The following is a 70943-nucleotide window of genomic DNA, read 5'->3' as shown; positions in this document are numbered from 1 at the left end:
TTTCCGCCGATCAGGAGTTGGAAGGATGGGTTGCTCGACCCATCACTCGCAACGCTGCTCGCGGGTGTCACTTCCACGATGCGCTCGACACCCTGCTACGTCGGGCACTCGACCGGTGTACTTGGTCTATCGAGTATTGCTGTGTGGTCTTCCAGCACCGTCGCGGGGTCTACCCGGACCACTGGGAGGCGACCTGCTTGGTGCGCCGTTCGGAGAACAGTCTCCAGGGTGCGGAGGTCTGCTTAGAGCACTATTCCATCTCTGAGCGGGACTCGGCTGAGGTGGCCATGCAAGATGCCGCACGATGTGCGCTTTCGCACTACTGTTCAGTGCTCGGTGGGGTAGCTGATGGTCTCAACCTGAAGTATTACCCCCGCCATCCATCTGGCAGCACAGGAGGTGTGATTGTCTCACCTGTTGGTGAGGACAATCCTAGGTTGAGCAGCACAGTCAACCTAGCCGTCGTGCTAAACACGGAGATGGACCATGCACTAGACGAGCTGAGTAGGGCTCGTGCTGAGATCGCCCAGCTGCGGGCTGAGCGCGCGGAGCGTTGTCACCTGGATGATGGCTCCCCCGCTCCCGTCGGAACTCAGCACCCGTACCGCTCACCTCGACGTGGACACCAGTCTTATGGCAACCCCGACTGTAAAACCAAGATAAATTTAGAACCATAGATCGTCAGCGTCGGACCTTGTAATTAATACGAAGATATATACATAGAAGCTAGAGTCTTAGCGTTAGTCTTGTTTTTAGTTAGTCTTAGTTAGACAGGGTAGTTTGCTTATCCTGTGCATTTATGTTTGTCATGGTGAACTATGTTGGATTTGGACCTTTGTAATGACTGTCACCAGAGTGTGGGAATCCCCTGCATTGTGGTTTACCTGTCATATGTTAATGAGGTTAGCTATCTAGTTGGGAAACCTTTTATTCCACTTTCCTCTTTATCTGAGAAGTTGTGTTGATCTGTGTTGGAGATCAGTGAAGATGTTCATCTGTTAAGTGTTGTGGAGAATTCTATACCCTTTTCTTATGCTGCAAGATTTTCCAGATCAGTTCTGATGTGTGGTTGCATTCTGCAGATGTCAGAAAACAGGCGTAGAGGAGGAAGGCGTGCTCAGCAGGAGCAGGCAGCTCAGCAGGATGAGGCACCCCAGCAACAGCAGCTGCCACCCCCGCCCCTGATGTGCATCGAGCAGATGTTCATGATGCAGACTCAGACAGTTCAAGCCATCGGTCAGACTCTGGCCGCCATTCAGCAGCAGCAGCAGCAGCCACCACCCCATCCTCAAATGCCTCAGATGCCTAGGGACAGGCGTGCTGAGTTCATGAGAGGTCATCCCCCAACGTTTGCTCATTCTTCTGACCTCATGGATGCTGAAGACTGGCTACGCACAGTGGAGCGGGAGTTGCATACCGCTCAGTGTGACGACAGGGAGAAAGTTCTGTATGGTCCCCGTCTGTTGAGAGGAGCAGCTCAGTCCTGGTGGGAGTCTTATCTCGCCACCCATGCCAACCCTGACACCATCACCTGGGAAGAGTTCAGAGGTAGCTTTTGTCAGTACCATGTTCTGCAGGTCTGATGACAATGAAAAAGGAGGAGTTCCTAGCAATCAAGCAAGGGTCATTGTCCGTCAGTGAGTATCGAGACAGGTTTCTGCAGCTGTCTCGCTATGCTCCCGAAGATGTCAACACCGACGCCAAGAGACAGTATCGTTTCCTGAGAGGCTTGGTCGACTCTCTGCAGTATCAGCTGATGAATCATACCTTCCCGATGTTTCAGCACCTGATTGACAGAGCAATCATGACAGAGAGGAAGCTCAAAGAGTTGGAGGATCGCAAGCGCAAGATCAGTGGACCCCAGCCTGGAAGCAGCAATCGCCCTCGTTTCTCAGGTAATCAACCTCAGTAGTTCAGGCAGAACCAACGTCCACCTCAGCAGTAGCAGTTCCAAAGGCAGTACCCTCAGCACCAGCAGTAGAATCGCCAGAACAATCAGTCAGGAGGAGGTCAGTTCCAAAGGCAGAATCAGCAGGCACCTCGTCTTCCTGCCCCAGTGACCCAGCAGAACAGTTAAGCAACACCAGCTCAGGGTGGAAGCAGGGCATGTTTCCACTGTGGAGAGCAAAGCCATTGGGTGATGCAATGTCTGAAGAAGGCAGCCCAGCAGCAGTCAGGCCCCAATGCCCCAACAAAGCAGAATGCGCCTCAGTCTGGAGCAGGCAACCGCTCTCAGCCACGCTACAACCATGAGAGACTGAACCACTTAGAGGCTGAAGCAGTTCAGGAGAACCCCAGCATGACAGTAGGTATGTTTCCAGTTGACTCCCATATTGCAGAAGTGTTATTTGATACTGGAGCAACACATTCTTTTATAACTGCATCATGGGTAGAAGCAAATAATCTTCCAGTAACTACCATGTCGACCCCCATTCAAATTGATTCAACCGGTGGTAGAATTCGAGCAGATAGCATTTGCTTGAATGTAAGTGTGGAAATAAGGGGGATAGCGTTTCCCGCTAACCTCATAGTAATGGGTACTCAGGGAATAGATGTCATCCTAGGGATGAACTGTCTAGATAAGTATCAAGCAGTTATCAGTTGTGATAAGAGGACAATCAAGTTGATGTCCCCACTAGGAGAGGAAGTGGTGACCGAGTTAGTCCCGCCTAAGCCAAAGAGAAGTTGTTTTCAGATGGCTATTGATAGCAGTGAAGCAGACCCACTTGAGATTATCAAGGTTGTGTCCGAGTTACCAGATGTATTCCCGAAAGACCTACCAGGTATGCCACCAGAGCGAAAAGTTGAGTTTGCCATAGAGCTTCTTCCTGGAACTGCCCCCATCTTTAAGAGAGCTTACAGAGTATCGGGACCAGAGTTGGTTGAGCTTAAGAAGCAGATCGATGAGCTGTCAGAGAAAGGTTACATCCGGCCAAGCACCTCGCCTTGGGTCGCCCCTGTCCTATTCGTGGAGAAGAAAGATGGCACCAGAAGGATGTGTATCGATTATCGAGCTCTGAATGAGGTCACGATCAAGAACAAGTACCCCTTACCCAGAATAGAGGATCTGTTCGACCAGTTGAGAGGAGCCAACGTGTTTTCAAAGATAGATCTAAGGTCAGGTTATCACCAGCTCAGGATTCGACCTTCAGACATTCCGAAGACGGCATTCATTACCATGTATGGGTTTTATGAGTTCACTGTGATGTCTTTCGGTCTAACAAATGCACCAGCCTTCTTTGTGAATCTGATGAACAGTGTATTCATGGATTATCTTGACAAGTTTGTGGTGGTATTTATTGATGATATTCTAGTATATTCTCAAAGTGAAGCAGAGCATGCAGATCATTTGAGGATGGTTTTGCAGAGGTTGCGAGAGCACCAGTTGTATGCAAAGTTGAGCAAGTGCAAGTTCTAGATTGATGAAGTCCTGTTCTTGGATCACGTAATCAACAAAGAAGGATTGGTTGTGGATCTAAAGAAAGTGGCAGACATTTTGAACTGGAAAGCACCAACAGATGCCCGAGGAATCAAGAGCTTCATTGGAATGGCCGGATATTATCGGCGATTCATTGAAGGGTTCTCAAAGATTGTGAAACCAACGACAGCTTTGCTAGGCAACAAAGTTGAGTTCAAGTGGACCCAGAAATGTCAAGAGGCCTTCAAAGCGCTAAAAGAGAAGTTGACTACAGCGCCTGTTTTAGTCTTGCCTGATGTGCACAAGCCTTTCTCAGTGTATTGCGATGCTTGTTACACTGGTTTGGGATGCATGTTGATGCAAGAGGGAAGAGTTGTGGCTTACTCGTCCCGACAGCTGAAGGTTCATGATAAGAATTACCCAATCCATGACCTAGAGTTGGCAGCGATGGTTCACGCACTGAAGACTTGGAGGCACTATCTGTTTGGGCAGAAATGTGATGTTTACACAGACCACACGAGTCTGAAATACATATTCACTCAGTCAGAGTTGAATATGAGGCAGCGAAGATGGTTAGAGTTGATCAAGGACTATGAACTGGAGATTCATTACCATCCAGGCAAAGCGAACGTAGTGGCAGACGCTTTGAGCAGGAAGAGTCAGGTCAATCTAATGGTCGCTCATCCAATGCCTTATGAGTTGGCCAAAGAGTTTGACAAGTTGAGCCTCGGATTTCTGAATAATACGCGAGGAGTAACAGTTGAGCTGGAACCCACCTTGGAGCGGGAAATCAAAGAAGCGCAGAAGAATGATGAGAAGATTAGTGAGATCCGGCAACTGATTCTGGAAGGCAAAGGCAAGGATTTTCGGGAAGATGCAGAAGGTGTGATATGGTTCAAGGACCGCTTGTGTGTTCCCAATGTCCAGTCTATTCGGGAATTGATCCTCAAGGAAGCTCATGAGACAACTTACTCGATACACCCTGGAAGTGAGAAGATGTATCAAGATCTGAAGAAGAAATTCTGGTGGTACGAGATGAAGAGGGAAATCGCAGAGCATGTGGCGATGTGTGATAGTTGTCGACGGATCAAGGCAGAGCATCAGAGGCTCGCTGGATTGTTGCAACCATTGCAAATTCCTCAGTGGAAATGAGATGAAATCGGTATGGATTTCATAATCGGATTGCCTCGCACTCGAGCCGGCTACAATTCCATTTGGGTAGTGGTGGACCGCTTAACCAAGTCAGCCCACTTCATACCTATCAAGACCAACTACAGCAGTGCAATATTGGTAGAGTTGTACATGTCTCGGATCGTTTGTCTTCATGGTGTTCCAAAGAAGATAGTGTCAGACAGAGAAACACAGTTCACCTCTTATTTCTGGCAGCAATTGCATGAAGCCTTGGGTACACATCTGAATTTCAGTTTAGCCTATCATCCACAGACAGATGGTCAGACTGAAAGAACCAATCAAATCCTTGAAGACATGTTGAGAGCCCGTGCGTTGCAAGATCAGTACAGATGGGACAAGAGGTTACCTTATGCAGAGTTCTCCTATAACTACAGTTACCAGGTCAGCTTGAAGATGTCACCATTTCAGGCGCTTTATGGAAGGAGTTGTTGAACTCCGTTGCAATGGGATCAGCCTAGAGAAAAGCAAGTGTTCGGGCCAGACGTTTTGCTTGAAGCTGAAGAGAACATCAAGATGGTTCGGGAGAACCTGAGGATAGCGCAATCAAGGCAACAAAGTTATGCAGACACAAGAAGAAGAGAGCTGAGTTTCGAAGTTGGAGATTTTGTCTATCTGAAAGTGTCACTGATCAGGGGAGTCAGAAGATTCGGAGTCAAAGGCAAGCTAGCGCCCCGCTATGTTGGTCCGTATCAGATCCTCACAAGGCGTGGAGAAGTGGCCTATCAACTCAGTTTGCCAGAAGGCTTGTCCGCAGTGCATGATGTCTTTCATGTGTCTCAGTTGAAGAAGTGTTTGCGTGTGCCCGAAGAGCAGTTGGCAGTGGAAGGTCTGGAGGTCCAGGAGGACTTGACCTACATAGAGAAGCCAGCGCAGATTCTTGAGACTACAGACAGAGTCACCCGGAGGAAGACTATCAGAATGTGCAAAGTCAGATGGAGTCACCACTCTGAGAAAGAAGCAACCTGGGAGCGTGAAGATGATCTGATGGCTAAATACCCTGAACTCTTTGCTAGCCAAACTTGAATATCGAGGGCGAGATTCTTTTAAGGGGGATAGGTTTGTAACACCCTGAATTTGGGGGGTAGATTTTTTCTTCTTTTTACTCACCAAATTCAGGCGTTACTCTCTTTTCTCTTCCCGTTTCGCTCCTTCTTCCCAATTTCAAACCAGTATAGTGACAGGTGTCCGTGTCATGTATAAACAAAACCTAAGTGTCATGGGTGTTCCATCATACCGAAGCACATTTCTTTGTCTAATGTCGCGTGTTCGTCTCATCCCGTTTCGGATTTCGGTTCGCGATTGGATTCCGTTTAGTGGTCGTGCGTGTCATGGGTTTTGATCCGCGTTGTGGCCCAGCCCGGCCTGGTCCGGCCCGCGCGCCCCTGGCGCCCCCTGCCCTCCCCATGCGCGTGCCCCCTCCCTCCCCCTGATCCATTTGTCTCATTTGATTTCTCCCGCGTAGTAACCTCCCTCTCCCTCTCCCTCTTCCATCTCTCTCTCTCTCCCCGTGGTGCCCTAGGGTTTGGAGTCGAGATCGCCGGAATTTGGATCCCCGGAGGTGAGTTTTCCCCCTCCCCTCCCCTCTCCCTCTCTATCCTCTCCCTCCCCTTCTTCTCCCCCGCGCGGCCTCCCTATCCGTGCGCCCGCGCCGCCTCGGCCCCCCGCGCCCGCGCCACCCCCTCAGCCCCCGCGCCGTCTCGCGGCCGCGCGCGCTGCCCTCGGTCCGCGCCTAGCGCGCCCCCCTGAGTCACGTCCCGCGCCGCTCCTGGCCCCGTGACCTGCGCCGCCCCGGCGGGCCGCGCCCTCGGTAGGCCCGTGCCTAGCGAGCCCCTCCCCACGCGCGCCCTCCCTAGCCCGCGCCCACGCATCCTCCCCGCGCCCGGAGGCGGCCCGCGCCACGCCCTCCCCTCCCCGTCCCGCGCCCCGGCGAGCTCGGCCGCGCCGCGCCCTCCCCTCCCTGTCCCGCGCCCCGGCGAGCTCGGCCTCGTCGCGCCCCTCCCCTCCCCCGCGCGCTCGCGCCCCCGGCGAGCCCTTCCCGTGCTGCAGCTCGGCCCTCCCCGGCGAGCCCCTCCCCGCGCCGCGCCCTCCCTGGCCCCGGCGAGCCCCTGCCTCGGCGAGCCCCCGCGCCCCCGCGCCCTAGCCGCGCGCTGGCGGCCGCGCCGCGCGCCTCGCGCCCCACGCCCCGGCCCCGCGCGCCGGTGGCCGCGCCTCGGTCCCCGCGCCGCGCCCTCGGCGTGCCCTCGGCACACGCAGCATGCTCTCGCGCGTGCGACCGTAGTCGCGCTTCGTTTAACCCTCGTTTAATCCATTATAATTTTGTTTAGTCAATGTGCTGTGTCGCGCGCTTCGCCACGCGACGGTTCATTCTAATTTCATCTTTATTAATGTGCTGCGTCGTGTGCTTCGTCGCGCGACGGTCCTTTTAAATTTATATTTATTACAGTGCTACGTCACGCGCTTCGTCGCGCGACGATTTGTTTTAAATGCAGTTCTGTTGACGTAAGCCGTCGTGCGTTTCGTCGCGCAACGCGTAACGTTTGTCTTTAATTAATGCAAGAATCCCGTTGCGCGCTCTGTCGCGCAGCGAGTCATTTATTTCTTAATTCAATTTAAATGATGTGTCGTACGTCTCGCTGTGCGACCACCCCCTTTCATTCATCTTTATCTATTTATAATGATTAAACATGGAACATGATCTTACTTCATGCTAAACGCAGTGTCCAAATTGATACCCTTCTGTTTAAACGAGTGGTTTAATTTATAATTATGTAACGTGATCGCTTCTCGACCGTAGACTCGACTGTCAGCTCCTCTTTCTCTTTTAACCGTAATTGCGAGCCCCGCATTGAACGTCTGTTTAATTATTGTGTTCTATTGTATGATGTATTGTTCTTTTGTATTAAATATATGGAATGTATGTTTGAACTCGTATAGAGAACGACCTGGTTGAAGAGCCCGATGAACTCACAGGAGAAGCCCCTGAGCAGCAGCTGGTTGGTGGAGGCAAGTGTCCCTTGACCTATCTATGTCCTATACAATTCTATAATTCACTTTCCGCATTTACACAGTTATACCTAAGGATTGACTAGCTTTTGTTATCCATTTCCTTGTTTACCTATTTGGGTCGGAGTATTATTGTTTAGCTTATTGCTATTGCTCAACACTAATCAATGAACATGATGAGATTTATCAATGATACGTTGTTTCCCCTCTTTATTATGATGTTATACTTGTGGCATTCAAGGGGGCTCGAGCGGTTTCTCGAGTGCCTCTCCGTAAGGACCTATTCGTTGGATGACCGCCCAAGAAAACAGTGCAACCATGAGGGTGGAGTGGGACGCCCTTAGTTGAATAATTAGAGGGACCGGGTGTAGTTCGCTTAGCCGTCGTGCCGTCAATGGGGCTCGTTGTATGCGGCTCGCTCTGCCAAGGTTGATTTGTCCCTTGGGGAGGAGTGCGATACATTTAGGAAACCTAACGGGTGGCTACAGCACCGGGGAATCTTTGTAAAGGCTACATAGTGATACCCGGCTGGGTCACCTTGGTAGTGATCAATGGAGAGTCATGACCTCCGTGCAGAAAGGGAAATCACGGCTTGTGGGTAAAGTGCACAACCTCTGCAGAGTGTTATGAAAACTGATATATCAGCCATGCTCGCGGTTATGAGCGGCCAAGGGAGCTCCAATGATTAGTGGTACTTGATTAGAGATGTTTGGATTACAGGTGGCAATGAGATTGATGGTTTTTGGTATCGATTATGGTAATGGTAAGTGGTATTCTTTCCATTTGGAAAGAGTACGTTTGGGTTAATAACGTGGGTTAATTCTAAAACCTTGGCTTTCTCTACTAGTAATAATAATCTGACCAACTAAAAGCAACTGCTTGACTTACCCCCACATAAAGCTAGTCCACTACAACCAAACAAGACACTTGTTGAATATGTTGATGTGTACTCACCCTTGCTCTACTCAGCAAACCCCCCCTTCCCCAGGTTGTCCGCATTGCAACCACTGCTCAGGAGAAGATGAAGCCGTAGAAGGAGACTTCCAGGAATTCCAAGATTACGACGAGTTCTAGGCGTGGGTTAGCGGCAACCCCCAGTCGGCTGCCTATGAAGGCCGCGTGTATCTACGTTTCTTTTCCGCACTTTGATTATTGTAAAGACTATGTGGATGTCTCAGATATATGATGTAATCGACTATTATTCCCCTTTTATGTTATTATTTGAGCACTGTGTGATGATGTCCAGTTATGTAACTGCTGTGTACGTGAATTGTTGATCCTGGCACGTACATGGTTCGCATTCAGTTTGCCTTCTAAAACCGGGTGTGACACCATGTCACCCAACCGTTAGGGTTCTGATGGTTTCGACTGTTGGAGCTCTGACTTCATGGGGCACCGTACAGTCCAGTGCCGCACCGGACAGGTACTGTGCACTGTCCGGTGCGCCTTTTGGCGCTGCTCTAACTCTGCGCGCGCAGACGCGCACTATTCACTGTTCACTGTTGCTTTTGCAGACGACCGTTGGCACAGTAGCCGTTGCTTCGCATGGCACACCGGACAGTTCGACGAATTATAGCGGAGTGGCTCTCCAAAAACCCGAAGCTGAGCAGTTTAGTGTTGATCTCCCTGGTGCACCGGACAGTCCGGTGCGCCAGACCAGGGCAGCCTTCGGTTGGATTTGATCCTTTCTTTTTGATCCCTATCTTGGACTTTTTATTGGTTTGTGTTGAACCTTTGGCACCTGTAGAACTTATAATCTAGAGCAAACTAGTTAGTCCAATTGTTTGTGTTGGGCAATTCAACCACCAAAATCATTTAGGAAAAGGTTTGACCCTATTTCCCTTTCAATCTCCCCCTTTTTGGTGATTGATGCCAACACAAACCAAAGCAAATATATAAGTGCAGAATTGAACTAGTTTTGCATAAGTTAGGTGCAAAGGTTGCTTGGAATTAAACCAATATAATAATTTCAATAGATATGCATGTGTCAGAGAGGAAATCTCCGGTCGGGTGGCGGAATGCACCCGCCCTAAGTCCTAAGATGAGGAGGGGCCTAAGCGTTTTGCATGTCTGCTAAACGATGAACGAACACAAGAACACACAAGGATTTAGAGTGGTTCGGGCCGCTAGAGCGTAATACTGAGAGCACCTAGAGGGGGGTGAATAGGTGATCTTGTAAAAATTGACAACTAAATAGCCACAAAACTTTGTTAAGTGTTAGTACGGCTAAGTAGTGAGCTCTTGCGACCACAAGTATCACAGAAAATCAATCACACAAGACATGCGAGTTTATCCTGTGGTTCGGCAAGAAGTGATGTCGGATGTCTATGTGCTTAGTGTGGCTGTGTTCAACAGGATTATCCGCCATGCGGATTGCACTCTCATTATCACATAGGAGTGGGACTTTGCTCAGATTGTAGCCAAAGTCCCGGAGGGTTTGCCTCATCCAAAGTAGTTGTGCGCAACATTGTCCTGCAGCAACATACTCGGCCTCAACGGTGGATAGGGCAACGGAAGTTTGTTTCTTTGAGCTCCAAGACACCAGGGACCTTCCTAGGAATTGGCACGTCCCTGATGTACTCGTCCTATCAACCTTGCACCCGGCATAATCGGAGTCTGAATATCCAATCAAGTCAAAAGTAGACCCCTTTGGATACCAGATCCCGAAGCAAGGCGTAGCAACTAAATATCTAAGAATCCGCTTAACGGCCACAAGGTGACATTCCCTTGGGTCGGATTGATATCTAGCACACATGCATACGCTAAGCATAATGTCCGGTCTACTAGCACATAAATAAAGCAAGGAAGCTATCATAGACCAGTATGCCTTTTGATCAACGGACTTACCTCCTTTGTTGAGGTCGACATGTCCGTCGGTTCCCATTGGTGTCTTTGCGGGCTTGGCGTCCTTCATCCCGAACCGCTTGAGCAAGTCTTGCGTGTACTGCATTTGCGAGATGAAGGTGTCATCCTTGAGTTGCTTCACTTGGAACCCAAGGAAGTAGTTCAACTCGCCCATCAACGACATCTCAAATTTCTGCATCATCACCCTCCTAAACTCCTCACAAGACTTTTGGTTAGTAGAACCAAATATTATGAGAGCACCTAGAGGGGGGGGGGGTTGAATAGGTGATCCTATAAAAATTGACAACTAAATAGCCACGAAACTTTGTTAAGTGTTAGTACGGCTAAGTAGTGAGCTCTTGCGACCACAAGTATCACAGAAAATCAATCACACAAGACACGCGAGTTTATCCCGTGGTTCGGCAAGTATAACACTTGCCTACCTCCACGTTGTGGCGTCCCAATGGACGAGGGTTGCACTCAACCCCTTTTAAGTGATCCAATGATCAACTTGAATACCACAGTGTTGTTCTTGCTTATCTCTTTTCCCGTTTGCGAGGAATCTCCACAAGTTGGAGTCTCTTGCCCTTACAACAAAGATCAAAGTGAAAGCACTAGAGTAAGGGTGGGAAGCAACACACACAAATCCGCAGCGATACGCACACACACAACCAAGACTTGAGCTCAAATGAATCGCAACAAGTTCACCACTAGAACGGAGCTCAAATCACTAACAAAGTCAATCAAGTGCGCGGAGACGAAGTGTGGACGACTTAGAATGCTCAAAGTATGCTTAGGTATGTCCTCCATGTGCCTAGGGGTCCCTTTTATAGCCCCAAGACAGCTAGGAGCCGTTGAAGGCAACTTTGGAAGGCAAATCTTGCCTTCTGTTGGGTGGCGCACCGAACAGTCCAGTGCGCCACCGGACAGTCCCTGTAGCTGTCCGGTGCGTGATCTCCTTCCTTTTCTGACGCATCCGACCGTTGCAGATTTGCGGCAGTTGGCACACCGGACACTGTCCGGTGCACCGAACAGTCCGGTGCCCCCTGCCGACCGTTGGCGCGCCCACGCGTCCGCGCGGATTGCGCGCCGACCGTTGGCTCACCGGACAGTCCGGTGCCTCACCGGACGGTCCGGTGAATTATAGCCGTACGTCATTGAACGTTTCCCGAGAGCGACAACTTCGCCGCGGACGACTCACCGGACAGTCCGGTGCACCACCGGACAGTCCGGTGAATTATAGCCGTACACCGCCGTCAAGTCCCGAGAGTGGCTTGTTCACTGGAGGCTGGCCTGGCGCACCGGACACTGTCCGGTGCACCACCGGACTGTCTGGTGCACCCAAACCGAACAACATTTGGCTGTACACAGCCAACACCATTCCAAACCAATTTCTCCTGTTTCTAACACTTAGACACAATACATTAGTATTCAAATTAATGTACTAAGTCTAGAAACGTACCTTGTAATATGATTTGCACTTCTTCACTCTTTGGCACAAATTAGCACTTAGAGAATATGTGTTGGGCACTTAATCACCAAAACACTTTAGAAATGGTCCAAGGGCACATTTTCCTTTCAAATACCGTACTCCACTATGTGATGTATTGAGCTTGAGAGCTTGTATGAACTTGTGAGCCTGAGCTGGGTCTAAGTGTGTGTGTTGATCTAAGTGAGTCTGGATCTCCCCCGTGTGTCGTTGCATGCCTCCCCTTTTATAGCTCAAGGGGCACGTACAAGGGTGCTAAGCCCCGATATGTGGGCCCAGGAACATAACGGATGTAATACTTGAACAGCTAATGCTCATCGTTGGAGCAATCTCCTTGTGCCCTGATATCCGTGATCTGCGTAGTATTGGCGTGTAGGGAAAGCTTCCCTGGCAACGTATGAGTGATGATGGATGGGCACAGTGCGTTTCGCAGCACGGGCGTACTGTTCAGCAATGGGATGGACAGGCACACCCCCTGTAGGATGGCCTGGACGCCGTCTGCCAGTTGAGTGGACAGGACACATTAAATGTTGAAGGGGCACATCGCCTATCAGCGGGATAGTCAGGCGGCGCGTCTTTTCCGCAATAAATGCATAGACAGCGTGGCCTAGAGGCCTTACGTCAGGCTCCGCCCGCTGGCTTACGTCACGCGCGGTAGGCCACATGGCAGCATCAGGTCTCCGTCTGGGCGGGGAGCAGTAGCGTTATACGGATAGGTCTGCACCAGGCTGGGCCTAGACACATGTCGGCACCGGACCCCTGCCTGAGCAAGGCCTGGGTATTCTCTGCCCCAGAGTCCCGAGACCCGGCTGTGGGTAGTCCGTACCCCACACAGAGGGGTCCAGGACCCATCCCGGAGGTCTGGGTTGCACTCGCGGGGGTCCTGGACCTTGCTTCGGAGGTCCGGTCTACATGTACAGGGGTCCTGCACTTCCCTATGGGGGTCCGGACCCACTGTTGGCATCTTGGAGTGTATCGTCTCCACTGGCCACATGGTGGCCCTGGAGCCACCCACGTGGAGGCGTCAGGTGCTGTTCACCACGCGACTAGAGTTAGCCGCGCGGGCACCGTGTCTTCATACTGTAGTAAGGGGTACCCCTGATTGAGGGTACCCACAACATGGATTGCTTTTTTTCTTATTTAACATTTTGGACCACGCTTGCACCACTAGTTTTGTTTTTGCAAATTCTTTGGAAAATTCTTTTCAAAATTCCTTTTATAAGTAGTCAAAGGTATATGAATAAGATTGAAAGAAGCATTTTCAAAATTAGAAATTTTCTCCCCCTGTTTCAAATGCTTTTCCTTTGACTTAAACAAAACTCCCCCTAAATGAAATTCTCCTCTTGGCTTTCAAGAGGGTTTTAGGATATACCAATTGATATACTTTAATTAGAGGAATACCAATTTGAAAGATACTAATACCAATAAAAATTTTCAAAACACAATTAAAATTAGGTGGTGGTGCGGTCCTTTTGCTTTGGGCTAATACTCTCTCCCCCTTTGGCATGAATCGCCAAAACAGAGACTTTGTGAGCCCTTTTTAATTTCTCTCCCCTTTGGCAAACAATATATGAGTGAAAGATTATACCAATGTGGAGAGATGGCGGAATACCGGCAAAGAGTAAATAATACCGATGGTGTTAAGTGGAAGCGTCGTTTTTGCCGAATACTCCATTTCCCATTCAATCCTATGACTAAGCATAAGAATACACTTGAAAACACATTAGTCATAGACATAAAAGAGATATGATCAACGATATATAAATGAGCTATGTGCAAAGTATCAATCAAAATTCCGAGAATCAAGAATGTTTAGCTCATTCCTAAGTTTGGTAAAGGTTTTCTCATCTAATGGCTTGGTAAAGATATCGACTAATTGGTCTTTGGTGTTAATATAGGCTATCTCGATATCCCCCCTTTGTTGGTGATCTCTCAAAAAGTGATACCGAATGACTATGTGCTTAGTGCGGCTGTTCAACGGGATTATCCGCCATGCGGATTGCACTCTCATTATCACATAGGAGAGGGACTTTGCTAAATTTGTAGCCATAGTCCCTGATGGTTTGCCTCATCCAAAGTAATTGCGCGCAACAATGTCCTGCGATAATATACTCGGCTTCGGCGGTAAAAAGAGCTACTGAGTTTTGTTTCTTTGAAGCCCAAGACACCAGGGACCTCCCCAGAAACTAACAAGTCCCTGATGTGCTCTCCCTATCAATTTTACACCCTGCCCAATCAGCATCTGAATATCCTAATAAATCAAAAGAGGATCCCTTGGGGGTACCAAAGACCAAACTTAGGAGTATAAACTAAATATCTTAAGGTTCTTTTCACGGCCCTAAGGTGAACTTCCTTAGGATCAGCTTGGAACCTTGCACACATGCATACAGAAAGCATAATATCCAGTCAAGATGCACATAAATAGAGTAGAGATCCTATCATCGACCGGTATACCTTTTGATCTACGGATTTACCTCCCGTGTCGAGGTCGAGATGCCCATTAGTTCCCATGGGTGTCTTGATGGGTTTGGCATCCTTCATTCCAAATTTTGTAAGAATATCTTGAATGTACTTTGTTTGGCTGATGAAGGTGCCCTCTTAGAGTTGCTTAACTTGAAATCCTAGAAAATACTTCAACTTCCCCATCATAGACATCTCGAATTTTTGAACCATGATCCTACTAAACTCTTCACATGTAGATTTGTTAGTAGACCCAAATATGATATCATTAACATAAATTTGGCATACAAACAAATCTTTTGCAATAGTTTTAGTAAAGAGAGTAGGATCAGCTTTACCGACTTTAAAGCCATTAGTGATAAGAAAATCTCGAAGGCATTCATACCATGCTCTTGGGGCTTGCTTGAGCCCATAAAGCGCCTTAGAGAGTTTGTAAACATGATTAGGGTACTCACTATCTTCAAAGTTGGGAGGTTGCTCAACATAGACCTCTTCTTTGATTGGTCCATTGAGGAAGTGAAAGGGAAATGTGCCTTTGGGCCATTTCTAAGTATTTTGGTGATTGAGTGCAAACACAAGTGCTTAAATGTGAAAATGTGCCCATGTTTGAACAAAGTGAAAATCACAAGTAAAGGTATGTTTCTAAGCCTTAGTACATTGGTTTTGTGTACTAATATCTTGTCTAAGTGTTAGAAACAGGAAGAAGCAGAAAAGAAAAGAAGTAGAAGAGTGGCTGTGTACAGCCAAAGGCTGTTTCGGGCTGGGGCACCGGACTGTCCGGTGCGCCAGACCAGCGCGGGGCAAACCAGCCGCTCTCGGGTTTTTCTCCGGCGACTTCGGCTAAAATTCACCGGACTGTCCGGTGTGCACCGGACTGTCCGGTGAGCCAACGGTCGGCCGGGCCAACGGTCGACCGCGCGATCGGCGCGCGACACGTGGCCGAGCCAACGTTCGGAAAGGTACACCGGACTGTCCGGTGTGCACCGGACATGTCCGGTGCGCCAACTGTGCGCAGATCTGCATCAGAAAGCAACGGTCGGATGAGCTTTTTATGGAAACAAATCGGGCACCGGACAGTGTCCGGTGTGCACCGGACTGTCCGGTGCGCCACGAGACAGAAGGCAAAGATGGCCTTCCAGATTTGTTCCCAACGGCTCCTAGCTGCCTTGGGGCTATAAAAGGGACCCCTTGGCGCATGGAGGAGATAACCAAGCATTCCTTGAGCACTCTTGATCACTCACACATCAATCTTGCGCACTTGTTCGACATTCTAGTGATTTGAGCTCCGTTCTAGTGTGCTAGTCTCTTGAGCTCAAGTCTGGGTCTTGTGTGTGCGTATTCGCTGTGATCTTTGTGTTGTGTGTGAGTTGCTAATCCCTCCCTTGCTCTGTGATTCTCTGTGAACATCTTTTGTAAGGGCGAGAGGCTCCAAGTTGTGGAGATTCCTCGCAAACGGGATTGAGAAAAGAAAAGCAAGAACACCGTGGTATTCAAGTTGATCATTGGATCACTTGAGAGGAGTTGAGTGCAACTCTCGTCCGTTGGGACGCCACAACGTGGAGTAGGCAAGTTTTGTACTTGGCCGAACCACGGGATAACCACCGTGTCATCTCTGTGATTGATTTCTTGTGGTTATTGTGTTTCGACTCCACTCTAGCCACTTGGCCATAATTGTGCTAACACTTAACAAGTTTTTGTGGCTTAAGTTTTGAAGTTTTACAGGATCACCTATTCACCCCCCCCCCCTCTAGGTGCTCTCAATTGGTATCGGAGCCGTTCTCTTCAAGAAAGGGACTAACCGCTCGAAGAGATGGATCCTAAGGGGAAGGGAATTGTGATCAACGACAAGGAGAAGGAGTCTTTCGTCAACGAGCCAAGGGATGACAAGTCCAACAACTCGGGCTCGGGCCACAAGCGAAAAGATGGGAAGAAGAAGAAGACAAGACGCATCAAGGAGATCGTCTACTACGACAGTGATGAGTCCTCTTCTTCCCAAAAGGACGACGACAACGACTACAGGAAGACGGTCAATTCGAACTTTTCATTTGATTATTCTCGTATTCCACATAGTTCGAATTCGCATTTGCTTTCCATTCCTCTTGGTAAACCTCCACACTTTGATGGGGAGGACTACGGATTTTGGAGTCACAAAATGCGTAGTCATTTATTCTCTCTCCATCCAAGCATATGGGAGATTGTAGAGAATGGAATGAAATTTGATAGCTCGGATAGCCCTATGTTTATCAATGAACAAATTCATAAAAATGCACAAGCTACTACTGTTCTCTTAGCATCTTTGTGCAGGGAAGAATACAATAAAGTGAGCGGCTTGGACAATGCCAAGCAGATATGGGACACCCTCAAGATCTCTCACGAGGGGAACGACATCACCATGCTCACCAAGATGGAGTTGGTGGAGGGCGAGCTTGGACGATTCGCCATGATAAGGGGAGAAGAGCCAACTCAAACTTACAACCGGCTCAAGACCCTTATCAACAAGATAAGGAGCTACGGAAGCACTCGATGGACGGACCACGACGTCGTCCGACTAATGCTAAGGTCCTTTACTGTTCTTGATCCTCATCTAGTGAACAATATTCGTGAGAATCCCAGGTACACGAAGATGACACCCGAGGAGGTACTCGGAAAATTCGTAAGCGGGCGGATGATGATCAAGGAGGCAAGATACGTGGACGACGCCTTGAATGGACCGATCAACGAGCATCAACCCCTTGCTCTCAAGGCAACAAGAAGCAAGGAGGCGCTACCTAGCAAGGTGGCACAAATTGAGGCGGCTGGACTTAATGATGAAGAGATGGCTCTCATCATCAAACGCTTCAAGACGGTGCTAAAAGGTCACAAGGGGCAGCCAAGCAAGACCAAGACAAAGGGGAAGCGCTCATGCTTCAAGTGCGGTAAGATTGGTCATTTTATCGCTAACTGCCCCGATAACGATAGTGACCAGGAACAGGGGAACAAGAGGGAAAAGAAGAAGAATTACAAGAAGGCCAAGGGCGAGGCACACATCGGAAAGGAGTGGGATTCGGATTGCTCCTCCGACTCCGACAATGAAGGACTCGCCGCCACCGCCTTCAACAAGTCATCCCTCTTCCCCAACGAACGTCACACATGCCTTATGGCAAGGGAGAAGAAGGTATGTACTCGCAACTCTACCTATGCTTCTTCAAGTGAGGACGAATCTAGTGATGAGGATGAAGTAGATTATTCATGTTTGTTCAAGGGCTTAGATAGATCTAAGATAGACAAAATTAATGAATTAATTGATGCCTTGAATGAAAAGAATATACTTTTAGAAAAGCAAGAGGATTTGTTGTATGAAGAACATGATAAGTTTGTAGAGGCTCAAAAATCCCTTGCATTAGAAATTAAGAGGAATGAAATGCTTGCTTGTGAAGTGTCAACATGCCATGATTCAATTTCTAAATTAAGAAGCATTAATGATGAATTGAATGCTAAATTAGAAGTAGCAAATAAATCTAACTCTTGTGTAGAACATGTTGCAATTTGTACTAGGTGTAAGGATTTTGACATTAATGCTTATAATGAACACCTAGTTTCAATTTCAAAACTAAATGATGAAGTAGCTAGTCTTAATGCTCAACTTAAGACTAGCAAAAGTGATTTTGAAAAGCTAAAATTTGCTAGGGATGCCTACACGGTTGGTAGACACCCTTCAATTAAGGATGGACTTGGCTTCAAGAAGGAAGCCAAGAACTTAACAAGCCATAAGGCTCCCATTCCCGCCAAGGAGAAAGGGAAGGCCCCTATGGCTACTAGTGCTAAAAGGAACCATGCCTTTTTGTATCATGACAGAAGACATACTAGAAATGCAAATAGAAGTTATGATGCTTTTGATTCATATGTTTATGATTCTCATGCCATGTTTGCTCCTAGTTCTTCTTATGTGTATGATAGAATTGTTACTAGGAAAAATGTTGTTCCTAAAAAGAATGTTATTCATGCTCCTAGGAAAGTAGAAAATGAACCTTCTACCATTTATTATACTTGCAATGCTCCCTTTGCTATTTGTAGAAAGGGCAAGAAGGTAATTGCTAGGAAGTTAGGGGCAAGATGCAAGGGAGATAAAACTTGCATTTGGGTCCCTAAGAATATATGTGCTAACTTTGTAGGACCCAACATGAGTTGGGTACCTAAGACCCAAGCCTAAATTTGCCTTGCAGGTTTATGCATCCGGGGGTTCAAGCTGGATTATCGACAGCGGATGCACAAACCATATGACGGGGGAGAAGAAGATGTTCACCTCCTACGTCAAGAATAAAGATTCCCAATATTCAATTATATTCGGTGATGGGAATCAAGGCAAGGTAAAAGGTTTAGGTAAAATTGCAATTTCAAATGAGCACTCAATTTCTAATGTGTTTTTAGTTGAGTCTTTGGGATATAATTTATTATCTGTAAGTCAATTATGCAATATGGGATATAATTGTCTTTTTACAAATGTAGATGTGTCTGTCTTTAGAAGAAGTGATGGTTCACTAGCTTTTAAGGGTGTATTAGACGGCAAACTTTATTTAGTTGATTTTGCAAAAGAAGAGGCCGGTCTAGATGCATGCTTAATAGCTAAGACTAGCATGGGCTGGCTGTGGCATCGCCGCTTAGCTCATGTGGGGATGAAGAACCTCCATAAGCTTCTAAAGGGAGAACACGTGATAGGTCTAACTAATGTTCAATTCGAAAAAGATAGACCTTGTGCAGCTTGTCAAGCAGGGAAACAGGTGGGAGGCTCTCATCACACCAAAAATGTGATGACGACATCAAGACCCTTGGAGATGCTGCATATGGACCTCTTCGGACCCGTCGCCTATCTGAGCATAGGAGGAAGTAAGTATGGCTTAGTTATTGTTGATGACTTTTCCCGCTTCACTTGGGTGTTCTTTTTGCAGGAAAAGTCCGAAACCCAAGGGACCCTCAAACGCTTCCTCAGGAGAGCTCAAAATGAGTTTGAGCTCAAAGTGAAGAAGATAAGGAGCGACAACGGATCCGAGTTCAAGAACCTTCAAGTGGAGGAGTTCCTTGAAGAGGAAGGGATCAAGCACGAGTTCTCCGCTCCCTACACACCACAACAAAATGGTGTGGTAGAGAGGAAGAACATGACGCTCATCGATATGGCGAGAACGATGCTAGGAGAGTACAAGACCCCCGAGTGCTTTTGGACGGAAGCCGTGAACACGGCTTGCCACGCCATCAACAGGGTCTACCTTCATCGTCTCCTCAAGAAGACGTCGTATGAGCTACTAACCGGTAACAAACCCAATGTATCTTACTTTCGTGTATTTGGGAGCAAGTGCTACATTCTAGTGAAGAAAGGTAGAAATTCTAAGTTTGCTCCCAAAGCTGTAGAAGGGTTTTTGTTAGGTTATGACTCAAATACAAAGGCGTATAGAGTCTTCAACAAATCATCGGGTTTGGTTGAAGTCTCTAGCGACGTTGTATTTGATGAGACTAATGGCTCTCCAAGAGAGCAAGTTGTTGATTGTGATGATGTAGATGAAGAAGATGTTCCGACGGCCGCTATACGAACCATGGCGATTGGAGAAGTGCGGCCACAGGAACAAGATGAACGAGATCAACCTTCTTCCTCAACCATGGTGCAACCCCCAACTCAAGACGATGAACAGGTTCATCAACATGAGGCGTGTGATCAAGGGGGAGCACAAGGTGATCAAATGATGGAGGAAGAAGCGGAACCGGCACCTCCAACCCAAGTTCGAGCGATAATTCAAAGGGATCATCCCGTCGACCAAATTTTGGGTGACATTAGCAAGGGAGTAACTACTCGTTCTCGATTAGTTAATTTTTGTGAGCATTACTCCTTTGTCTCTTCTATTGAGCCTTTCAGGGTAGAGGAGGCCTTGCTAGATCCGGACTGGGTGTTGGCCATGCAGGAGGAGCTCAACAACTTCAAGAGAAATGAAGTTTGGACGCTGGTGCCTCGTCCGAAGCAAAATGTTGTGGGAACCAAGTGGGTGTTCCGCAACAAACAAGACGAGCACGGAGTGGTGACAAGGAACAAGGCTCGACTTGTGGCAAAAGGTTATGCCCAAGTCGCAGGTTTGGACTTTGAGGAGACTTTTGCTCCTGTGGCTAGGCTAGAGTCCATTCGTATCTTGCTAGCATATGCCGCTCACCATTCTTTCAGGTTGTACCAAATGGATGTGAAGAGCGCTTTCCTCAACGGGCCAATAAAGGAGGAGGTGTACGTAGAGCAACCCCCTGGCTTCGAGGATGAACGGTACCCCGACCACGTGTGTAAGCTCTCTAAGGCGCTCTATGGACTTAAGCAAGCCCCAAGAGCATGGTATGAATGCCTTAGAGACTTTCTAATAGCTAATGCTTTCAGGGTTGGGAAAGCCGATCCAACTCTTTTTACAAAGACATGTGATGGTGATTTGTTTGTGTGCCAAATTTATGTCGATGACATAATATTTGGTTCTACTAACCAAAAGTCTTGTGAAGAGTTTAGCAGGGTGATGACGCAGAAATTCGAGATGTCGATGATGGGCGAGTTGAACTACTTCCTTGGGTTCCAAGTGAAGCAACTCAAGGACGGCACTTTCATCTCCCAAACGAAGTACACGCAAGATCTGCTAAAGCGGTTTGGGATGAAGGACGCCAAGCCCGCAAAGACGCCGATGGGAACCGACGGACACACCGACCTCAACAAAGGAGGTAAGTCCGTTGATCAAAAAGCATACCGGTCAATGATAGGTTCCTTGCTTTACTTATGTGCTAGTAGACCGGATATTATGCTTAGCGTATGCATGTGTGCTAGATTTCAATCCGATCCTAAGGAGTGTCACTTAGTGGCGGTGAAGCGAATTCTTAGATATTTGGTAGCTACGCCTTGCTTCGGGCTCTGGTATCCAAAGGGGTCTACCTTTGACTTAGTTGGATACTCAGACTCCGACTATGCTGGATGTAAGGTCGATAGGAAGAGTACATCGGGGACGTGCCAATTCTTAGGAAGGTCCCTGGTGTCATGGAATTCTAAGAAACAAACTTCCGTTGCCCTATCCACCGCTGAGGCCGAGTATGTTGCCGCAGGACAGTGTTGCGCGCAACTACTTTGGATGAGGCAAACCCTCCGGGACTTTGGCTACAATCTGAGCAAAGTCCCACTCCTATGTGATAATGAGAGTGCTATCCGCATGGCGGAAAATCCTGTTGAACACAGCCGCACAAAGCACATAGACATCCGACATCACTTTTTGAGAGACCACCAGCAAAAGGGAGATATCGAAGTGTTTCATGTTAGCACCGAGAACCAGCTAGCCGATATCTTTACCAAGCCTCTAGATGAGAAGACCTTTTGCAGGCTGCGTAGTGAGCTAAATGTCTTAGATTCGCGAAACTTGGATTGAATTGTAGCATACATGTGTTTATGCCTTTGATCATGTTCATTCTGCATTTTGTTGCTTATTGTGGTGCTCAAGTTGTACAAACACTCCCTGGACCTCACAAGTCCGTTGCAAAGTGATGCACATGTTTAGGGGGCGATGTGTTACAACTTGACCCTTTGAGACTAACCATGTGTTTGAGTTTGATGATTTAGTCTCGAAGGAGGATTGAAAGGGAAAAGGTGGACTTGGACCATGAAAGACTTCCACTGCACTCCGATGAGAGGGTAACTTATTCCAAGTTCATCTCATGAAATCTTATTGCCAGTTGCTCTTAATTGAAGAATTTGGTGAGGCAATGGGGTTAAAGGGCCAAAGTTGATCCCGTTTTGGTGCTTGATGCCAAAGGGGGAGAAAATAAAGGCCAAAGTAATAAATGGATCAGCTACCACTTGAGAAATTTTGAAAATAGTAGAATAGAGTTTTTGTTTTGTCAAAAGCTTTTATTGTCTCTTATTGTCTCTATTGTCGAAAATTGGCTTCTTGTGGGGAGAAGTGTGAAATAGGGGGAGTTTTTGAAATCTTTGATCAATCTCTTTTGGAATGACTCTCTTTATGCTTCAACATGTGTGTTTGATTTAGAGATAGAGATTTGAGTTTGATTTACAAAAACAAACCAAGTGGTGGCAAAAGATGATCCATATATGCCAAAATTGGATAAAACTCAAAGTTAGTTTTTATTTGAAGTGATTTTGCACTTGTTCTAGTTGCCTTATGTTGTGTTGGCATAAATCACCAAAAAGGGGGAGATTGAAAGGGAAATATGCCTTTGGGCCATTTCTAAGTATTTTGGTGATTGAGTGCAAACACAAGTGCTTAAATGTGAAAATGTGCCCATGTTTGAACAAAGTGAAAATCACAAGTAAAGGTATGTTTCTAAGCCTTAGTACATTGGTTTTGTGTACTAATATCTTGTCTAAGTGTTAGAAACAGGAAGAAGCAGAAAAGAAAAGAAGTAGAAGAGTGGCTGTGTACAGCCAAAGGCTGTTTCGGGCTGGGGCACCGGACTGTCCGGTGTGCACCGGACAGTGTCCGGTGCGCCAGACCAGCGCGGGGCAAACCAGCCGCTCTCGGGTTTTTCTCCGGCGACTTCGGCTAAAATTCACCGGACTGTCCGGTGTGCACCGGACTGTCCGGTGAGCCAACGGTCGGCCGGGCCAACGGTCGACCGCGCGATCGGCGCGCGACACGTGGCCGAGCCAACGTTCGGAAAGGTACACCGGACTGTCCGGTGTGCACCGGACATGTCCGGTGCGCCAACTGTGCGCAGATCTGCATCAGAAAGCAACGGTCGGATGAGCTTTTTATGGAAACAAATCGGGCACCGGACAGTGTCCGGTGTGCACCGGACTGTCCGGTGCGCCACGAGACAGAAGGCAAAGATGGCCTTCCAGATTTGTTCCCAACGGCTCCTAGCTGCCTTGGGGCTATAAAAGGGACCCCTTGGCGCATGGAGGAGATAACCAAGCATTCCTTGAGCACTCTTGATCACTCACACATCAATCTTGCGCACTTGTTCGACATTCTAGTGATTTGAGCTCCGTTCTAGTGTGCTAGTCTCTTGAGCTCAAGTCTGGGTCTTGTGTGTGCGTATTCGCTGTGATCTTTGTGTTGTGTGTGAGTTGCTAATCCCTCCCTTGCTCTGTGATTCTCTGTGAACATCTTTTGTAAGGGCGAGAGGCTCCAAGTTGTGGAGATTCCTCGCAAACGGGATTGAGAAAAGAAAAGCAAGAACACCGTGGTATTCAAGTTGATCATTGGATCACTTGAGAGGAGTTGAGTGCAACTCTCGTCCGTTGGGACGCCACAACGTGGAGTAGGCAAGTTTTGTACTTGGCCGAACCACGGGATAACCACCGTGTCATCTCTGTGATTGATTTCTTGTGGTTATTGTGTTTCGACTCCACTCTAGCCACTTGGCCATAATTGTGCTAACACTTAACAAGTTTTTTGTGGCTTAAGTTTTGAAGTTTTACAGGATCACCTATTCACCCCCCTCTAGGTGCTCTCAGGAAGACACTCTTCATGTCCATTTGATAAAGCTTAAAGCCATGGTAAGTAGCATAGGCAAGTAATATGCGAATTGATTCAAGCCTAGCTACGGGTGCATAGGTTTCACCGAAATCCAAACCTTTGACTTGGGAATATCCCTTGGCCACAAGTCGGGCTTTGTTCCTTGTCACCACACCATGCTCATCTTGCTTGTTGCAGAACACCCACTTGGTACCTACAACATTTTGATTAGTGCGTGGAACCAAATGCCATACCTCATTCCTCATGAAGTTGTTGAGCTCCTCTTGCATTGCCAGCACCCAATCCAAATCTCTAACTGCATCCTCTACCCTGTAAGGCTCAATAGAGGAGACAAAAGAGTAATGTTCACAAAAATGAGTGACTCAAGATCGAGTTGTTACCCCCTTATGAATATCACCGAGGATGGAGTTCACGGGGTGATCTCATTGAATCGCTTGGTGGACTCTTGGGTGTGGCGGTCTTGGACCCTGACCATCTTCCTTGTCTTGATCATTAGCATCTCCCCCTTGATCATTGTCCTCCTCTTGAGGTGGCTCATCTTCTTGAGCTTGATCCTCATCTTGAGTTGGTGGAGATGCTTGATTTGAAGATGATGGTTGATCTTGTGCATGTGGAGGCTCCTCGGGTTCCGTGGGGCACACATCCCCAATGGACATGTTCCTTAGCGTGACGCATGGGGCCTCTTCATCATCTAGCTCATCAATATCAACTTGCTCTTCTTGAGAGCCATTAGTCTCATCAAACACAATGTCACAAGAAACTTCAACTAGTCCAGTGGACTTGTTAAGGACTCTATATGCCCTTGTGTTTGAGTCATAACCAAGTAAAAAGCCTTCTACAGCCTTAGGAGCAAATTTAGTTTTTCTACCTCTTTTAACAAGAATAAAACATTTGCTACCAAAGACTCTAAAATATGAAACATTGGGCTTTTTACCGGTGAGGAGTTCATATGATGTCTTCTTGAGGATTCGGTGAAGATATAACCGGTTGATGGAGTAGCAGGCGGTGTTAATCTCCTCGGCCCAAAACCGGTCCGGTGTCTTGTACTCATCAAACATGGTCCTCGCCATGTCAAGTAAAGTTCTAGTCTTCCTCTCCACTACACCATTTTGATGAGGTGTGTAGGGAGAAGAGAACTCATGCTTGATGCCTCCTCCTCAAGGAAGCCTTCAATTTGAGAGTTCTTGAACTCCGTCCCATTGTCGCTTCTAATCTTTTTGATCCTCAATCCGAACTCATTTTGAGCTCATCTCAAGAATCCCTTTAAGGTCTCTTAGGTTTGTGATTTATCCTGCAAAAAGAATATCCAAGTGAAGCAAGAATAATCATCCACAATTACAAGACAGTACTTACTCCCGCCGATGCTTATGTAAGCTATCGGGACGAATAGATCCATGTGGAGTAGTTCCAGTGGCCTGTCCGTTGTCATGATGTTTTTGTGTGGATGATGGGCACCAACTTGCTTTCCTGCTTGGCATGCGCTACAAACCCTGTCTTTCTCAAAATGAACATTGGTTAGTCCCAAAATGTGTTCTCCCTTTAGATCTTATGAAGATTCTTCATCCCAACATGGGCTAGTCGGCGATGCCAGAGCCAACCCATATTAGTCTTAGCAATTAAGCAAGTATCGAGTTCAGCTTTATTAAAATCAACTAAGTATAGCTGACCCTCTAATACTCCCTTAAATGCTACTGAATCATCACTTCTTCTAAAGGCAATAACACATATATCCGTAAAAAGACAGTTGTAACCCATTTTGCATAATTGAGAAACAGAAAACAAATTATAATCTAAAGAATCTACAAGAAAAACATTGGAAATGGAATGGTCAGGTGATATAGCAATTTTACCAAGTTCTTTGACCAAACCTTGATTTCCATCCCTGAATGTGTTAGTTCTTTGGGGATCTTAGTTTTTATCATAGGAGGAGAACATTCTTTTCTCCCCTGTCATGTGGTTTATGCACCCGCTATCAATGATCCAACTTGAGCCCACGGATGCATAAACCTGCAAAACAGTTTTAGTCCTTATTCTTAGGTACCCAAACGGTCTTGGGTCCTTTCACATTAGAAACAAGCACCTTGGGTACCCAAACACAAGTCTTTGACCCCTTGTGTTTGGTCCCAACATATTTGGCAACTACTTTGCCTGATTTGTTAGGCAGCACATATGAAGCATCAAAAGTCTTAAATGAAATAATTGGCTCATTTGATGCAGTAGGAGATTTCTTTTTAGGCAATTTAGCATGGGTTGATTGTCTAGAACTAGATGCCTCATTCTTATACATAAAAGCATGATGAGAGCCAGAATGAGACTTCCTAGAATGAATTCTCCTAATTTTATGTTCGGGATAACCAGCAGGATATAAAATGTAACCCTCGTTATCCTGAACCATGAGAGCCTTACCCTTAACAAAATTAGACAATTTCTTGGGGGCATTAAGCTTGACATTGCCTCCCTGTTGGAAGCCAATGTCATCCTTAATGCCAGGGCGTCTCCCATTATAGAGCATGCTTCTAGCAAATTTAATTTTTTCATTTTCTAAGTCATGCTCATTGATCTTAGCACTAAGTTGAGCTATGTGATCATTTTGTTGTTTAATTAAAGCTAGGTGATCATGGATAGCATCAATATTAATGTCTCTACATCTAGTACAAATGGAAACATGATCAATAGTAGATGTAGAGGGTTTGCAAACATTTATTTCATCAATCTTAGCATGTAACATGTCATTTTCATTTCTAAGATTGGAAATAACATCATTGCAAACATTTAAATACTTAGCCTTAGCAATTAATTTTTCATTCTCAATCTTAAGGCTAGAAAGTGAGGCATTCAATTTATCAATCTTAGCAATCAAACTAGCATTATCATTTCTAAGATTGGTAATTGAATCATCACAAGCATTTAACTTCTCAACCTTAGCAATAAAACTAGCATTCTCGGCTCTAAGGTTGGAAATGGTGTCATGGCAAATGCTAAGCTCACTAGTTAATTTTTCACATTTTTCTAGCTCCTGAGCATAAGCATTCTTAACTTTAACATGCTTCTTATTTTCCTTAATAAGGAAGTCCTCTTGGCTATCCAAAAGTTCATCCTTCTCATGAATAACACTAATCAATTCATTCAATTTTTCCTTTTGTTGCATGTTGAGGTTGACAAAAAGTGTGAGTAAATCATCCTCATCATCACTAGAGCTAGCCTCATCACTAGATGTTGCATATTTAGTGGAAGCTCTAGATTTTACCTTCTTGTTTTTGCCATCCTTTGCCTCGAGGCACTTGTGGCCGACGTTTGGGAAGAGGAGGCCTTTGTTGACGGCGATGTTGACAGCGTCCTCGTCAGAGGAGGAGTCGATGGAGCTCTTATCGAAGTCCCATTCTCGACACACGTGGGCATCACCGCCCTTCTTCTTGTAGTACCTCTTCTTCTCCTTCTTCTTTGCCCTCTTGTCGTCGCCCCTGTCACTATCACTTGATAACAGACATTTTGCTATAAAGTGACCGGGCTTACCACACTTGTAGCAAACCTTTTTGGAACGGGGTTTGTAATCTCTCCCCTTCCTTTGCTTGAGGATTTGGCGAAAGCTCTTGATGATGAGCGCCATTTCCTCGTTGTCGAGCTTGGAGGCGTTGATGGGGAGCCTACTTGTTGTAGACTCTTATTTCTTTTCTTCCGTTGCTTTGAAGGCAACGGGTTGCACCTCGGATGTAGAGGTGGCGGCTCGCTCGATGATTTGTTTGGAGCCTTTGATCATCAATTCAAAGCTCACAAACTTCCATATAACTTCCTCGGGAGACATTAGCTTGTATCTAGGATCACCACGAATTAATTGAACTTGTGTAGGATTAAGAAAAATGAGTGATCTTAGAATAACCTTGACCATTTCATGGTCATCCCATTTTGTGCTCCCGAGGTTGCACACTTGATTCACCAAGCTCTTGAGCCGGTTGTACATGGCTTGTGGCTCCTCTCCTTGGTTGAGCATAAAACGACCGAGCTCCCCCTCGATCATCTCCCACTTGGTGATCTTTGTCACATCATCTCCTTCGTACGCGGTTTTGAGCACGTCCCAAATTTCTTTGGCACTTTTCAACCCTTGCACCTTATTATACTCATCTCGACTTAGAGAGGCGAGGAGTATAATAGTGGCTTGAGAGTCAAAGTGCCGGATTTGGGCAACTTCGTCCGCATCATAATCTTCATCCCCTACGGATGGTACCTGTGCTCCAAACTCAATAATATCCCATATGCTTGCGTGGAGCGAGGTTAAGTGATGCCTCATCATATCACTCCACATGCTATAATATTCACCATAAAAAACTGGTGGTTTGCCTAATGGGACGAAAAGTAAAGGAGTATGTTTAGAAATGCGATGGTAGCTTAGGAGGATCTTACTAAACTTCTTGCGCTCATGGCGCTTAGAAGTGACGGACGGCGTGTCAGAGCCGGAGGTGGATGACGACGAAGAGTCGGTCTCGTAGTAGACCACTTTCTTCATCTTCTTTTTCTTCTCGCCGCTCCGATGCGACTTGGCATGTGAAGGGGATCCATTCACTTTGTTGTCGGACTCTCCCGATGGAGTCTTACCGTGGCTTGTGGCAGGCTTCTCGCCGGTCACGACCTCCTTCTTGGCGTGATCTCCCAACATCACTTCGAGCGGTTAGGCTCTAATGAAGTATCGAGTTCTGATACCAATTGAAAGTTGCCTAGAGGGGGTGAATAGGCGAAATCTAAAAATTATAAACTTAAGCACACACTACAAGCCGGGGTTAGCGTTAGAATTAAAATCGAGTCCGAAAGAGAGGGCGAAAACAAATCATAAGCAAATGAAGAGAGTGACGCGGTGATTTGTTATACCGAGATTCGGTTCTTGCAAACCTACTCTCCGTTGAGGTGGTCACAAAGACCGGGTCTCTTTCAACCCTTTCCCTCTCTCAAACGGTCACCTAGACCGAGTGAGCTTTTCTCCTTAATCAAATGGGTCACTTAGACCCCTACAAGGACCACCACAACTTGGTGTCTCTTGCTTTGATTACAAGTGTCTTGAGAATAAGAAAGAGGAAGAAGAAAAGTGATCCAAGCGCAAGAGCTCAAAGAACACAAGCAAAACTCTCTCTCTAGTCACTAATTGCTTTGAGTGGAATTGGGACTTGGAGAGGCTTTGATTCAATCTAATTGTGTCTTGAATTGAATGCACTAGCTCTTGTATTGAGTGAGATGTCTGAAAAACTTGGATGCCTTGAAGTGTGGTGGTTGGGGGTATTTATAGCCCCACCCACCAAAATGGCTGTTGGGGAGGCTGTCTGTCGATGGGCACACCGGACAGTTTGGTGCGACACCGGACACTGTCCGGTGCGCCAGCCACGTCACCCAACCGTTAGGGTTCTGACGGTTTCGATCGTTGGAGCTCTGACTTCATGGGGCACCGGACAGTCCGGTGCCGCACTGGACAGGTACTGTGCACTGTCCGGTGCGCCTTCTGGCGCTACTCTGACTCTGCGCGCGCAGACGCGCACTGTTCACTGTTCACTATTGTTTTTGCAGACGACCGTTGGCGCAGTAGCCGTTGCTCCGCATGGCACACCAGAAAGTCTAGTGCTACACTGGATAGTCCGGTGAATTATAGCGGAGTGGCTCTCCAAAAACCCGAAGCTGAGCAGTTCATTGTTGATCTCCCTAGTGCACCGGATACTGTCCGGTGGCACACCGGATAGTCCGGTGCGCCAGACCAGGGCAGCCTTAGGTTGGATTTGCTCCTTTCTGTTTGAACCCTATCTTGGACTTTTATTGGTTTGTGTTGAACCTTTGGCACCTGTAGAACTTATAATCTAGAGCAAACTAGTTAGTCCAATTGTCTGTGTTGGGTAATTCAACCACTAAAATCATTTAGGAAAAGGTTTGACCCTATTTTCCTTTCAGCGACGATGGAGAAGGGGCGGAGACACAAGAAAAGGGGTGGCGGCGCTGAGAAGGGTGCCCGTGAGACAGTGTGTACTGTATTGGTACAGATAGAAGCGTAGGCAAAACAGTGTTTGCGTTGTGTACAGATGGTGGGTCGGCCCACAATAGAGGCCGGATTAGTGGCCCAAAACAGGCATAACTAGTCGACCATAACCCCAGTCGGACGACTAATCGCGATTAGTCGGCGACTAGGACGACTAATCGCTACCTAGTCGCTCTAGTCGAGTCGGAGACACTAATCGAGCTCGGACTAGCGATAAGACTGACTAATCGTGATTAATTGCGATTAATTGGACGACTTTAAAACCTTGTTGCCAGTGAGTATGTTGATAGTTTTTTTGCTTCCTATGTATGACATGTTTGTCGATTTATGTTCCTGGGGATGGGTAAATGTAACTGGGAAACTTTCTATGCGTTCATGCCCTTATCTAATTATGCCATCTCTGTCAATCATGTAAATACTAAAATGGGCATATCATATAACTTTGATTCCTTTTGAACAATTTAGTTTACAGAAAAAACTATGTTTGTATATGAACAGAGGATAGTCATAGCAATGTACGAGTACAATCTTATATATCTTGGTATGTAAAGATCCACTTTTAGTGATGCTAACAAAAGTATAGAATAACAATTAATATTTTTGCAGCCAATGTATTTTATTATAATGATGTTGTAGCAACGTACAAGCATATATCTAGTTATCTGATTATTAAGCTATTGTTTTGATTCTGCAAGGGCGTACCCAGTGCCATATCTTCCCGTACTGTGTGAGGTCTGGAAAAGGATATCTTTAAGCACCAATCCTTACCTCCATAATATGATGGGGCATTCTCTTCCCCAGGCAAGTTTTTCTGCTCAATTGTGCTTGATTCAGTCCATGTTTGTTCTTCCTCTTCAGATTTGATAATATGATTTCACAGCCATTGAAATAATAAGCAGAGGAAGTACAAACAATCCATAGAAGTGCATAACTATATATATAATATGATTTCAAACTGTTTCTATAGTTTCTATACTTTTGTTAGAAACTATTTAACCCTCATGTTCTTTACACTTTCTTACTTTCTTAATAGAGTAAAATAAAAATTATTTAACCCTCATGTTTTGTACACTGAAGCCCGATTACAGCAGAACCGTCCGATCCCGGATCCAATAGCCGAAAACCACCATCCTCGAAGCCCTAGCGCCGCCACCCTATTAATGCTCGTCTCTCTCGCGCTGAGCGCTCCAATTTCCTCCACTTCCCAAACCCTACCGGCGGCGCAGCAGCATCACAACCACCGCCCGAAGATGGTGAAGTTTCTCAAGCCCGGCAAGGCCGTAATCCTCCTCCAGGGCAGGTTCGCCGGCCGGAAGGCGGTGATCGTGCGCGTGTTCGAGGAGGGCACCCGCGACCGTCCCTATGGGCACTGCCTCGTCGCCGGCCTGGCCAAGTACCCCAAGAAGGTGATCCGCAAGGACTCCGCCAAGAAGACGGCCAAGAAGTCCCGCGTCAAGTGTTTCATCAAGCTCGTCAATTTCACTCACCTCATGCCCACCCGCTACACCCTCGACGTCGATTTCAAAGACGTCGCCTCGGGCGGGCCCGACGCGCTCTCCACCCGGGACAAGAAGGTCGAAGCCTGCAAGGCCGCCAAGGCGCGCCTCGAGGAGAGGTTCAAGACCGGCAAGAACAGGTGGTTCTTTACCAAGCTCCGCTTCTAGGCGCCGGGCACCCCGCATAGTGACTACTTTAGTTGTCAATTTGTTGTATCGGAAACCATTTAAGCTATTTCTGTTTTGGTATTGCGCTTGTTATGGATCTCGGAGAAGATTTTGTTAAAAACATGTCGATGATGTGTTAAATGATGCCCAAAGGAAACGTCTCGTTGAACTTTTGCTGAGAATCACTGCTCGTGACGTGTTGTTAATCTTCTGCGTTGTTAGTATTATATTTTGTTGATGCATCACTGAATGCTTCTTGGTATACATGCGAGTAGTCTTGCAGGGCCTTAATCATTGTGTATAATTAATACTTAAATGTGTTCATGCATCAAAAGGACTAGTTTTCCTGGATTGTTTCTCTTTGAGTGTGTTGCTGCTTCTATCGGCACCCGCTGAGTGTGCATAAAAGGACAAAAAAATTTCATGAACGCCTGCCCATTTGGAAACTCTATTTTAGCAAACATTTTTTATTTTCTCAAAAAATTAGTTCATTTTCTCTTGAGAAAATGGAAATCCCTTAGAAAAATAGGTTTCCAAACTAACCCTAAAGTTTTCCTAGATTGTTTCTCTTTGAGCGTGTTGCTGCTTCTATCGGCACCCGCTGAGTGTGCATAAAAGGACAAAAAAATTTCTTGAACGCCTGCCCATCATTAAAGACTAGTTTGAGAACTCCATTTTACCAAACAATTTTCATTTTCTCAAGAAAAATTAGTTTATTTTCTCTTGGGAAAATGGAAATCCCTTAGAAAAATAAGGCTTCCAAACTAACCCTAATGTTAAGAAGTATGGAAAAGAATCCCAGAAAAAAAGAGTACAGAACGCCCCAGCAAAAAATCATACAATAAAAGGGCAATTCAAACAGTTGTTTCAATGGTTGTGAAATCATATAGATATAGTTATACACTTCTATGGATTGTGTACTGAATTGAATACTGGTCATTGCTTTGATTAGTAATACTCTATTTGGTTAAAGCTGTGGAGCATGCTACTACTTACCTATGTACTAGTCATACAGTGCACCATTCAGTCCCAATCCAGGGAATAAACAACTTGTATGCACTTACGGTAATACCATCAGAACATGGCCATGTTGTGTTTAACATGTGTTGTAATTCTTGTCATTTGCATTGCTATAGTTTTTTTATACTCATTTCAGCACTGAGCCTAACACCATCAGATTTTTTTTTGTTAGATTGCACCTTTTTTGTTCTAATTCCACATTCACAAGTCACAACATTTACCTACTTTTGATAAGCCAACAGCAAATTGGTGGTGTCAGTTGTGCATTGTGCTACTCTAGTGGCAAAGCAAACCTAAAGATTAGGTGTTTATGTTTTTAAATCATATGTACTCACAAAATCTGTACTGGCCATGGTATGTTTTCTGTTCACAAGTCACAACATTTACCTACTTTTGATAAGCCAACAGCAAATTGGTGGTGTCAGTTGTGCATTGTGCTACTCTAGTGGCAAAGCAAACCTAAAGATTAGGTGTTTATGTTTTTAAATCATATGTACTCACGAAATCGGTACTGGCCATGGTATGTTTTCTGTCTATTTTTTGACCTCTGCAGTAACACTGTTGATTTAGGTCAAATCATAATTGAAACACTCACACCTTTATTCTTAATGGTCTTAGATTCTAAGATTATGTTTCGTTCGCTGCCTAACTTCTTGCTACTGTTTGACTAACTTATTCTGCTCAATAACCCATGGAAAATAAGGAATCATAGGCATAATGGGTTGCACAAGAAAAAAAATAAAACACTGGAAATGATACAGAAAAACATAGGGAAACTGCATACAAAGGTATGCAATTTGTCTCAACGTTGCTACTTGTTTATGTCTGTATTATACATCATGATGGATCTCACCATAGCCTATCAGATCAAACAATAACACCAAAGCTAAAGTGAGATACAGAAGCAGAAAAAGGCTCCAGATAGACCTCAAAGACCAGCCCTGTCCTTTTTTTTTCTAGTCCTTGTTGTACATGCAATACAGGTTACTCTAAAACATGAAAAACGAAGCATCTAGGTACTCCTTTACATTATTCCTTGGATTGAATGCTAGGTTTACAATGTTTCGCCTTCTGGTTCTGGCCTGCACTAGATCTTCTGCTTGAGCACCTGGCGGAGCTGGACCTTATGGCTCTCCAACCGTGCCTCCATGAGCTTCGCCTTCAAGCTGTGCTTCTGGGACATCCGCGGGTACTCTATACAGCCCTTGAATCCCCGGTTGAATTGGACGTTCATCGAGTCTGGTGAGCTCCACTGCTCAACACACGGTGGACTGAGCCCTATTTCTTGGATGCCACTTTCAACAGTGGAATAGGTCCCGACTGAGAGCCGCACGTTTGACGATCTTGCATTTACCGTTTCAACTGCGTCTTTCTTGCATATCTCGCTGTTCTTTGGGCGGGACGACTTCCAGAGCTTTGAAATGGCCGATTCTTTCTTCTTGGGCTGGTTCATGTTTGTCAGGCAGGCATCAGCTGACTCATCCTTCAGCTTCTCACTCTCCATACGCTCGAATCCATTTCTGCTCTTCCAAGGAATGCTTCCGTCGCAGACCTTGTTGCTGACCGAAGGCTCGCTTCCATCAGGTGAACCGCTTGAACCCTGGACATCTTCGTGGCTTATTGTCTCCCAGCTGCTGCCATCTTCAGTGTCGCTTTCATCTTTAGGGCTTTTGTTCGAGTTTGCCTTGGCTTTCTTTTCGAGGAATATATCGGTCATTGGGCTAACCTCTTGAATTTCTGGTTCACATTTGGCAGAGCTATTCTTGTAACATGGCTCGATCTCCTTGATGACAGGCTCCTCACTTGGACGCAGCTCTTCAAAAATGGAAAATATGTCTTCTGATGCGGCCGGTGGCTCGTACCTGAACTCAGCATCTTGGGCTCTGACTGACTTGATTGCCTGTATTATGCTCTCTGCTTGCTCTACTACCGTGACGTCTCCATTAGCAGTACTGCATGCAGCAATAAACGCCTCAACATCCTGTTGCAGTTTGCTCAGCTGTGTGTATTTTGCGTCGAGAGTAAGTTTTGCATCAACAAGCTTCATCTGCACCCGTTCTTCACGCCACACCTCCGCCATCTGCAGCATCTTCCGCTCCTCGTCTACCTCCTCTCGCAACCTCTGGGAGTCCCGTTTCAGGGCCTCGATCTCAGCTTTGTCTTCATCCACCTCTCTTGCTAGCTCGTTGCACACCTCCTCAGTGAGCTCACGTGCTTTCCTCTCTGTCTCATACTCTTGTAACAGCTGTTTTGCTGACATCTTGGCCTCCTTCAGCTCGTTGACGAGTTTCATGTTAATCATCTCCAGCCGCCTCCGGTTTTTCTTCTCGTGGTCAAGGTCTGCCTTCATATCTTCGAGGATAGCACGCACCTTTTCATGCTCTCTGTTCCTCCAAGCCGCTTTCTCCTCCGCAAGTTTCTTGAACAAGTGGTCAAGCCTCTTCTTAGCTGACCGTCGCTCAGTTTCCATCGCACTTATCCTATCACGTGCTTGCTGAAGCTCCATCTGGAGGTCAGCAACATACGCGGTGTCTCTGTGTTCATCAAGAAGATTCAGCTGGCTGGCTATCAGATACGCATCATGCGATTCCATTCCCTTTATGTCCCCAGGCTCCCATTTCGTTGCCTTCTCCATGGTAGCGACAGGCAGCATAGCAGAAGTAGCATGAAGTTGTCCCTGCAGAATTTGCTGTGTCAATGATCTTACAGGCTGATACGAGTAAAAGCAGTTAATGAATGTCTTTTAGGTTCTTTTCCTCACCTTGTGGAGCTCTCCACTCTTCCGCTCCAAAACAGATATGGGGCTTGAAACCTCATTCTTCGAACTCTGGTGATGACCTGAAGTGTTCTGCTTCAGAAGCTGGACTTGTAGATGCCTTGGGATATGCTGTCATATAAGCACATATCAGGATATGACACACATTAAAAAAAACAAAAAGGAATCTATAGCATTTTATACTAAAATTTACTTGCACGGCTGTTCCATGATGAAGGGCATGTTTGTTTACCCCCCAGATTATATAATCTAGATTAAATAATCCTAAAAGGCAAACAAACAGTCCAGCTTATTTGTCCAGATTATATAATCTAACCCCTTGGATTATGATAATCCATAAGCAAGTGAGGAGGTGCTTATTTCAGATTATTTTTTTCCCACTTCCCCACTACCCTTTCAAGTTTCCTAGAAATTACCCACCATTGCCATTATAATCCACCGAATCGGTTTTGCGCCTAGTACTAGTCAATTTAGGGATGAAGAAGGTGACATGAATGTCTTCCGTGATAATATTGCTAATGCAATATTTGCCAATGTCAATTGAATTTTTTTTTCATACATGAGTGTCAACCTAGTACAAATATAGAGGGCATTCTTGTCTTCCTCATACAAAAGAATTATATTAACAACTCAAATAATCTAGGTAAACAAACAGGACTACTCAGATTATATAATCCGGATTATATAATCCAGATTATATAATCCTCCAAAAATAATCCAGATTATATAATCCATGGGGGTAAACAAACAGGCCCGAAGCATATCTATCAAGAGAGTAGCACTGGATCTGCACATGTTCATGTCACTATTTTGTACTGTGACTAGAAAGGAACATCACGAACATACTACATTTTTTTTTAAAAAAAGGGGTAGAATTTTCGGTAGAAAGTTTTTTTCATAGAACAAGGAGCATCTATAGGGGCCCTAACAATCATCACGTGGGGGACCTACCTCTATCAAACCGAATCATATACAGGGAACCTACACCTAGAGCGTTGGTAACATCGTCGCATTTGTTGGCTAGCATTTTCGTCCCAACCTAAGGGGCTAAGATTCAGAATTCAAAAACCATTTCCTGGAAGGGGACTAGGATGGTCTGCGATACTATGAGACAAGCAGCTAAACAGGACCACGTGCTCCTGTCCTGAACCCAGTATCAGTGTTTGTTGCTGCACGGCACAAGAGTCAAGAACCGAGAGCCATTTTGCCCGGTTCAGAAGCTCACACCCTGACAGACCTTTTCACGATCCAAATTCCAAGCTCCACCCTTAACACAGGACGCAGCAACTCGGCAAACTGATGAAGGTGCGCACCCGCACTGATGGCCAGGCCAACCAATCAAGCACAAAAGGCTGAAACGCACGGGAAGTGCATTTGTGGCTGCACGGGCAGGGCCGGGCATGGAGACTCGGAGAGGATCCGATGATTGGGGCCCATACACATGTACTACACAGGAATCACATGAGGAGATCCGAGCACTGGAAAACGCTGCGTCTGTTGGATGGATGGGGTTTTAATTCATGGGCAGAGGATCACGGCCACCGTACTGTGCCTGCTGCACGGCCGCCTTCATAAATGGCCATGCTTCAGGGCAACGCATCTACTGACGTCCAGGAGAGTACTAAATGCGCCGACATGGCAACGGGCAGTGCGTGTTTAGTGCTGAGGATTTAACGGGGAGAATGGGTACGTAGGAGTACTAAGATTTGACTAGTAGGCTAATCCAGTTTAGCCGAAGTAAAGCGGCTCAGATTAGCAACCCAAACAGCGCGAGAGATCTAGAACACCAAAGTTGTAACGGCCTTTTAGAGCGCACATTTTTATTTTCATTAAACACCAAAACGATACTATGGTTAGTCAGTCTAGCAATAGAAATGGCATTATAGGACAAGTCAACGTTCATGATCTGAGACACAGAACGCAGCCAGAGCCTCCTCTCCTTGTCAACACCAAGCCGAAAACGAAACAAACAAGCTGGGGGGCAAGCAGGCGGTGAAGCAGCACAACGTACCTCGACGCCCACGCGGACCCCGCTCCCGCCGCCGGCCACGGCCTCCGGCGGGCGCAGCCGCCAAACCCCGGCCGCGAGCCTCCGCACCGACACCTCCGTCGCCTTCGCCTTGGTCTCCCGCGCCCGCGCGGCGTCCCCCGCTTCGTCGGCGCCAGCCTTCCTCCCCTCACCGCGCCCGCCGCCGCCACCGACGTCCCATTTCAGCAGCGGCGTCGCGGGCCCGCTCCGCCGCCCGCTGCCCGGCCCCGGCGCCGACGCCTTAACTGGCCGCCGCTTCAGGCGGCGCGGTGTCCGGAGAGCCGGGGCAGCGGACGAGGCGGCGGCGGAACGGTTCCTGGAGCTCATCTCCGGCTGTGGCTCGGCACGGCCCGCGTCGGCGGCTGCATCGGGTGGGGAGCACGGCACGGCACGGCACGGTAGGCAGACGGGCAGAGGCGAGGAGTGCGGGCGACGCACGCGGAGCGGTGTGGTGTTCTGGTGTGGGAGCGCAGGCAGAGGCTAGACGCTAGAGAGACGTTGCGGTTGCGGGGTGGCGTTGGGAATAGCCAAGTCCAAGTACCGTCGTGCCGACTGCCGAGCGCGAGCCAATGAATAGCCAACACAAGTGGGTGTTTTTGTCTAGCCGCCCGCCTAGGAGACATATGGAGTGGGTGTTTTTGTCTGGGGGCGCGTGTCCGTCGTGCCGAACGGATTTGGGCCTGACCTAGGCTAGGCTAGGGGTGGTTTTGGGATTTCTTCTCGGGATACTGTCCTCCGGTCCGGGTCGTGCAGTTTGGTTCTCGCGATTTTGCAGACGCAGGAGTTGCGCACTGTGCAACTTCACTCAAACACATCCTTTTCGTTAAAGATTAATCCAGCCCGCCATGACGCTGACGCTGAGCTCTCCCGTCCAGATCCGAACCCTGTGCTGCAGCTCGGAGATAGATCAGCAGCCTGCTTCATTCTCTTTCCTCTCTTATTAGCCATGTGACAACCTGCTCGACGTTTTTGTTTTCGTCCCGTCAAAAAAAATCTAAAATTAAAACCAGTTTAGATATTTTTCGTTCGTTTTCGACGTTTTCATCCTACTCCCGATCCATGTGACGACCTGCTCGATGGTCTCTGCTATACTATACTATGCTATGATCCGTCGTCCTCGTCTCTTGGTCTCTCGGTACCGGCCCGGACTACTATTGCCCTGCTGGGAGGAGCAGTTGGATCCATCGGCGATCGTTTTCTGTCAAGCACGGTGGTTAGATCAGATCGCGTAGGGGTACTACGGTCTACGGCATGCACGTACAAAGTGTGTAAACATGAGTCGTCATTGGTTCTTTATTAGTGCTCGTACTAGTATATTTGTATAGTACCGCCGTATAGTCAGTTATTGGTTTTCTTTGGATTCGACCATGACATGGTCGGCATCCAAAGCAGCAGCTTGCGTCGTCGCAGGTCGCATAACGCCACAACATCGATGTCGGCTCGCACATGGCCAGGCCTACGATAGACTGCATGCACTGATGTTTGTAATAATTATTTAGGTACGAATATTTATGATAATTATTATAAGTATTTACACATAAATAATTATTTAGATAATTCATCTTTTTACATAAAAGTTAACATCTTTACAGGTTAGAACTAACGGTAGTGTTATATAGTAAATTATATTTAATATTTAGTGTGAAATAAGAAAGAAATAAACCCGAAATTTTACCAGTGGCAGATAAAAAAATTGTCTCCAATAATTAATATGGCGAGAAAGTTGGAGAGGACACTACACTTATTCTGGGAAGGACAAGGCACAGCTACACTGCAGCTTCCTCGGCCACGCATGCATATCTATCCTCGACCTCGGGCCGCTGCAGTTGGAGTAAATTCTCATAAGCTCACGGTTTACAAAACCGTTGGAGAAGTAAAAACCGCCCTCCACCGGTAACAGATTACCGGCGGTAAACCAGTAGAAAACCGGCCGGTTTGATCAAATCAAATCAGTTTGAATTCAAACCGGTTTACCAGCGAAAAACCGACGCAAAACCGGTAGAAACCGCCGGTTAACCGTGAAACAAACTGATTTTTACTGTTTTTTGCAGAAAAGAATGAAAATTTTGGCAGGATTTATTTGTAGTTTGTTCAATTCACATTGTACAGTAAATATTAATTGATCCACACGGCATATGTTCACCAAAATAATATACAACCATAAACTATAGTTCTCATGCAATAAACAACTAGCGAACTTCGCAATACTCAAATACAAGTTCTTTTAACCTCTCCAACGAGGCAACGACACATAGATCAACTTATTTCACAATACTCACATGTTTAGTTCGATTCATAGTGATAGTACTCAGGCATGTTGGAAGGGTCGTGATATTGATCCAATCCGTCATACTGACAGTGATAGGTCTATACAAAAGATATGAGATACATTAGCGAGAAAATAAGAACGACAAATAAATACTTATCCACAAAGCAAAAGAACATACCGGTGCAGCGGGAACTTGTCCATGCCCATATTGTGGTCCTGGTGGGTACATATTTGATAAATTTGAATATGGTGGTGGAGGAGGTCCATAGTTTCCATATCCATACATGATCGATGGTGGTGCTTTGCCTGATGGTGGAGGGGGTCCATAGGTTCGCGGACTCGGTTGCCATTGCCATGCATAAAGGTTATAGATTGGGTCTTATCCAGTTGGATAGTTAGAAGAACGAAGCTACTTGAGCTACAGATTCCATCTTGGACAGGAAATGAAATCGAACGACGCCGATCACTTATTGTCTCTCGCTGTGAATGAGGTGCATCATGGTAAGAATCTTGTGTGGAATGGGTGAACCGACTTCCTCCAGTGGACCTCCAATCTCCTGCACCACTCCCTCCTGTACCACTCCCTTCTGCACCATATAATTCAGCATCACCATGGCTGCCATCATCACCAGCACTAGGGTCGGTTGTGTTATCATCACTGTCTTCATCCTCTTCTTCCTCTTCGATTTGATCGGTGTTATCATCACCATGACCGCTTCTAGCCGGCGGTTTACCGCGCTTAGCCGCCGGTAAAAGGCACGGAGGCGACGACTTTTGCGTGTGCGGCGGCGACAGCTCTCAGGTAAGTGAAGGAGAAAGTGAGGGGAGCTAGGAAAAGTGAGGAGGAGAGGTCCGAGAGGGATGTTTAGATTTTTTTGTTAACGGGTTAACGGATCCATACTTTTTTCAATTTTTTTGACTAAACTGATTTAAATTTAAATATCTTCTATACTAAATTACTTAAGTAAAACATATAGTTTTTTATCATATATTTTTTTTATAAAATTTTTCAAATTTGGACTGAATTTTAAAAACCGCTGGTAAACCGTTACCGCTCCCTGACGGTTTCGGTTTATGGTTTACCGCCGGTTTTTGACGGTTTTGCAATCCTTCATAAGCTGCACTGCAGGCTGCAGCGGTGACATCGTGCAGGGCTGTGTAGACTGCAGGTCTGCAGCCATCAGAGTCGGAAGCCCGCACCCCGCACGTGTCCTCAGGTCGCCCGTGCGGTGGGCAAGAACAACCCTGTCCCTCAACTTGCTCCCGGAGGGCACACTGTCCGACTTCCGAGAACGGCAGGCTGCTGCTGCCCTTCAAGGTCCAGATGCATACATACACCGCCAGCACGGTTGCATCGCAGTCATCACACCAGCAGCTGAACAAACAGGCATGGCCGCATGGGCTGCAAGCATTTCTGTGAAAAAATATGTTACATTTCAGATGAAATCAATATTGTGAGTTGGTAATGTCACAGAAATTACATAGGAAACGCTGCACCCATGCTACAATAATGCAGGTCCCGTTATACAAATGGGAAGTGAAGAACAGTAGTGGAAGTGTCCAACATATTGGTGTTAGGCAGGGGCGCAGGGCCGGTTCGGCTTGTGCAGCACCGTAGGTTCATCCATCCAATCCAGCTGAGGGTCGAAGCATTCTCTTCTTCCAAGTTCTAAACAAGATCAATCGTACGAGCATGATTGTACACACAGCTCAAATGTGGGTCATCCTAGTTCTTCAGCGTGCTAAGTGGAAGATTGTTTAGCCATTAAGTCTCTTTCCCACTGGAAAAGGCCAGACTTCTCAACATCATCTAGGGACAACACCGGGAACTCTGACAGGCAGGCACTGAAGGCACTGGAAAATAGGACCAGGAGGCTTCGGCAGGCCTGCTCTTCTTCCAGTCGCTCCATCCCCGTGCGCTGCAAAGCAGAATCCTTCCATGGTTGATAGTAATGCCTGAGATTGGAATAAACACGATTAGGTTCCACGATGATATTACAGATATCCAGTGATTATGCCATCATAAGAGAAGCGTATAAAAAACTTGAAACGCTCTACATTCAGAGCCCATACCATCTCCATGCAGGATTTGATTCAGCCGGGCAGCCTATCTTTGAGCAAAGCATTTCAATTTTCCCTCGGTTGTTGGCCAGGTGTTTGTTCACTGTTTCATCAAAAAGGTAAAAGAAAGAGTGAGATGCTTCTTTATTCCAGTAAAGAGATGGAACATTGGGGTACTATAGGTTTGCAATTGTGACGCAACAAATTATCCTAAAACTGATAGATTAATTTAGGTTCATTGGAACTCTTCATGATCAGAGTGCAGAAAAGTCCAAGCCTACCTTGCTTACTGGATCTGTCAAGAAGCAACAAGCAAAGGGCTGCAATAACTGATGGCAAGGAATCACTGTTCTTTGGCATATGGTCTTGAAGGTGTAGTATAATGACAGCTAGAGTATCATTCACACTGCAACTCTTTGCCGTTTCAGCCCTTTCATATGCATTGTCCAAGAAAGAGCAAAGAGTTTCACTGGTGTTCCCTGCAAGATCTACACTCTTTCCATGAAAGATGCTAGATATCTTTCCAAGTATTACAGAAGCGGCTAACAAGCGCAAAATCTTTGAAAGTAGAGACTCATTTCTTGGTGGCTCTTTGCAGGATATTTCCAACAGCGATCTTTGGTTAGAGTACAACCAGAAGATGCTTGAAGTTGCCCATGAAACAACCATTGATATTCTTGACTTATCCTGTGAAACAAAACAAAGATTTACATATAACATCTCGCATAATCCTTGGCCAGACAACACATTGACAATGATACAAAAAATGTGACTTTTAGTGGCTTGTGAAATAAAGGCGGTGCATGACGAACAAAGTACCATTTCAGATAAAATTGGTATAGGACCATTCATCAGAATGGCATCGATACCAAGTTCCATTACAAGCTTATGCTCTGTACTTCTTGAGCTACCACCAATAGTTTGGCACAGATTAAATACACCATGGAGGGACAAGGTAAAATGTGGTTGGTATATCTTCCTTTTCATAGACAACCTCATTGTTGATGTAATCACACTTAGAGCTGAAGTCAACAAATGAACATTTCCTTTCAATAATTTGGCATTGTTAATTAGAACAGAAAGGTATGATGATATTGTTGAGAGCTGCTCAAGGGCGGTTTCTTGGAGCCAATCTGTGATCAATCTTGATGATATCAAACCATTGACTACCTGAAGAAAGCAAATAAAATTATAAGATTAATGACCAAAAAAACAGCTTCACAAAAATGCTACAGAGCAAATACCTCCATAGCTACCAAAAAAATTATATTTATAGAGAATGTCGCCAGGCTACAATAAGATGTCAAAGCTGACCTCTGATGAAGGATTTATGTCACACCAAGAAAAAAAATACAGAGGAACCAGTCATTCAATCATTTTTATCCATCAATTCGACCATTCAGATGAACAACGCAACAACTGTCAACAACAGCTGTTTGTGTGAATCCTATCCCTTTATAAATAATCTAAGCAAATGTGGGTTTCAGCAAATGTTTGCTAGACAAAACTGCTCAGAACTATATTATAGGATAGTTGACTTTAACCTAGATATGGAACTGATGCACCAATTAATGTTCATAAACCAATTATTAATTAATATCATTGCAAAAATTCAGTCTGTGGCTAAAGAAGACTGAGACTACAAGACCTTGGGCCACCTTTCAGCTGCAGTCTTGCAAGGTGGTATGAGATATCGTTAATATGGCCATGGCGACAGTTATTGGAGATGGGAGCAGCACCTTGTTCTGGAAAGACAGGTGGCTGATGGGTCTGCGCATTGTTGAGATTGCTCCTCTCATTTTCAGCATGGTTCCTAAGAGTACTGCAGTACTGCTAACTGGAGAACGGTTTTGGAAGCACTAACAAACATGAGATGGATCCAGGATATTCAGGGAGTTGTTTCTTGGCAAGTGTTGCAGGAATTCTGTGTTTGTTGGGAGGCTTTAGAAAGAGTGAAGCTGCAGCCAGGGACGCCAGATAAACATCTCTGGCGCCTCTCTGACTCGGAACAATACTATGTTAAATCAGCTTATGAGGTGATCATGGAAGGTTCAATAATCTTTGAGTCATGGGATCGGATATGGAACACCTGGGCGCCACCAAAATGTGCTTTCTTCATGTGGTTAGTGGCCCACAACAGATGCTGGACAGCTGATAGGCTTCAAAGGAGGAGCTTGCCCCACCATGAGGCTTGTGTCCTGTGCGACCAAGATCCTGAAACTCTTGACCATCTCCTAGTCTCTTGCGTCTTTTCAAGGCAGTTCTGGTTATTTTTCCTTAGCTGGATAGGCCTGGCTGTCTTTGCCCCGCAGCTTGATGATATCTCTTTTCTGGGGTGGTGGAGGAATGCTTCCTCCTCTCTTCCTTCGCTCATGCAAAAAGGTCTCAACTCTATTGTAATCCTGGGAGCCTGAACCTTATGGAGACATAGGAATGATTGCTTATTTGAAGGCAAACCACCACGGCTTTCTGCTGCCTTATGTATGGCTGGGAGTGATCTTTGGCTTTGGGGTATGGCAGGGGCTAAGGATGTTCAGCTCCTGATGGCTACATCTGATCTACTTTGAGTCCTGGTTGTTTAGGTAGTTTTTCCTTTTCTATTTGTGTCAGGAGCATATGTATCCCTTTCTTGTATTCTTGTTTGTTTTCCTCTTCTTTTAATGAAATGATACGCAGCGCTCGTGCGTATTCGAGAAAAAAATCAGTCTGTTTCATCTCTAACATGATGAACTTCCTCAAGGTTGTTTATGACAGTGAGTTTGACTAAATGCAGAACAAGCATCAAAATAACAGATCAATATGTCCTACATAGCAATGATTTCAAGTCGTCCGACTAATCGCGATTAATCGCGATTAGTCGGGCTAGTCGGTTTTAGTGGAGCGACCAGGGTATCCGACCCGATTAGGTCGACTAATCGTCCAGTCGTCCGATTAGTCGTCGACCAAGTGCGATTAGTCGTCCAGTTAATGTGTGGACGATTAGTTAGGTTTGGTTGGCTGGTGGCTGACCTGTTTTTGCTTTGGGCTAGACGTCTAGTAAGTCTGCAACTCTACATCATATGTTATAATATGTTATGTAGTGAGTAGTGAGTGATATTCAGTTCATGTTCTGAAATCTGAATTCTTAATTCTGAAATGTGATCTGAGTGCCTGACAATTATAGTATTCATAATTTCTATGATGTTCTGAAATCTGAATGTTCAATGGTGTTCTGAAATCTGAATTGTCCACTCTCCACTGTCCAGTTCTAGTATTCATATTTGTTTTGTTTGGTAATTTGGTTACCTTGATATTGCCTCCTATATGCTATATTGCTATATGCTACATGTATATATATCAATATTACATTATTACACACACACACACACACACACACATATATATAGGTCCTGTACATATAAATATGCAGGAGGACTAGTAGGGACGATCAGGTCGACTAGGACCCGATTGGTCGACCTAATCGTCGACTAATCGCGATTAGTCGCCTGGTCGCCCAGGTGTCTCGACTAGCTAGTCGAGCGACTTGAAACCATTGCTACATAGTATACCAAACAGTACACAAACCAGTTATATGCTTTAAAAAATAATACTACGGTCCTCATGTTCAACAGACCTTTCATGAAACAGCTGATCGGTTGCCAATGGCCACCAAAACTCGTGCAGAAAAGGTGAAAAAACATGTTCTATATTTTTCCCCTTCTGAAGGGGGGTATGCACTATAGCAGAAAGTAATTTATATCAGTGTTTTACCTCCAACGCTAACTCAGTTACTCTAGAACAGGAGCTTTCAGAACCGTCAGACACTTCGCTACGGACTGAAATAACAGACAATAACCACAACAGAATGCCAGACTCTTTTACTAGATGATGAGCTAGAACTGGCAGCTTGACACACTTCTTCAGCACCTACAATGCAAAGCAAGCATATCAAACATAAACAAATATTCAAATCTCCAAGCAGCTATCAGATCCAGGAAGTCAACTGGACTAAATAAGATAAGTATAGAATTTACCTTAAGGACTAAAACCTTTGATTCAAAATCTGAAACGGGTGAAGAACAGAAGGCAAGAGCAAGTTCTAAGACTCTTCCTCTCTTGTATATTTTAGCATCATCAGCTAGATTTGATCCAGCAGATAATAACCGAAGCATCCACAGACGTTCGGCTTTAAAATGCACAGAACTGCTCTGCAATAAGGTTGGAAATAATGGAATGCTCTGCAATGAGAAGGATAGCAATAATATTACTACAATTCAATACCTCTGAATACACACTATGGAATGCTACATATATGCAAATAAAAAGGAAAGAATCGTTACCTGCAGGTTGACAGAAGTGGAATGCATTAAAAAATTTCTCATGACAGTAAATTGAGCATGTGAGCCATCCAGTAGCGTCAAAGATGCTTCTGCAGCAAAAACAGCAATAATGGAAGGTATCTTCTGCCACTGTTCGGATATCCCATTCTGAAGGTATGTCAGAAGCAGCTGAAGCTGCCAGGTTTCCTTACTTCTCTGAGCATACTGTAAATATGTAAAAGTACATTTTAAGTGGTTGGATTTTTCAAGAAAATAACAGACACGTTTCCCACAGAAGGATAAAAGATTACAAATACAGAATACCATACAAGTGCTTTTTGCACTCAGATCTATATGTCATAGGAATGCCCCCAGAATGTCAATAGGCATAATTTTATGCTGCCATTCAAGTCAATAGGCATAAAAGCCATCACAAGTGGATATCATTAACAAATAAAAAAATGTAAACTACAGGAATTTCAACATACTTAAATAAGCACATAAACATTTTAACAAATGCTAGAATTTGAACATACTGATACAAGCATACACATTAACCAACAATATGTTCGCCCAGCGAAGATAAGTTGTAATACAGAAAATCCAATATAAGCAGCTAGAAGTTGATAAGAATATAATAAACCAGGTAAAATTTAGAGATTCATGAAACAGCAGGTACCTCAAGGGATTTTTTGAATGTTCCTAGGCACTCATAGCCCAACATCCTTAATTCATTATCAGGAGATGCTATACTAACAAGTGTGATTGCAAGAAGCCCTAGTCGGGCAAATTCAGCAGGTTCAATGTAACCCATGTGAAGAGTATGGATTGAGAATCGCAAGATAAAAAAAGGATCGTAAATCTGAACATCCGTTTTTTGAGATGCTACCTGCCAACCAGAATCAGATGAAGATAGATCAGCAAGGTAGAATTAAATAACATTACTGTGAAAGCGCAAAACCTAGAACAATACCCAAACTTCAGTTGACACTATTATTACAGAAATTACCTCAAAACTATCAGCAAAGCTATCCCGTTGAAGCTGTTCCAGTGAGAAAACAGAAGCCCTTCTAGATCTTTTATAGCAATATAGCAAAGATGTCTTTGCACAGAGCTTGGAATCAACAGGTATGTTCTCCCGAAAGAGCGCCCTTCTCCTTTCAGTAATTTCAGCATTCTCTGTGTTACGCGTATCTGATTTTGAAAAATCTAGTTTCAGTTCTTCTCTAAATTTCAGAGCAGAAGCTCCCCACAGATGATCAACTTCAGTAATGGTTTGGCACACGGGTGACTCTATCTCATTCATAAGGTGAAATATCTCCAAATCTGTTTCACTAAGGGTTGCACCATAAACAGACAAAAGCAAGAAAACTAATTCTCTTGATTCACTCAATTGGCTATTATTCTGTTGTCTGCTCTTAATATCATACAGTACCCTTAGTAATCTGATGGTTTCAACTCTTCTCTTTTCTGCAATAGAAATTTCTGCCTTATTTTCTTCCATGAAAGAAAAATCAACTAATTTCAAAATACTTGGAGCTGGCTGTAGCATCCCCCCTGTGGTGTTACAAGCAGATGGATACTCAGAAACTTCATTGCATGTTATTGTCGATACAAAATTGGAGTGACCCAGTATAAGTTCAAGAATTTCATCAGCTGAGAACTTTCCTTGTGATAGAACAACAAGAATACATCGAATTGCTTTTATTGCGACAGGAACATTGAATCTATGCAAGAGGGATGATCGGATGAATTGAGCAAGGAAAGGTATTGATTTCAGCTGATTTAGATAGCTTTGAATCTCTGAAGACAGTTCAATGATATTCTTGAGAAATACATATTCCAGAAAACAGATGACCTTTCGTTCCTTGGTAGAGAGTGATAAGATATTGTCACTCGATGGGAAATTCATGCGTATTTTATCCATAGTTCTGACCAATATGCTAATAAAATTTAGCTTTGCTTTGTGCACCCTCTTGGACTCCCTCTCCGAAGCTACTTCATTGGACAATGATTTTCTAGGAGATAATAACAGCCTAATTAGTGATACCTTCGCGAACAATTCATTAGTAAACTTCATAATGCCATTGCATGAAGTGGGATTAATATCATTAACATCAGAATCTAATAGCTCAGATGACTCTGGAATAATTGAACTAACTATTTCCAAGCGTTGTTTCCGTGATATTTCTTTCGATGCAAAGTAGTGGTGCAACATCGTAACTGACTTCCCCAAGAGAGTGCTACTGAAATAAACCATTATATCTTCAACTGATGTGGGTATAAAGTCGCTAAAATCTTCCTCAAAAATGCTCCTGGTAACAAACTTTTTCCAACTTGAAAACCCTTTATCGCATAATAGTAGTTCAGAATAAAAGATTGGAACTGCTTCAAGGAATTCAGCACACTGCCTATTGTCATTGCTGTGAAATTTCAAGCATGATAAAGCGGCAGGCAACAGAAGTATAGCACCATCTTCTTGAGCCCACAAATTGTTGGAATCAGAATCCTTGACTTGCAAAACATAAGTGTCTTTATTTAAAATTTCCAAGAATATCTGGCTAAAAAGGTTCAGATGCATAGGACTTGCTTCCAAAAGCAACAGGATTGCTTTTGCTTTAACCTTAGATGTGGGGAAAATGCAGTGATGAAGAATGTCAATGGGAGTATTGATGGCCATTGTAGATAATACCATATGGAATGCAATATAGTCAGTGTTCCATCCTGCGCATCTTTCTGTGTAATGAATATGGCACAGCATCTTCAGCAAGCAATGATCAGCAAACTCAACATTCCATTTAGTAGCAAAATGAAGAATGATGTGATAGGCTTGCTGAATGGCATTGATATCAGAATTGTGAATCTCCAAGTGCCGAAATAGATAGGATTGTGATCTCTGATCAGTTTTTTGCAGATAAAAGCACAGCATTTCCATGGTGACATCAATAATGTATAGGCACATCAAAACAGCAGAAACAAAAGCAGGTGAACTGAAGTTGTGACCATCCAATTTTGAGAACATCCAATTTGCAAGCTCCAGGAGTTTGAAAGGAGAAAAGAACTTTGACAGTGTGCGAACCATGTAGAAATTTGGCAAAAGCAATTCAAAATTTAGTTTGTCCACGCAGAGCTCAAACTTCTCCTTGAACAACAATATTATGTTCTCCAGCAGAAGATTTGGAGCAGCAAACAGTGACTCATGGGATGGCCCATTATCTGTAGAGTAGTTACCACCATAGCTACCAAACATTAGCAAAAGGTCATACAATTTACCCAAAAGGTTTAGAACGAAACGGTCTATAAGGTGCAGATTTTCCGTCGCAAAAATAGCCAAAGCTTCTTCCAGATGTTCCAAACTCCCATCTGCTAAATTTTGGCAATTGGATAAAGAGCATGACAAAGACAGGGTAATAACAGGATGCCGAAGAACAGAATCAACAATGTCTTGGATATGTTGAGCGGGATAGTACGGGTATTCAGAATTTGACTGTGAAGGGTCAGCAGTCAAAACTTGAATACGCTCAAATACTCTATCAAGAAGACCAAAGCACAAATGACATACTTGCTCAAGATCATCTGAATTTGAATCCTTAATAGTATATGATGACAGTAGGTGATGAGTCCAGAACAAGATGACTCTCAGATACAAGGTAAGCTCACTGAATGTGCAGTCAGACAATTTAACTTCAAGGAGTCTTAGAAGTGCATCCTTATGTGCTTCCATGATTTCATCTGGCGAAGAACATGCAAGGCTCAATACTGAAGGTAAAAGCGCACAGAAGGGACTGACACTTAAAAATGTACTTAGCGGAGCTGATTCTGTTGAAACAGAGAGGTTCTGGCATTCGTCCTCAACTGTGTTTGCATGGTCAGCATTGATATCATCCTTGAACAGTCTGATGCTGCTGAAGAATATATCTGGCCAACAACTAGCAACTTTAGCCAGATAATCATGTTGTAGAAAAAGAACCGATGACAAGAAAGCAACATGAGATGGAAAATGTGCTTTCACCAAATCAAGAAGATCTGGAAAGGCACTGATAACATCTTTTGGAGGTGCACATATGATTGAAAATAAGAATGCGGTTGCTACATCATCCAGCGAATTAGTTTGTTCTTGATTCAACAATTCTTCAACCTGTCTAGATACAGAGCACAACGAGTTACCATCAAACTCAGGAGAATGTTCCAGCGTGTTGAACAGGCTATAATTTTGCTGGTCAGAAATTTTCCTCAAGAAATGCAGCATATTTGTTAACGGCCTCCACTCAGCCAGATAAATCCTAGAGTTCAGTTCTTGGGATGAAAATTTATCAAATCTTTCTTTTAGAACAGTACCTATAAGATCAGGCAATAAATGCATGTCCACCTGTTAGAATCAACAGTCTAGTCAATTCTTCATGCAAATGTGGTAAAAGTATTATAGACAATATAGGGAATGTCCAATATACCTGAGACTGAAGAATAAGGTGGATCGTGTTGCACACATACAATGAAATTGTAGACTTCTCGTGTAACTTTGTACTTCTAGATGCTGTGTCGAGTAGCCTAAGGCATTTCTGAAGAACACAAATAATCAGAGGGCTGAAATCTGGAGAACGGCCTACAAAGCACAACAGAAAAGGCTGAGATACAGATGAAGTTGAATCTCATCAGGCAATATTCAAGTAGTAGAAGTGAAAAGAGTGAGACGCATCAACAAGATGAGCCAGTGATTCATAGTCAAAGAACAAATGCAACATGTACAGCGTTTATAATAAGTGTTATGGAGTGATTTTAGGATGAGGTACATAAATCCAAGTCCAAAAGGAAAAGAACTGACTGAAATTAAACAAATCATAACATGACAGAGCATTTGAACAAATAAGTTGCTAACATGGTCAGATGATAACTATGGAAGGCTATACCCTCTCAAACCTTGGCAAGTTTTTTTTAGTCAACTGCATACTGTTGACATTCCATTTGGCATACTACTGATCTACAGCATGAGTATTAGGCAATACATCTGATATGATGAAACATGGACAGCTTAGCCTGAGCAGATATTTGACATACAATTAATATTAATTTGACAAAATAGCAACTACTGATCTATTGACATTCACAGAGAAAGTAGTACCTTCCAACTGGCCTGATTTAGAGATAAGCTTGTGTGTGTGCTCTTGGTATTTATACAGGTTATTACCAACTACCGAAATAGCATCACACAGAAAAGGGATCACAATGTGTGATAATTTATTAGGTGCTCCAATTCTTAGGTTCTCTCTTACACACCATTTGGCCTCATAACCAGGCAAGAAAACCAACCATGCATCAATCTCTGTGAAGTTATGATCAAAAGCACCCGAACTTGCCATAGCAGCTTTAACTAAAATATATGCTTGATCACGGATGTTCTTAATCTGTGAATGCAACATGATATAAACCAAGGGTTGCAGATACTTGTACATTGATTCTGGAACTCTTTCTGGGTCCAAACATCCTCTAGATTGGCCTGAATATTCAAGTAAAAAAGATAACAGGGACTGTTGCTCATCCATGGACAGATCCAATGGGTTAGGTGGTATAATCTTAAAGAAGTCATATGATCCATCAAAAGAGCTGGGCATCACCCCCTGAAAGAAAATTAGATGTTGGAAATATTAATGATATAAACTGCTAATGAATCACATCAATTATAGAAGTAGAGATTGGGGACATGCACCCAAAAAATCAGGTCAAGGACTCAAGGTAACAAGAATTCAGAACATCCAGCAAGGGCACACAGAGCATTGGATTTAGCTGCACCTACCAAATAAAGCCTGAGAACATCCAGCAACTTCGAGTGGAAGACATTTTCCACAACATTTGCATCTTTCGTCTTTGGATCTTGTTTATCTAAGCTCCATATCTCACACAAGGTGGTTGTGCGGTCATTTTTTAATTCCAGGCCTTGTTCTTCAGATGCGTCCTTATCCTGCTCAACATCAATGCCACCAATAATAATATCATCAACTTCACAGGAAGGACTGCATCTTCGTTTCTTTTGAGGAGGCTCAGAAAGTTGAGCATTATTCTTTTGTATGCTCTGAGAATAACTTTGATGTTTTTGGCTGGTAGAAGAGAGTAACTTGAGAAAGACTTGAGGATCAGGCATAGCTCCATGAACTTCATCTTGGATGTATTCTCTTAGAGATGTCCACCTCTTGACCTGCATTTCATCTCCCTGGTGAACCTCATCAACTAAGGATGCATCTGTAGCATCAGAACAGCTTAATACTGGGAAACCATCTATTTTCATGGTTACTTTCTCTGAGCCAATGAATTCTGACTTCAGTCTCCCTTTTGATACCATGCAATTGATGGATTCAGTGATATAACAAAGCAGGTTAACTGATTCAAAAACAAGCCTCAGAGAACCATGCTTCACAAGATCATCAGAATGCAGCAACCCCCTATTTATCATTGCTCGAGAGCATACATTGGGCACCATGCACTTCAAGACTACCTGAACTTCTTCATCATCTACAGATACCAGACCATGTGAACTGGATGAAAGAGTTTGAACAATGCTATTGCATTTTGCTGAAGCTATGACATCAGCTGCAAGGGAGATGGCTGAAAACCTGCAAATAATAACTTGACCAGCATGAGCATACTGCACTACAAAAAAATAAGCACGTAAATGCTCAGAAGAACTAACCATGAAGGAGACGAACGTGGTTCAATATTGTAAGGAAACTCATTCATGTACGCCGAACAAAGAGACAGTCTATTACTCACAATGGCCAGTAACAATTTTTTGTGATGAACAACCTCAGTAGCTTTCAACTTTTTCATGAGATCTAGTAAGCGTTTCTCATTACCTCTCAAATTTGATCCTGGCATCAATCCATTTTTTGGATCAGTGCACACCATGACCAATACCTCATGAGCAATGTCAGCTGCTTCCCCTGATTCAAGATTTCCTGAGATCAAGCTCAGCTGCTCCAATGTGACACTTCCAAAGAGGACACTCCTGAGCCCTGGTGGGACAAGAGACTCATCTACCAGGACATTGTCTCGCAAAGTTGAGAGGACATAGATGACAGTCTCAGCATCATCATTTCCAATCCCACGAAGCACCCCTGAATATACCTCCTTCTGTTGAAGGACCCATCTAAGCAGCCTTGGATTCCCAACCTCCAAAAATGACATGGCAAACCCAATAAACGACCGCCTTGTGGACCCAAAGTCGGCACCCTTCCGCCGATTCCTTCCATCCCTGCTCCCCTTCTTCTTCATTGTCCCAGCCAGCTGCGGCAAAATAGGTATCTTAAAATCAAATCTCTCAGCGACCTCAGACGCTAGACCCCCTCCACGCCTGACAATTGCAGCAAGCAAATCCAGTGCTGCATTCTGCCGTCGGAACTCACCACTATTCAGCTCCAAATACACATCCCCCATCTTCTCCTTATCCTCCAGTATCATCCTAGCGACACCGTCCAAGCTCTTCTTAACCGAACCATGTCGCCGCAGCTTACCATCAGGGTGGCCCAGGACAGCTGCAAAGAGCAAAAGTATGTGCGCCATCCCCGGGTTCTCCCGGTGGAGCCGCCATGCCTCGAGCAGCTCCCCAAGCTGCGGTGACTGTTGCACGTACTCCTGCAGCACCTCGCCGCCAGACTCACCATCCAGTACTCCTATGAACTCCTTGGACGCGTCGGAGTAGATTTTCACCTCCGAGGTGTGGAGATTCTTGAGGATGTGCACCAACCTGACTTTGTGTGCAACCGCGAACGACTGCGTCCATGCCTCCATCCCCACCTTCACTAGAAAATTTTGCTCCCGCTTGGGCGGCTCCACCGCAGCGGAGGCCATGCCGTCGTCGCTCATGGAGTTTATGCTGAACCACCAAGGGTTGTGACAAGTAAAACTGCACCAGCAGTTTGGATCGCAACTCCAATGTATGTCGCGCGCGTTGAATAAGTAGAACAACCTGGCAAAGAAAAAACAGCGGCCTAGGGTTCATGTCATGACCAACAAGAGAGATGAGACTCAAGTGCGTATGCGTATGGAAATCCACTCCACGCTAGCTCATACCAGTATGGGAGCGGAGGGCCGAGAAAGACTACGGCGAAGAGGAGCGAAGCGTTGCTTCGGTGTGGACTGCGTGCTTCAGTTGAAACCTGGTAGGAGGCCGCCGGCGGTTTCGGCGGCGCGGGCGCGCGCTGAAGAAGACGACGGACGGCGCCGCAGGTGACGCTTTCCTTTGTGGGGCTTTAGTGGCAGGCCGGGCCATAAGTTTTTTGAGCCGAATATGGCCCGACTTGCAAGGACAGGCCGGAATTGTAATGAAAGGCCCATATATCGACCGACACGAGGTCAATCTAGGCTTAGTAGTTCGGTACCAAAAATGTGAGCCCAGAACCAGGTCCGATCATTTTTCGCCTCCGTTTCTTTTCTTGCTGATGATCATGTTCGTGAGGTCGACAGGCCCGAATTCAGTAAGTGTTGGTTGATGCATTTAAAGGTTTAGCTTGTTTAATTAACCAGCGGTTTGAGCCCTCCTGCACCGTTCATTATTGTGTTGCCAGCTGAATTTGTATTTGGACTCAAACTGTTGCAGCATGTAAAAGAGCACGTCTGCTCATTTAGGCATTGCAGACAAACTTGTCAGCTATCGTTCAACACAGCGCCTTATTTATAGAACGATTTTACAGTCACAAGCATACTTGTTATTTATCATGTCTAAGCTTTATTCGAAACGACTCATTATCTCTCATACATTGACAAAGAAGACAGGGATCATGTGAATGAGCATGCTACTCGAAAGAGTTCTTGATGTCGATGACAAAGCGGTATTTCACGTCTCGGTTAACAAGCCTGGCGAGAGCCTCGTTGATATAATCCATCTTGATGATCTCGATCTCTGGATAGATTTTGTTCTCCGCGCAAAAGTTAACCATCTCCTGGATGTCTTTTGTACCTCCGACAATACTACCAGACAAGGTCCGCCCACCTGATAAAAAAAGAGTTTAGGTTATATCTAGATGGTTTTGCTTCTGTTACCACGTTCATATGCTTTTACTGCACAAGTGTCAGAACAGAGAATTACCACGATTGAGGCTCGCAGGGTGCATCTTGATCTCACTTGGAAAGCACACTATTGTCATCACACCGCCAACCTTAAGGAGCGAGAGATACGGATCGAATGGATGGTCACCAGAAGCAGTGTCAACTATGAAGTGCAGGGAGTTTTTCAGGGCCTGCAAAAAGCAAGAGATCATACCAGCAAGTTTTCAGGTCAAGCATGCAGAACAGACATCACTTAGCAACACATCTTCATTTTTCAGCATAAGAAAACTGTGCAATGTGCAGTACCTCCATCTGCTGCGTGTCTGACGATATAACAAAGTTATCTGCTCCAAGGAGGTTAATGGCTTCTTCCCTCTTCGATTCGCTCGTGCTGAAAACCGTGACCTTGAGGCCGAAGGCCTTGCCAAATTTGACCGCCATGTGGCCTAGGCCACCGAGCCCAATGACTCCCAGCGACTTCCCAGGCTGCTTCATGTTGTGCCGCGCCATTGGGGTATAGACGGTGATTCCAGCACACAGAAGAGGCGCTGCCTGCGCCAGAGGGTAGCCATCGGGTATCTTGAAGCAGTACCTAAAAAACGTCGATTGGTCGACAGGAAGCTCTGCCTTGTCAGGAAATTGCTGTACTGAACTTGGTTACATGAAGTAGCTAGGGATCAACAACCCGAACTGGGTACACAGTACACTGCATGGCTTACCTTTCATGGACGACAATGTGAGTGGAGTAGCCCCCCTTTGTGATGGTCCCATCAGCATCAGTTGTGTTGTAAGTGAAAACTGTTTCTGGGCAGTAGTTCTCCAGAGAGCTGTTGCAGTTCTCGCAGTGCCGGCACGAGTTCACGTAGGTTCCAACGCCTGCGTGGTCACCCACCTTGAAGGCCTTGACGTCTGCGCCAACCTCAGTCACAACCCCAGCTATCTCATGCCTGCGCGAACCAACAGATATATAAAGTGCGAGCTCCCTACCTAGCTCTACTAAGCTAGGGGTTCAGTGTACATGTTCTTACCCAGGAACCAGAGGATAAACTGAGTCGTTGTGCTTGTTCTGTATCCACATAACGTCACCGTAACACACCCCGCAGTATATGATCTTCAGCGAAACGTCGCTGCTTTGCACTGCCCTGGAAAAAAAAAATACCAGAAGGCATAGTAGACGTTATGAATATGTACGGTTACGGATGGTCTACCGTCTGCTATGCATCAGTTTCACGATTTTAGGCTGTGTTCGGTTATTCCCGTTCTGTGTGAATTTAATGAGATCGAAAGAAATTAGAAATAATTTTTGACTTGCTAGTGATTTAAATCAACCCACTCCACAGGCAGGAAAAAAAACATGATGTACATGTAAAAGGCAAGGAAAACAACACTGGCAGCTATTCCAAAGAATTCTAGCATAGCGAGAAGACAGACAGCAGTGTTCTGAAAAGGCGATAAAAAAACATGATGATGATGAGTTGTGCACCAAATGAGGAGGGGGAGCCACCTCACCTGCGGTTAAACTTGTATGGTGAGAGAACCCCAGAAGGGTCTCTGGCCGCCCAAGCATCGCAGTTGCCGTGCTCTGCTGCAGCAGCCATTTGGAATGAACTGCAGAATCTGACAGATTTCAGCTGCAACAGAAGATCGAAGCGGGGTGGTGGAGTCTGTGTCTGGTGTTTGGGCAGCTGCACCTGACGGCGAGGAAGAGCCTTTTGTACCACGCGCGGCCCGCTGGATGGATGTGGGACCATCGGAGACGGTGGCGACAGCAGTGACGCCGCAGGGCGCAGACCCGGACGCCGGACCTGGCTGGCTGACGGCCGGGGCTCCATCGCTGATTAAACGGGCTGTGCAGCCTGTGCTGTGCGGCCGGCGCATCAGCGCGTGCGTCAACACTTTTTAATGATTTGAGTTGGACGCCTTCAGTCTAGAGATGTCAATGGGCCCCGAAACCCGATTACCCGTGGGGAATTCCTCTATTAGGGTTAAGGTATGGGTTAAAACAAATCCCCATGGGTATAGATTTGGAATAAATCCCTTACCCATCGGGTATGGCGGGTTCGGGTTTGGGAGGGCTAAACCCAAACCCGATTAGCCATGGAGAAAAATACCCGGAACCAGAACAATCTAGCATCTAGGATTTTTATTCCACCATCCAGCAATCCAACGACATTTACTTGTGGGCTGCCTGTGACGTGTGGCCTAGTGGCTGCCGACCAACTTTGGGCCTGTAGGAAAAAGCCCAGCCGCCAGCCGGTCAACAAAGTAAAAAAACCTAGAGTCCCAAGCATTGCGTCCGCCGGTTAACAAATAAAAAGCCCATTAATTTTTGAATAATCGGGTCGGGTATGGATACCCATGGGTATTTAGTACCCGGTCGGGAATGGGTATGGGAGGATTTTCGTACCCGAGGTCGGGTTCGGGTTCGGGGATGGGGGCCGGTCTATGTTCATGGGTACGGGTCTGGGGAGTTAATCCCCGCTGGGGAATTCCCCATTGACATCTCTACTTCAGGCCGCTAATGTGCATCTTCTTCTTCCCACGCGCGGAAGAAATGATTCGTGTCAACAGCCAACACGACAGGACAGTGACACGTAAAACGCCCCCTCCTTCTCGCCGGCTTCCTCTCCTTAGCCTTCCAAAAAGCTTTTATGTGACGAAACAAACACGACGGCAGTTTGAAAATTCCACATCTTGATGCACGAAACTGGAAACCAATCACGTGAGACCCAGGTCCTTTATTCATCTGTAAGACACGGCCTGCCTTTACGCCACGTGGTACTCCGAATCTCAAAGCCAGAACTGACCGCAACATTATTTTTTTCTGGGTTGGGCTGTATCCTATGCCAAGAATTACGGAATTGCAACCAAAACCACTATCCAAGTCACGAACGACCAAACCTTATTGTACGCGTGTGCCTTGTAAAAGATAATAGATAAAGCACTCGATTCTATAAAATTGTTGCCTAAATTTATTTTTTTAAAAAAAAAATACCGTAAAAAAATCCTCCCCTAAAAATCGGACACGTACAGGTAAATAAATTTGAATAGATGTAATTGTGATCTGTTCAATAAATCACGCAAATGCAGTGGAGTGATGTTATTTTTCTCTCATCAGTAGCAACTGCCTAAGAATATTTGTACAAGCTAGGGTGTTGTTTGGTCCACGAATCTTTACTACTCTATAAGAGAGCAAAGTAGGCGTCCACCACCAGATGTGGCTCCGCTCCCGCACCCGTCCTCGCGATGCCCGCCCTGTCCCCGTAACGCACGCTGTGGTCCCCCGCGCCCTCGGCAAGCGCGTCCGCCCTGAATCCGCGTCCCTGCCATCTTCCGCCCCGGATCCGCGTCCGCATCCATGCTCTCCATGGAAGGCGTATGTGATGCTCGCTCATCCCTAAACCCCGCTCGGTCTCCATGGAAGGGTCCTCCACCTCCGCCCCCGGATTCGAGTCCCATCCATCCTCCGCCTCGGCCTGGGCTACAGAGGTGGCGGCATTATGAGCGCTGAGGTGCCGCACTTCCACCCCTGCGTGCTTCTTGACCAGGGCGGCTTCGGGTTCGGCCTCGGCAACACGGCGGTCGTCGGCGGATCTGGGCGCGCACTACGCGGCGAACAACATCGTGCTGGCCTCCTTCGCCAGCCAGCTGCCCAGCTCCTCGCTAACGCCCCCGCGCCGCCGCGAGATGATCGTGCCGGCGGGAGGACGCCGCCGGACGAGATGGACGACGAGCTGTACGGCGTCGCCGGCTGCGACAGCCGCGTCGCGGCGAGCTTGCGGTGCCCCAGCCAATCCGGGGCCATGTCGGTCTGGTCGTCGTCCAAGAAGCCGTACGGTATCTGGACCAGCGCCGGCGGACCAGTACCCGTGCCGGCCCATGAGACATACCACCTCGCCGGGGCCAGGCTCTCCGACGCAGGAGGCCTCCACTACCCGCTCGCCGCCTGCAGTGGCGCCAACGCGTCCGCGGCGGTGGTGGCGAGCGAGCCGACGCTGTGCTCCAACTCCATCGCTTCCTCGGACAGCACGCTGAACGCGACGGAGTAGTGCTCCTCGGGAGCGAGCCGGTCCGCCCTGACCGAGCTGCCGCGGGCGCGGTCGCGGTCGCGGATGGCGCTGCACTTCACCGCGGTGGTGGTGCGCTCGCGGTACGCAGCCGTGGTCCAGGATTTGCTCAACGACGTCGTCGGCCACATGCCAGGTTGGAGTTGGACGATGGTTTGTGAAGCATGTTGGAGTTCTTCCTGGTGACCACTCGTTCGTTCACACTATTAGTTATATGAATTCTGGAGCAGATTTGTGAAGCATGTTGGATTTGGATGATGGTTTGCAGATGGACGAGTAACCAGTGCTTGGACAAGATCCAGAGCACGACAGCCAAGTTCAACACCCTGATGCACTCGCCCCCGGGCGGCGGTGGCATCTGCGCGCCGTTCGCGCACCGCGCCGTGTCGGCGATGTACCGTGGGCTGAGGCGGTGGCTCGCCGGCGAGATCATGGCTACGGCGAGCAGGGCCAGCTGCTGGGGCGAGTCGTCGTCGTCGGTGACGGTGGCCGCGGGCGGCGACGTGGAGCAGAGCTGGGAGTCGGCCTTCATACAGAAGCACTGGTCGGCGCAGCAGCTGTGGCGCACCGAGCAGCAGTGCTGGCGGCCCCAGTGCGGGCTGCCAGAGAAGTCTGTTGCCGTGCTCAAGGCGTGGATGTTCGAGAACTTCCTGCACCCGTAAGTCTGTCCCGCGACGTTGTTGCGCAAATCGTCTATCGACATTGTTGGCCATGATCAGAATCGCGCTCTGCTCTGCTCTGCTCAGGTATCCCAAGGACCATGAGAAGGACGTGCTGGCGGCAAGGAGCAGCCTCACCAGGAACCAGGCACAGATCGAAATCCCACCAGACTCGTTTCAAATTCGATTCTTTTTTGGCGAGATGGGGTAATGATGGATTCGAGTGGTTTTGCGTTTGTACCAGGTTTCGAATTGGTTCATAAACGCGAGGGTTCGTCTGTGGAAGCCGTTGATCGAGGAGATGTACCAGGACCTTAAGAGGAGCTCGGGTGCAGGAGGAGGAGGGCACGGTCCGGCGATGGAGCCGCAGCAGCACTTGAGCAAACGTTGAATTTGCGAGCTGGAAGATGGTGGCCAGTGAACCATCCAGCTCCATAGTTGCCTGCTGTCGATTTACCATTGGCCCTTGTAGTTTCCGTGTGTTATGTTTATGTACATATCATTGCCAACTCCAGCATTTAACATCTGCACATCTTTTATCCTGGTTGACTGGCAAGGGCCAAGAGCAGCGGCGGATACTGTTGGATCAGGGTTCTGTATGCTCTATTCATCCGTTCAGCATTCCGATGGTAGTCAATTTCAGCAAAACAAATTTTATCTAGGTTCTTAGGGAAAAAATGTATTAACATATACTAGCTAAAATAAAATAAATGCACTATCAATATATCTTTCCTGATAAATTTATAAGCCAGTTCGATGTTATATATGGTAGCGTATTTTTATAACTTAGTTAAATTAGAGAAACTTCATTTAGGTAGCAATTAACAATTAGAGAAACTTAATTTAGGTAGCAATTACAGAAACTTAATTTTTATGGTAGCGTATATCTATACTACTCTATTAAGGACCTAATGTGGGTACCTGATGCTACCAGTCTACCATGGCTTTACTCCCTCCTATAGATGTCCAATAAGCACGAGGCCCGCGAGCCCGGCACGAAGCCCGCTTTTTGGGCCCGGTCTGAGCCCCGCACGGCCCGGCACGAATAAGCGGGCCGGGCTCGAACAGGAAATTAGGCACGATGGGCTAGCCCGGCACGACCCGTTTAGCTCTAAGCCCGTTAAGCCCGCTTTTTTTACACTAAAACGTGTTTTTCGGCCCGCATAGTCCGCTTTTCGGCCAGCTTTTTTCGTGCTAAACGGGCCGGGCCGGCCCGTTTAGGCCCGTTCCGGGCCGGGCTCGGACAAGAAATTGAGCCCGCGTGCTTAGCCGGCCCGGCCCGGTTTTTTAATCGTGCCTGACGGGCCAGGCTTCACCGGGCCCGGGCCGGACCGGACCGGGCGGCCCGTTTGGACATCTCTACTCCCTCCACACATAGAGTCCACAAAAAATAGTGCAAAGCGAGCACTCGAACTTACGTTCATCTACTCGTTAACCACTAGACCACATGTAACTTACTGTTTGGAAATAAAGAATAATTATATTTGCAGCCTAAGCACCGCTCCTCATGCTCTCCCGTCAAATGGCAATTAGTATTTTTGAATTTCAATGCATCTTATCAGAATATGTTCACTCCGTAGCAACGTACGGGCATTTACCTAGTTATAACGTAAATGACAACGGTAATGATTCACAGTCGAGTGACGGCAGTAATAAGTTTGAATAGACCGGTATCAATTTCTATTATAGTATTTGATTATAGTTAAACTTAATCAAACATAGTTTAACATTATCTTTTACCCGTCACGTTATAATTATATCCTAGACTTTTGGAATAATATCTAGAATGCACAGATGCTTTATCTATAGCATGCTTATAAGAATGAACAAGTTCCTTGCAAAACTGAATAAATTAGACTGGAAACCTGTAAGGATTGTTCTGCTTTAGACAAAAAACATAACGGTGGCATGTTAATAATGTGAAAATGCATGCCTAACATTGATTAGTAGCTTTTCTGGACTTTAAGCAACTAATCTAAAAAAATGTCAATATGTTTAGAATGGAGTGATACCGACATAGCACATTGGTCCACCTCACACAGCTAGGAGTCTAGTTGTATATATACTCTGGGAGCTGATAACGTCCAAGGTATTGTTGCCCTTTCTGTTATAGTGATGTGTTCAACTTTGCTAATTGCTATTGTTCTTTGGCTATAGGTGTGAGACAGGTGGGTAAGAAAGAGTAGGTGTTGTAGCATCTTGTATGCTCTCCGAAATGTGCTAAATGTACAGTCATACCAGGGATTGCGCCTAGGACTTCTGAAAAAGATGAATCCAAAGCTATTGGACTTGATGCAGAGGTGGATGGAAGTAGATCCATCCGACAGGTCTGCTTTCTCCTCTTAGATACACTGCTATACCATTAGTGCAAGATAAATTACTCTTTTAAAATAATGAGTTTTCTCTTATATGTGCACTGTATAACCATAACATACCATTTTTCTTTTTCCTTGTATAAACTGAATCCACCTCACCTATATATATACATGTTTTATTGCAGGACCTCAGCAGCCATTCATAAGAGAAACTTCGAGAAAGAATATACAACTACCTACGGAAACATTAAACAATTTTCTAGGACGTGTTGAAGGCTTTTGTGAATCACATGAATCATTAGTTCTTGTGGTAATGATTTTGTAAAGTGTTTGTAAATATGTGCAAAATACAATGAGATATGTGGTAGTCTTATGTAGATGTGTTGCTTTTGTTTATGTGATATATGGATGTGTCATTGTGAATACTAATTAACTATGTATGTCTATGTGATTATAAGTATAAAAATGTGATTTGTGTTGCTTTTGTGTTTTATCTATTCAGCCGATCTATCATTGTTGAATGCTAATTAATCTATACTACTCCTTAAGATGGTAGTGTAGGCGTCCACATCGTATGGTGCACGGTTCTGTCCCCGTCTCCTTCGAGATCCTCTCCGCGATGCACGCCTCTCTCTCCTCCACCCCACCCTCCTCCCCACGCCATCGACGCCGCCATCATCGCATCCGTACCAAGGCGCCTCTGCCCCAGCCGCGCCCCCTTCCATCCTCTCCACGACGGACGCCGCACACGTGCCCCCGCCCAGCCCCGCGCATCATGCAGTCCCCGCCCCCTCCGCGCCAGGGCTCAATCCCACCACGCCGTCGCCGCCATCATCGCCTCCGCAGAATCCGCCATGAGGTCTGCGTCGCTTTAACCACGCCCTTCCATCCATGGTTCTACAACCGCGCTGAAATCCTCCTTTGCGTCGAAATCCTCCCCAATCGCGCCCTTCCATCGATGACCATGGTGGATGGACCAGACGCCGCACACGCCCTGGTCTCCGTCGCCCTAACCGTGCCCTTCCATCCGTGATGGATTTCGGGGATGCAGTGATGGTCCTCGCTCGACCCGCTCTCTGTCGATGGCGTCCACACTGCACCCATGCTCCCGCCCGGACGCGCCCCCCGCCCACCTACCCCGCTGTGACAGTCACCTCCCCATCCGTCGCCCTGCCCCATCAGCCGCGTCATCCCGGCTTCCCCCGAACCCCGCTCTGCACCTCTCTCAAGCTCCGACGCGTCATCCCCACCCTCCCCACGGAACCCCGATCGAGCGCCACCAGTCGCAGAATTATGGGCGAGCACCGCCAGCCACCATGGGCTCCGCCACCGTTGGCGCCCTCCTCCTCGGCTTCGCGCACGCCCCGGCCCCGACGGTAGAGGCAGGGCGCCCAGGTCCACGGAGTCGTACACCAGGAGTCCTCTACAACATCAACACCGAGGAGTCCAGCATCGGCCTGCACAATGGTAATAGCCTTCCCCTTCTCCAACGCGTTCGCTCCAAAGCCGTTGTCGACGTTTTCCTCATATGCGAACCTTCTAGACCTATATTCGTTGTTGTCTGGTGCGCCCAACCTGGTGCTGTCAACAGTGAGGAACCACCCTACCTCGGATAGTGAGAGCTCTGAGCAGGGTCAAGTCGCTATCTGCCGACTCTAGCGGGGAAGTGATCTCGTCGGGTGGGAGAACCGACGATGCCTGCGGCGGCTCATCCGTTGGTGACGAGCACGAGCCGACCGTCGGGAACGAACAACGAGTAATGGAGAGCCAGGGGAGCTAAGTGGGGAGTCTGATCCGTTTCATGTAACGATGACCTGGTTCTTCACCGGAGCACAGGGTTGCGTGCGTCTAAATTTGTCCGGAGATGATTGATGCAGGTTTCCAACGCTTAAACATGGCGACAATATTAAAATTTCAAAGAACCAGAGACGATCTATGCAGGTTTCTAGAATCTCCAATATCTAGGACTAAAGTCTTCTTTGCAATCTAGACAACAAAAGTTATCAGAACTCCAACCCTCTTTGATGCCACCTATTACAAAAAATATTGTTAGGTAAGCTTCTTTGACATGCTTTCTGTGTTGTTTTCTTAAAATCTGAACAAGCTTGGAAAGTGAATCCCTGTCTTTCATTCTGTTGTGTGTATAGATTGCAGAATGGCTGCTAGGTTCTCTGCTAGAGTTTTGCTCACAGTTTAAAGTTGAACCACTGATGAAGTGCTATAAAGAAATCACCGACTATTTAGAAGTGGATAAAAAATCTTCTGATTCTGGATAAGCAATCATTGACTATTTAGTTGTGCTCACAGTTTAAAGATGTTTTTTCCTTTTTTGTATGCACAAGTCAGTTCCATATTTCTTTATCCAGGGGCATCAGCTGAAAAATTCTAAGTGTCTATCATTGAGGGAGTTAAGTGCATACCTATGGATAATAAGTTTCTTTTCACTGGAACACCCCTGCAGAATAATCTAGCAGAGCTTTGGTCACTGTTGAACTTCATTTTGCTTGATATATTCTCATCGCATCAAGAATTTGAGTCATGGTATTTTACTATTATTCACCCACGCTTTCCTATTTGCTTCTTTCAATTTTTTATTCATGTTATTCAATTCGTACTTGCAATTCATCAATGAAGTGCAACACAATATATTGTGTCATCATTGGCCAATTGCCATCTTAATGTGTAAATGCCTTATATATATAGGTCCTAATCATAAGTTAGTAACACATTCCAATGTAGCATTGGGGCAACTTTTATCTTGGTTGTCTCTTCCCATGGTCCATATCTCATCTTGATAATTTAGCACTTCATCAGTTTATTTGTGTTGCTGTCTAGGAGTTCCGTCATGAGTTTATAAGGCATACATATTCACTTTATTTACACATTACTACATGGCTTCTTCCTCCTTGGAATAAAATAGAATTTCCCTTGCTAGGCTCTATAATGTTTCAAATATTTTCTCTATGCAGAGCTTTTTATATGAATTGGGATGAATGTACTTCTGCAAAATTAAGAAGGTGCAACATTATATTTGCTTTCCATTTCCCTTCTACCCCCGTGTTTTCTAACTTGATCTATTTGTATAGCTGTCATATCATATCTATTATGCAGACAGTTACAAATTCGTTTTCTCGCTGCTACACATGCAAGGGAGGAACCTGCTTATAGATCTGTTTCCTTACTGTCACAATTATTTGGGAAAAAGACATTGTCTCCCACCCAACATACACATTCTACAACATATACTTGGATCTGTGGTTGGTACTTATGTGTTGGTAAAGCTGGCTGATGTGAATTCTTCTGTATTTCACCATTATGGTGTCATGTAGAAACCACTGGATTATAGGGAGAAAACTGTTATTGCTTGCCTCCTTACGGGATGACTCATGGTACAACGTCATTTGAATCCATATGGTCAACAATGAAGTTCAGTATTGATTTCTGAACCATCAAAGGTATGCACTTACTTTTCCATAGAAGTTTTGTTGATATTGTTGGAACTTGCTCTCCCGGGCAAGTTGATCCAACGGGGGAGTGGGGACAACGTAAATAAGGTTTCAATTCAAGATGGCAAAAGCTCTGTTAATCTAGCCTCTCAAGGGCACTGTGCGGGGGTATTTATAGGTATCTGAGTGCCCAGCGTCCTGAGTTAAGGACGCATGTGCCCTCAGGCGCCTAGGTTATCCCCAGAATATTCTCATAAAGCAGGGTTACAGACTATAATTACAGGGAGACCTTTACAAATTAGACCCGTAATGCGCAGCGGCCACGCAGGGCCGATCGCAATGGGCCGGATCACACGTGGGCCTCCATGTTGGACGAGGCCGCGAGATGAGACGACCTCGTCACCGGTCTTCATCCGGCGACGCGTGGGACGAAGGGTAAGTCTGCCAGTCGTCTTGTCTCCGTTGGTGCAGCGAGTTTGGCGAAGGCATCGAGCGAAGGGTGGCGTCTTCGCCTTCGCCCCAACATTTGCCCTCTGAGGGACCAGTTCGACTAAGTCATCTGGTGCCTTCAGTCGATGACCAAATCGCCATCCACTACGCCATCAGTGGCCTTCGGGCCGACGTCCTTTACAACCACTGCATCAGGGATCCGCCCAAGAACCTCCAGGAGTTGTATCAGCTATTTGAAAAATATGCCAGATCCGAAGAGCTCCACCAGCGCAAAGTCGAGTCTCAGAGGAAACCCAAAGACACTCCACAGTCCAGCCGCACGTGGACGAGGCCTTCGCAGCCAGACTCCGGTCGGGATGGCCGCAATCAGAAGCAAGTGCACAACATCGCCAACCAGCACCCCGCTGGCGAGGCCCCTCGCCGCCAGGAGTATCCCCCCCAGGGCCGCGGGAACGGAACTCGTGGTCAGGGCCGGGGACGTGCGCAGCAGCCGCGCAGATTTTACTGCCTGTTCCACGGCGAAGACTGCGCCCACCCTACCAGGGACTGCCCAGAGACGAAGGCCACCAGGGACAGGATGGCACGGGTGCAACCAGCCGACAACCCTAGGGTTGTCACGCACACATATCAGCAACCCCCTCCGCCATACATCCACGGCCCCGCTCTGCATCCACCACACCACGCATACCAGCACCACCAGGAGGTACAAATCATACCTCCCCACCCCCACCTCCACACCAGCAACAACAAAACATCCACCACGCCCACGCCCCAAAGCAAGAGGACTTCGCCGATCAGCCGTATCGCGGAGTCATTCATATGATCACTGGAGGGTCCAGCGCTGACTTCGACACAAAGCGGCAGAAGAGGGACCATTACCGCAGCGTCAACCACGTCACCGTCACAGGCCCAGTCGTCCAGACAAAGTGGTCCCATGTACCATTAACCTTCGACGTCCGCGACGTCGACCTGCGCAGTGCACCACACATCGACGCCATGGTTATCAACTGCAGCGTGGCAGGATGGGATCTTCACAAAGTCTTAGTCGACAATGGCAGCCAAGCAGATATCATCTTCCTCCATGCCTTCGATCGCATGGGCATAAGCCACAGTCTGCTCAAGCCTTCGGACAACCCGCTATACGGCTTCGGTGGCAAGGGCACCTTTCCTTTCGGCAAAATAGAGTTACCTCTCTCCTTCGGTGTAGCACCCAATGCCCGAAGTGAGCAAGTCACATTCGACATCATCGACATGGTGTACCCATACAACGCCATAATAGGCCGGGGCTCCATCAACAAGTTTGAGGCAGCCATTCACGGACTTTACCTGTGCATGAAGATACCAGGTCCGCAAGGCGCCATCACGGTCTACGGCAACCAGCAGGCTGCGCATAACATAGAACGAGACTTCGTCCCCGGACAAAGAAACGTGCACTGCCTCACGGCCCAGCGCGAGGTCCCCGCGTCTGCCAGCCCAACTGACAAAGAACACGACAAAGCACAGTTGCAGAGCAACGACGAGACCAAGACCGTTCCCCTCGACTAGGCCACGCCCAAGCAGATGGTCACCATCAGCGAAGACCTCACTTCGCACGATGAGGAGAGACTCCTCTGCTGCCTGTCCAAAAATAAAGATGTCTTCGCCTGGTCCGCCCTCGACCTAGTCGGAGTCAGTCGCTCCATCATCGAGCACAGTCTAGGAATCGACCCTTCGGTGAGGCCGAGGAAGCAGCAGCTGCGTAAGATGTCTGACGAGAAGACAGGAGCCGCCAAGGCCGAGGTACATCGCCTGCTTGAGGCCAAATTTATCGAGCCAGTCGCCTACCCCACATGGCTCGCCAACGTAGTAATGGTGCAGAAGAAGAGCGGCAAGTGGCAGATGTGCATCGATTTCACCAGTCTTAACAAGGCCTGCCCCAAGGACAACTTCCCGCTGCCTCGGATCGACAAAATCGTTGATAGTGCGGCCGGGTGCGAGGTCATGTCACTCCTCGATTGCTTCTCCGGCTACCATCAAATATATATGAGCGAGGAGGACAAGGCAAGCACCAGCTTCATAACACCCTTCAGCACGTATTGCTTCATTAGAATGCCGGAGGGACTCAAGAACGTTGGGTCCACTTTCTCTCGACTCACCAAAACGATGCTCGAGGGACAAGTCGGCAGAAATATATTCACGTATGTGGACGACATCGTCGTCGCCAGCAGAAGCAAGGAGGACCATCTTGCTGACCTCACCGAAACGTTTGCGAACATGCGGGACGCACGACTTCGCCTAAACCCCAAGAAGTGCGTCTTCGGTGTTCGCCAGGGGAAAATATTGGGCTACCTGGTGTCACACCACGGAATCGAGGCCAACCCAACCAAAATTCAGGCCATCATCAACATGACGCCCCTGCAGTCAGCCAGAGACGTCCAACGCCTGACAGGCAGATTGACCGCCCTCAACAGATTCATCTCCAAATCCGCAGAGCGAAGTCTCCCTTTCATCAAAACTCTCCGCGGCGCAAAAGACTTCGCTTGGGGACCAGAGCAGGCGGCGGCCTTCGCCTCATTGAAGCAGTACCTGTCGGAATTGGCGATTCTTACAAGCCCCGACTCCTCGCTACCCCTGTTGCTCTATGTTGCGGCTTCGCCACATGCGGTTAGCGCAGCACTGGTTCAAGAGCAGACCACAGAGGGCATGATCAGGCAATGTCCAGTTTATTACGTCTCCGAAGTGCTCACACCATCAAAATGTAATATGACAAAACTGGAAAAGATTGCCTATGCAGTTGTTATGGCTTCGCGCAAATTGCGCCACTATTTCGAGGCATTCAAGGTCCGGGTCACCTCAGATAGGGGACTCGGCGAATTGTTTAGAAACTCGGAGGCATCAGTCCGGATCGCCAAATGGACAGCCGAACTTTCCGACTACCACATCACATTTGAACCCAGGACAGCCATCAAGTCACAAGTCCTGGCTGACTTCGTCGTCGACTGGACTGGGCCAACAACACAGCCAGACCCGTCTACAGAAAAAGAATGGACAATCCATTGCGACGGCGCATGGTGCCATGCGGGGGCAGGCGCCGCTGCAGTCATTACTTCACCCACAGGGGTCAAGCACAGATACGCAGCACGCCTTAGCTTTGCCTTGGAGTCTGACAGATGCACTAACAACATAGCAGAATACGAAGCTGTCATCCTCGGCCTTCGCAAGCTAAGGGCCCTTGGTGTCACCACCTGCATCATCAGAACGGACTCCAAGGTAGTCGCCGGCCAAGTCGAGAAAGACTACGCAGCGAAGGACCCCGCACTTATGCAGTACCTCGTAGCTATCCGAAGTCTCGAGAGGCAATTCAAAGGTTTCACCTTGCAGCATGTGGACCGTGCCAAAAATGAGGAGGCCGACGCGTTGGCCAAGGCAGCCGCCAGAGGCGAGGCCCTACCCTTCGACGTATTCTACCATGTCATCGGCACGCCAACCGTCCGTAGCCTAGAGGGGCTCCAAATAACCAATGACAGCGAGGGCCACCGCATAGTCAACCTTATCATGACCGAAGACTGGCGGGCACCAATAACCCTGTTCCTACAGGGGTACTATCATCCAACCGACATCAATGAAGCCAAGCGCCTCAAACATCGAAGTCGGGACTTCGCTCTAATTGAAGGACAACTTTACAAGAAGGGGGTCAGTCAACCCATGCTTAAGTGTGTCACCGAGACCGAAGGCGTCCAAATTCTGCGCGAAGTCCACAGCGGGACCTGCGGCTCTCACGCAGGGCCTAGGGCACTAGCCGCAAAAGTAATTCGTCAAGGTTTTTACTGGCCCGCCATGATCTGCGCCGCAAATCGGGTCACAAGGTCCTGCGAAGCCTCCCAGAAATTTTCTCCACGATCGGGAAACCCTTCGCAGTTCACGAAGCTCATCGCCCACACATGGCCTCTTCAGCGCTGGGACCTGGACATCGTCGGGCCCCTACCCACGGCCCAGGGGAACCTCAAGTTCACCTTCGTCGCTATCGAATACTTTACCAAATGGATCGAGGCGAGGGCTATATCCACAATAACATCGAAGACTGCCCAGAAATTCTTCTGGCAAAACATTGTTTGCCACTTCGGAGTCCCGTCCGAACTCACAGTTGACAATGGCAAGCAATTTGACAGCCAAGACTTCAAGGATTTCTGCTTCTCCATTGGCACCAAGCTTGCCTTCGCCTCAGTATACCACCCGCAATCCAACGGAGTTGTGGAACGCGCAAATGGCAAAATTTTCACAGCTGTCAAGAAGATGCTCCTCGACGATAAAAAGGGCAAGTGGGCCGATTTGTTACCCGAAGCGGTCTGGGCATTAAACACGACTGAGTGCAGGGCGACTGGGTTCACCCCTTTCCGCCTCCTATATGGATCGGAGGCCATGACTCCGCAAGAAATAAAACATGGGTCACCACGGACAGTCCCATCAGCCGTCCCCGACGTGGACGAGCCCACTTTGAAGGACCTCATCGACAGAGACCGCGTCTTCTCCCTACAGGCTTTAAACAAATACCAAGCCCAAACAAAAGCATGGTGTGACCACACAGTCATCCCGAGTGAATTCAACGAAGGAGACCTCGTACTCGTCCGGACAGCTCGGACAGAGTCTAGGGGCAAGCTGGAGCCCAAGTGGGAGGGCCCTTTCATCGTCAAGACGAAGGCGTCCCCCAGCGCGTACAGGCTCACAACGCCATCCGACGAGGACCTAGAGCATTCTTGGAACATTGATAATCTCCGCAAATTTTTTGTTTGACTCCTTAGGGCCAGCTCGCCCTTATAATTCGCAAAACAATTTTATTCTGGCCCGCACTCTTTTCCTCCCGGGGGGGTGAGGTTTTTAACGAGGCGGAGCCATGTAATATACCAGCGCAAAATCCCCCGCAAAAATCTACGTCGAAAAAAGACCGCATCGACGGTCTTCGACATTCGACCAATACAAAGTCACCGCGAG

General features: G+C 46.6%; 4 protein-coding genes and 1 pseudogene across 4 annotated transcripts; 2 read left to right on the top strand and 3 right to left on the bottom strand.

Annotated features, from left to right (window-relative positions):
• The first annotated feature begins 31036 nt into the window (after positions 1-31036).
• LOC100193258 (60S ribosomal protein L27) lies at positions 31037-31731 on the top strand. The gene has a single exon (NM_001301696.2). The coding sequence runs from the start codon at positions 31136-31138 to the stop codon at positions 31547-31549; it is 414 nt and encodes a 137-aa protein (NP_001288625.1). The 5' UTR covers positions 31037-31135; the 3' UTR covers positions 31550-31731.
• Positions 31732-33328: 1597 nt separating this feature from the next.
• LOC103645923 (uncharacterized) lies at positions 33329-37927 on the bottom strand. Its single transcript, NM_001352182.1, has 3 exons — positions 37357-37927; positions 35331-35456; positions 33329-35246 (listed from the first exon to the last, which is right to left on the bottom strand). The coding sequence occupies exons 1-3, from the start codon at positions 37699-37701 to the stop codon at positions 33657-33659; spliced, it is 2061 nt and encodes a 686-aa protein (NP_001339111.1). The 5' UTR covers positions 37702-37927; the 3' UTR covers positions 33329-33656.
• Positions 37928-41036: 3109 nt separating this feature from the next.
• LOC103645921 (uncharacterized) lies at positions 41037-54240 on the bottom strand. Its single transcript, XM_020548120.2, has 14 exons — positions 54064-54240; positions 52685-53959; positions 51794-52607; positions 51122-51617; positions 50454-50605; positions 47012-50371; positions 46682-46891; positions 46024-46227; positions 45718-45921; positions 45455-45610; positions 42524-42874; positions 41986-42391; positions 41717-41807; positions 41037-41599 (listed from the first exon to the last, which is right to left on the bottom strand). The coding sequence occupies exons 2-14, from the start codon at positions 53854-53856 to the stop codon at positions 41386-41388; spliced, it is 7830 nt and encodes a 2609-aa protein (XP_020403709.1). The 5' UTR covers positions 53857-53959; positions 54064-54240; the 3' UTR covers positions 41037-41385.
• Positions 54241-54637: 397 nt separating this feature from the next.
• Positions 54638-56721, bottom strand: LOC100281367 (uncharacterized). The gene is made up of 6 exons (NM_001154285.3): positions 56548-56721; positions 56067-56180; positions 55758-55985; positions 55345-55630; positions 55079-55229; positions 54638-54982 (listed from the first exon to the last, which is right to left on the bottom strand). Exons 1-6 carry the CDS (start codon positions 56634-56636, stop codon positions 54786-54788), a joined length of 1065 nt encoding a protein of 354 aa, NP_001147757.2. The 5' UTR covers positions 56637-56721; the 3' UTR covers positions 54638-54785.
• Positions 56722-58284: 1563 nt separating this feature from the next.
• LOC103648389 (uncharacterized) lies at positions 58285-60185 on the top strand (annotated as a pseudogene).
• Positions 60186-70943: the final 10758 nt, after the last annotated feature.

Source organism: Zea mays, chromosome 2 (assembly GCF_902167145.1).
Source record: "Zea mays cultivar B73 chromosome 2, Zm-B73-REFERENCE-NAM-5.0, whole genome shotgun sequence".
Lineage (NCBI taxonomy): Eukaryota > Viridiplantae > Streptophyta > Magnoliopsida > Poales > Poaceae > Zea > Zea mays.
The sequence above is the reverse complement of the archived record's forward strand: the minus strand, read 5'-3'. Positions and strand labels throughout refer to the sequence as shown.

Excerpts from the sequence above, each read along its gene's own strand:
- LOC100193258 (NM_001301696.2), top strand. The coding sequence starts at position 31,136 with ATGGTGAAGTTTCTCAAGCCCGGCAAGGCCGTAATCCTCCTCCAGGGC.
- LOC103645923 (NM_001352182.1), bottom strand. The coding sequence starts at position 37,701 with ATGAGCTCCAGGAACCGTTCCGCCGCCGCCTCGTCCGCTGCCCCGGCT. Across the intron at positions 35,457-37,356 it reads GGGTCCGCGTGGGCGTCGAG|CATATCCCAAGGCATCTACA; the intron begins GTACGTTGTGCT and ends CTTATATGACAG. Across the intron at positions 35,247-35,330 it reads AGAGTGGAGAGCTCCACAAG|GGACAACTTCATGCTACTTC; the intron begins GTGAGGAAAAGA and ends CAAATTCTGCAG.
- LOC103645921 (XM_020548120.2), bottom strand. The coding sequence starts at position 53,856 with ATGAGCGACGACGGCATGGCCTCCGCTGCGGTGGAGCCGCCCAAGCGG. Across the intron at positions 52,608-52,684 it reads CCACGTTCGTCTCCTTCATG|GTTTTCAGCCATCTCCCTTG; the intron begins GTTAGTTCTTCT and ends TATTATTTGCAG. Across the intron at positions 46,228-46,681 it reads CATTCAAAAAATCCCTTGAG|TATGCTCAGAGAAGTAAGGA; the intron begins GTACCTGCTGTT and ends ACATATTTACAG.
- LOC100281367 (NM_001154285.3), bottom strand. The coding sequence starts at position 56,636 with ATGGCTGCTGCAGCAGAGCACGGCAACTGCGATGCTTGGGCGGCCAGA. Across the intron at positions 56,181-56,547 it reads CCATACAAGTTTAACCGCAG|GGCAGTGCAAAGCAGCGACG; the intron begins GTGAGGTGGCTC and ends TTTTTTTTCCAG. Across the intron at positions 55,986-56,066 it reads GTTTATCCTCTGGTTCCTGG|GCATGAGATAGCTGGGGTTG; the intron begins GTAAGAACATGT and ends TGGTTCGCGCAG.